We start from the raw sequence: 72,089 nt of genomic DNA, 5'->3' as shown, positions 1-72,089 counted from the left end.
CTGGAAATCGGGGGACAATTGCAGACTTAGCCTAGATGTTATGGTTAACAAACTAAGACCCGTACTTGTATAGTCCACTCAACAGTATAATTATTAAGAGCTCTATAAAATGAGTGAAATTATCTAAGCAAGCTATCAGGGTCTAGATATATAAAACCATTACAGTATTACACAGTCAGCAGTATTACCGAATAATACAAGCGAACTACAAGAATTTATAAATGATATTGTGAACAAATATTGCACTAGCAAGTAGGATATATTACTGAATGTACCAAACATATACAACAGTTTAAGTAAATTAAGTAATAATACATAAGGCCAAGTGTAGTGACTCTCAAGAAAATTCAAGAAAAATATACAAAGATATATAACACATTGAATCACACAAAGCTGCAATTAAGTCAAAGTCAATATATATATATATATATACTAAGGGGAAAGCGTAATCAGCCCTACATTGATTTGATTCTACAAAAAATACAACCAATAACTACTCTGTTTGAAGTTTGTAATTTCAACACTCCACAAGTATCCATATGTAATAGAAAAAATAGGCTGAAAAAGAAGCACAATAACAACTAAGCTACATTGCCACATTAAGATATCGTTCACAAGTATCAACCTATATAATCTCCAACTATTGATACAAAGTATCTGCACCAACGAGTTAAACAACAAACTGCATATGTATGTATGTGTTTATATGCACGATCTAATTCTGCAGACATATTTACTTAAACAAGATTAAGAGAAAAGATATAACAGCTTGTGTACAGACCACAATGCCCCAGAAATAAGGGGAATGCTCCTATTACTCTTATAAGGACTAAGATAAAATTTGCTATTTAAGCATTATCTAAAGGCATTTATCTCTACAACGCATTGTAGCCAGATATATACATTTTTTCTCAATACTTGAATTCCAGCATATATAGTAGAATTACATCTGCACGTGTACACAACATCTAAATCTTAAATCATAAAAGTTTATTCTCTTATCAATTTAATTGAATACGATACTATATTTCCTCAATCTGATATACAAGCCCATTAGAGGAGGTGTACATTATTCAGTCTTATCAGAGAGATATAATACCCTGAGCAACACCATACGTATGCACATCAATAATTTGATACAGTAACGTAGTCGTCAGAGATAGAAGAGAATCCACACTTATATCAGCTCTTCAGATAACCGTATTTCAGTATTATAATATCTGAACGCTGATACCCCTCTTTCATTTCGTTACTCCACCCAAATACTAAATAAAGGGTACAATTTAACCCCAATTTCTAAGTTCTACGCGAATTTGTGTTTTTAATTGTATGTTATTATTTCTTTTTTTAAGTGTTGAAATAAAAGTTAGGTTTTAATTATAGATACACGCTGCTCCACCCACATTTTCTTCCTTTTCAAGGTTTTTGATACCTAATGTAGGGGACAGTAAGTGCTAATAAATGCAATCTGCTCTTGGAGCCAGAAACTCACATTTCTGACTCTACTTTTTTCTGGAACAGTTAAATTATGGTTTAAGAAAGATTTCATTTTTAAAATACTGTACATGATAAAGCTATGTGGCATTTATTTAGCTCTTGTTTTTGTAAATGCATGTATATCGTAAGAAGGGAAGACATTTCTATTTAGCACAGACTATTTTTCCAAAAATAACAAAACACTTGAAATGCACAAATCTATATGAGAAAAAGTATTTTATGATTTTGTTGCAAATATTACTTTATTTGCAAGTATAATTATATCACAAAAATATATATTTAAAAAAAAAAATACAGATTTAAAAGTAGGGAGAACGTTATGTGGCAATGCCAATGGTATCCATGTATTTAACTCTTGTTTTTATAAATACACATCATAAAAAGGAAGCAATAACTTCCTATTTAACACAACACAAATGCACAAATCTATATAAAAAGTAATTATTTTTTTTGTGTTGAACTACAACAAATATCTATCCAGCAAGTTCAAGAAACATATAAAAAACAATAACATTTATTAGTGCAGGAGTGTTATGTTCCAAAAAGCTTGAGGCCTTTCAAAACTCAATGGTCGTCTCACAACAACTTTTCTTGATATAAAGATTTAAAAATCACATACAGATACACTATATTATATTGCCTGAGCAGTGTTTCTTTTCGTTTTCCACTGTATTATATAGCTTTTAACGATATGGTTTGAGTTTCCATGCATTTAATGTAATTAGACATACAGTACTAGTCTGGATTGCTAATCATTTTGTTTTCAAAGACATTCCGATCCATAAGAAAAAAATCTGAATTATCAAAGGATGTAGCAGCAAAATCTAGATAAACATACATAAAATTGTGAGAAACAGAGTTATCTCAGGATTTTCAAGAATATTTTCATAAACCATCATTAAACTAAAGCATGCTAATTTAATTAAATATTGATGATAATGACTACCTAATATGTCTAAATGCAGTTTTTTGCTTAATCATGAATATTGGTTCAATTATTTCATATACTTTTGAGTAATTTTATAATAAACATGTTTACACCTCCAAACACATGCAATTATAAATGAACATTTGAACGATCTGTATTTAATTTGTGTACACTTTTGAAGTGTGATTTGAACTATTTTTGTAATAAAAAGTTTAAAGAAAAAAAAATTGTGTTTATTAACATTTAAAGTGAACATGAGCAAGAACTATTGACGTGTGCAGACAGCCACGAATTACAACTCAAAAAAGGCAAAGTGTGTTTTCATCAGGTTCAGAAAGGTCCAAACATTCTGTTAAAAAAATGCTGTTAAAGGGACATGAAAGCCAATATTTTTCTTTCATAATTCCGATAAAGAATACAATTTTAAACAACATTCCAATTTACTTCTAGCATCTAATTTGCGTCATTCTTTCGATATCCTTTGTTGAATAAATAGCAATGCACATGGGTGAGCCAATCACACGAGGCATCTATGTGCAGCCACCAATCAGCATCTACTGAGCCAATTCAGATATGCTTTTCAACAATGGATATCAAGAGAACATTAAATAAATGATCATATGGAACTTAAGCATGTTAAGCAATAAAGTACCATTTTATACCTCATCTGTTTTATCCCACTAATCACATGCACTCCCCCCTCACCTCTCTCCCTTCTATATTTCTTAAAGGGACATAAACCCCAAAATGTTTATTTCATGATTCAGATAGACAATACAATTATAAAAAAAGTTTCCAATATTCTTCTATTATAAAATTTGCTTTGTTCTCATGTTATTCTTTGTTGAAGAGCTATCTAGATACAGTGCACATGTCTGGAGCACTACATGACAGGAAATAGTACTGCCCTCTAGTGAGCATGTAAACATTTCAATTTATTTATATTGCCAAATTTGCAGAAATGCACTATGGGAGCTGGCTGAGGACATTGAGTAAGCCAATGGCAAGAGGCATATATGTGCAGCCCTAATTCAGTTATCTCCCAGTAGTGTATTGCTGCTCCTAAGCTTACCTAGGTATGCTTTTCAACAAAGCCATAAGAACAAAGCAAATTCGATTATGGCAGTACATTGGAAAGATGTTTAAAATTTAATGCTCTATCTGAATCATAAGTTTAACTTTGACTTTATTGTTCCAACATGATCGTTTTGAGTTTATTGCAGGACATACGTTGGACGTAGAAACTCTGTGGATTTAATAAACCAGGGATTTTCATTGTTTACAAATTGTCTTTTTTCCCCATCAGATCACATGAATTTACATTAGATAGAATGTTATTAAATATAACAAACAGATTTATAAACTTTAGCCCTTTCAGAACCAGAGGTCACTGACAATTTACCACCCTACGGCCCACAAACATGCCAATCTTTATACATTCATACATGATTTTATTTATTCCATTGGTATACAAAATATATCTTTCTTCATAATTAATCCTTTCATGACAGGATCAGTTTGTCTACATCGAACAACGTTCCGCTGTAGACAAATTGAAATCCTGCGATGGTGCACACGATTGCGAGATTTCAGTTATGGGATCGGGTCAGGGGGACGTCCCTATGACGCTAGGCATGCCCTCCAGACCACGATCACATCCAGGAAGTGCCGTTGGCTTCAGGACAGCAAAATGGCTAGGACATTCTATTCCGTCCTAATGGCGCTAAAGCCCAGCGTGGTTAGGATGGAATAGAACACCATAACAGCATTAAAAGGTTAAAGGGACATTATACTTATGTGCTTAATCATTTGAAAGTGATGCAGCATAACTAAAAAGCTGACAAGAAAATGGAAGCGATTTGACCTCATAATTGCTTCAGCTCACAGTAGCAAGTGCAACTGTGACAGTTATCCTTTAGCTACTATCAGTTGCAAGTTGGAAAACAAAAAAGCCAATCAGCTTCATCAGTGCTGATGTCATACTTAGCTTTAATAAGCATGTGAGATTTCTTAGTAACCTTCCTTAAACTGAGGAAGGAAATAATACGACTGCCTGCACATACCAGATGCACGCTCACTTGCAAGTCCCAGGACTAGAATCCTGACTGGCTGCTTAAATCTTTACAATGGGATGTGGCTACTTAAGAAATGTTGAGGTAAAATATCTTCATTTTTACATATAGATGCTCAGGTAATAGTTTCTAGTTAGCTTTTTAAAGCTATGCTGCATCACTTTTAAGTGCTTCAACAATTGAGCACGATGTCCCTTTAACACAAGATATATAATTGAAGGGCTGCTAAAAGATCATCCGCTTACTAAAACATCTAGTTGTTAACCATTTTAAACAACTTTGTAACATCATAACATGCTGATCAACTATATTGTCAAAAAGTAATGGAGACTTAATAAAAATGTTAAGTTCCAACCCACATGAATAACCACTGTCTAATCCTTACTAAAATCACTATGCCAAGTATGTTAGCTAACCCTGAATTCAACAAAAGTAGTGCATCCTTCAGTGGTTCTGAAGTATTATTATAGTATCTACTGTGTAGAGACTTTACATACAAGCCAAAATATTACATTATGGACTAGATCATATGCAATGGGCCATGATGGAGCTTTTATCAACAAAACAAATAAATGCAACATATTTTTTTTATACTGACTCCTTTTAAGTGCCTGGATCAAACTCCCTCAACCTGCTATTATTTAGTGACAGCACAAGTAACAGAATAGTGGTAGTGACAACTGGTCACTGTTTGTGTGTTCCAGGCCTGCCATCAGGGGATGAAAGGGGTGACTCCAGCCAGGGGGCCCCATGAGGCAAGCACAACTATTATTAAAAAAATATATTTATTTATGTTTACATTTTGGCAGCCACCAGAGGGCGCTACAGCAGAGTACTATTGAGCACGGGAAATGTCATTACAAGGAGTAAAGCATTAGCGAGGATTTGAGTGTTCACTAAACCACTATGCACCGTGTAAGACAGACTTGGCACTTCAGTTTGTACAGTGTGTGCCTGAGTCAGACGGCAGATCACTTTCATTTGCAGAGGAGGTACGACTTACTTAGTAAATGTTTTTTATTTCTTTCTACAATTTCGGATTGTAACTTCAGTGTGCTAGTTGTATGGTGTTCGCAGGGGTCCATAAAAACAAAACATTTTTAGCAATATGCAGCAGTGTCTTTATGATTATTTGACAATGCTGTAGAAATTTTATTTAAAACCATGAAGAAATGTTTCCTCCTCAATACACAAATGGTAGGTGCCCTTTTGGCAGATATGATTTTTATTTATTAATAGATATATTTTAGTTACATTCCAGTTTACTGCTCCTTTATGCAAGGACTTTCCAGATGCCAGGAGGCATTTTATCTAAGATTTTTACATCTGCATAAAATGTTATACTCTCAGTCTAAGATTGCTCAGTGTTTGAAATGTGACGGGTTAACTTAACACTGTTCAGTTTCATCTACCCATTCTGTACAATTTTGATTTCACAGAAGTATTTTTGTTTGCACCTTTACAAATATGATTCTTTAAAAAGTGATCTCTTAATTTCTGCTATTTTTTTATCATGCATGTCACACCCAGTTGATTTCGGGAATGGCAATGTGCAGAAATTTTACCTCATGTGAGTGTTTCTGTGGGTGTCTGTGTTTTTGTTGGTGTCTCTATGAGTTTTGTTTTCTGTAGGTCTCTCTGTGAGGGTTTGTGTGTCTGTCTGTGCATTTTCTGTGGATGTCTCTGTGAGTATTTCTTTGTGAATTTTCTGTGGATTTCTATGTAAGGGTGTGTGCGTATGTCTGCATTTTTTGTCAGTGTCTGTGTGTATGTATGTGTGTATTTTCTGTGGATGCCTCTGTGAGGGTGGGTGTGTATGTATTTCTGCATTTTCTGTGGATATCTCTGAGGGTGTGTGTGTACGTCTGTTTTCTGTGGATGTCTCTGTGAGGGTGTGTGTGTACATCTGTTTTCTGTAGATGTCTCTGAGGGTGTGTGCGTATGTCTTTGTGCATTTGCTGTGTGTCCCTGTGAGGGTATGTCTTTTTGCATTTTCTGTGGGTGTCTCTGTGAGGGTGTGTGTGTGTTTGTCTGTGTATTCTCTGAGGATGTCTCTGTGAGGGTGTGTATGTATGTATGTAGATGTCTCTGTGAGGGTGTGTGTGTTTGTGTATTCTCTGTGGATGTCTCTGTGAGGGTGTGTGTGTTTGTATGTATGTCTGGGTGTTTTTTGTTGATGTCTTTGTTAGGGTGTAAGCATATGTCTGTTTTCTGAGGGTGTGTGCATATGTCTGTATTTTCTGTGAGTGTCTCTTTGAGGGTGTGTGTGCATATGTCTGTTTTCTGTGGGTGTCTGTGATGGTGTGTGTATATGTCTATATTTTCTGTAGGTGTTTCTGTTAGGGCGTGTGTATGTCTTTGTGCATTTTCTCTTGATAGAAAATAATATAAAACTAATAGTTTTGACCGCTTGACCTAAATTTACTTGCAGCTTGAAGTGTGGCTACTTACAGAGACACCTATCAGAGGATTTTAACCTTAGATCATCACTCCAAGGCGATAGCATCCTTAAATCTCTGTGGAGATCTTTGTGGAGGTGATCTGGAAGCGGCCATCTTATAGCCCAGGCTGCAGTTAATAGACCTGGGATTGAAGGGGTGGAGTACCCCGATATGCAGCATTACAATAGTTACCTTGGTAGTGAAGATATAGACCCGCTTTGGACAGACAAAGAATAATTGTAAGCTGGGGCTAGAGTCTCCTAGTATATGTGACTACTGCCGAATACATTGTGAACAAGCAGGGTACTTGGTTGGATGCGTGCCAGGAGGCCTGTGAGAACACGCTTTCGAACAAGCTCAACCCAAGTAATACTAATATCCCAGCCGCCACCCTTATCATGGAACCTTAAGTGTGGTATAAAAGCTATAACGGTTCCTTGGGAGAGCCGTTACACATCCACCGGCAGAAACAGGGTATGGGGCCTACTATCGCTACACAGAGAGACCTGACCACATGGGATGCGACTGATACTGGAGAGCAAGCGCCCAAATATACAGCACGCAGAACTGAAGATGCCATAGATGAATACGGCGATTCATTGGAAGTCTTAGCGTGCCTACACGCCATATACATGTTAGAGGGGAAAGGCCTATGTTGCAAGATCATCATCAGTCCCATACATGCTTGGCTAACAACTGAAGAAGCCAATACCAGGAGCCTACCTAAAGTGGAAAACCGTCACAAAATGGATTCACTAATAAAAAGTTTGGTGAGCTATTCTGCACAGCTCTTTATTCGTTCCAGAGTAGGTTAGACATGCGATCCCCATATATATTTCTGGACTCTCCAGAACTCTTGCCTTTAGCTAAAAAGCTCCATACTTAAATATGTTGAAGTTGTCCCTAAAAGACATTTCTTGCTAGGATACCAATTAGCTAACATACTGTATGTTATTTTTGTGTTGCCTTAGATATGTATATCTTAATATATAATTCTATACCTATAGTACTGCTGGTTGTTTGATTAGTCTCTTGCAGAGTTCAACTGGAATACATCTACATAGCATGCTAGCTTAGGGATGTGGGTAAAAGCCGGATCCTACAGGATCCATGCCTAATTTAGACAACTACACACAAATTTAAGTATTTTCCACACAAACACATCCAGATACTTCTGTATTAACCCTTTAAGGACACAGCTTTCTGTTTGCTCAATTGTTTTATGACGGAAAAATTCCGTCATATGTCCTTAAGAGGTTAAACAACATTTTACTCAAAAACATTTGGGTCGTTTCAGAACCAACAATTTTTTAAAGAAAAACAACCGGATCCTGCCGGATCCATGCCAAATTTAGACAAATACACATAAATGTAAGTGTTTTCCACACAAACACATCCAGACTCTTCTGGATCCATCAATATTTTACGTAAAAACATTTGGGTCCTTTCAGAACCAACAGTTTGGATCCGGCTGTTTTTCTGTAAAAAAAATGTTATTTCTGAAAGGACCCAGATGTTTTCATGTAAAATATTGTACAATCCAGAAGTGTCTGTATGTGTTTGTGTGGACAAAAATTAAATTTGTGTGTATCTATCTAAATAAGACATGGATATGACAGGATCAGATTATTTTCGTGCAAAAAAAATGTGTTTGTTCTGAAAGAACCCAGATGGTTTTGTGTAAAATATTGATGAATTCAGACGTATCTGGATGTATTTGTGTGGAAAACACTTACATTTGTGTATATCTGTCTAAATTAGACATGGATCTGGCTGTTTTTGTGTAAAAAGCGTTGGTTCTTAAAGGGACCAGATTTTTTTTTGTAAAAAATTGATGGATACAAAAGTGTCTGAGGTTGTGTGGAAAAAAAATAAATTTGTGTGTATCTGTTTAAATTATGCATGGATCCGTCAGGATCCGGCTGTTTTTCTGAAAAAAAGTGTTGGTTCTGAAAGGACCCAAACGTTTTTGCAAAAAATATTGATGGATCCAGAAGTGTCTGGATGTGTTTGTGTAAAAAACACTTACATTTGTGTGTATTTGTTGAAATTTGGCATGGATCCGGCAGGATCCGGCTGTTTTTCTGTTAAAAAAAAAAAGTGTTGGTTCTGAAAGGACCGAAATGTTTTTGAGTGAAATGTTGTTGGATACAGACGTGTCTGGATGTGTTTGTGTGGGGAAAAAATTATTTGTGTGTATCTGTCGAAATTAGGCATGGATCTGGCAGGAACCCGGCTATTTTTCTGTAACAAAGTTTTGGTTCTGAAAGGACCCAAATGTTTTTGAGTAAAATGTTGTTGGATACAGAAGTGTCTGGATGTGTTTGTGTGGGAAAAAAAATAATTTGTGTGTATCTGTCTAAATTATGCATGGATCTGGCAGGATCCGGCTTTTTTCTGAAAAAAGCGTTGGTTCTGAAAGGACCCAAACGTTTTTGCGTAAAATATTGATGGATCCAGAAGTATCTGGATGTGTTTGTGTGGAAAACACTTAAATTTGTTTGTATTTGTCTAAATTAGGCATGGATCCTGCAGGATCCGGCTGTTTTTCTGTAAAAAAAAGTGTTGGTTCTGAAAAGACCCAGATGTTTTTGAGTAAAATGTTGTTGGATACAGAAGTGTCTGGATGTGTTTGTGTGGAAAACACTTAAATTTGTGTGTCTCTGTGTAAATTAGGCATTGATCCGGCAGGATCCGGCTGTTTTTCTGTAAAAAAAAGTGTTGGTTCTGAATGGACCCAAACGTTTTTGCATAAAATATATATTTTTTTTTTTAAAAAAGCTTTATTGGGTTTTCAAATATAATAAACAAGTACAACATTAGTACGACCAAAGCGTACAATTTCAATGACATAACATAAATAACAGACACTTAGAGAAGCACAGAATGTGCGTTAAATGATCATAAAAACATACTTCACTTAAATCTGAAGTGAGTGTAGAGGGGGGGGGAGGGGAAGGGGATCATCCATGGGGAAGGGAGGGGGGGGTAGGGAACAGGACCTGGAAAAATGGGTATGGGCTTACTAAAGACTTTATCAAAGCGGAGTAGGTGTGGGCAGTGCACCAAGACTACTGAGGAAGGATATATTGTCTTAAGTCTCAAAGCTAGGCAGCCATGTTGTGTCAAACCTATTCTTCCATTCAGCCCAAATTAGTTCAAATAAGTCTACTCTACCTTTGGAGTAATATATAGTCTTTTCCATGGTGTAGATATAGGCCATGGTTTGGGTAATGTCAGACCAAGATGGGGGGTTAGTTCTCTTCCAAGCTCTGGCAATATTAAGCTTAACAGCCGAAAGGAGGTAAATACATAAGGACGCGTAGTGCCTGGGGAGCTTGCTAGTACCTATATGAAGCAGGGCGGCTTCTGGGGTTCTGGGGAGAGATATACCCATGTTCAAGAGCTGTGAAAAGCACTTGCTCCAGATGGGACCCAGCTTGGGGCAGGACCACCAAGTGTGCGTCATGTCTCCTACCATGCCACAGCCCCTCCAACAAATGGGAGAAGCCTCAGGGAAAATTGCAGCTAATCTAGCAGGCACAAAATACCATTGTGTGAGCAATTTGATATAGTTCTCGTGCATAGTGACACAGTGAAGAGTTTTATTTGTGAGAAGTGTACGGTGCCATTCTTTGGCGGAGGCAGTGAACTCGAGTTTCTGTTCCCATTTAGTGATGTGCAATGCTTTGTCTGTGGGGGCTGCTCCCTCCATGATAGAGTAATGGAAAGATAGCGGCTTTCCCAGCCTCAGACCCTGTTGCCACCTGGCTTCCCAGATAGTTAATGGCCGAGAAAGGGATATTTTAAAACCCCAACTAGACAGAAAGCTGAGGACCCGTACGTATTCAAAACGCATATAGGGCGGAGGAGGCGACGGACCGCCTATTTGGTTAAAGGAAACAAAAGAATCACACTTGTGCGAGGGCCAAAGGTCTGCTACTCTCAGAACGCCAAGTTTCAGCCATACCGATGGGTGCGAGTCAGGGAGGCCAGTGAATGAAGTGATGGGAGATGGATGGGGAGTCACATGGGGATAATGTCTCAGTTGCTCCCACATAGCAAGGCATTCCTGAATGATCTGATTCTCTATCCCTAAGGATCTTCGACAGTGTGGGGGGTCCAGATTAAATCCCTCAGGGGGAGGTCGAAAGGTAGGGAGGCCTGTTCTATCGACCTCCATCTACTATCGGAGTCCTTTACGCCCCATTGGGTAATGTGCATAAGCATAGCAGCCTCATAGTATCTGGATACAGATGGGGAGGCCACCCCTCCATGCATTCTGGGGTACTGCAGAAGTTTATGAGCTACTCGCGGAGGTTTATTCTGCAATATGTATTTGGTACATGCGCCTTGAAACTGAGTGAGAAGGGATCTAGGTACTCTTATAGGGAGGCATCGCATGACATAGGTTAGTTTTGGGAGATAACTCATTTTGAGGGCTGTTACCCGACCTAGCCAGGAAATACATTGGTAATTTCACTGCTTAGTCAACGCAAGCAATTCCGTTAAGAGGGGCTTATAATTATCTGCTATTAGATTGGGAATGGAGTTTTAGACAACTTTACTCCCAAGTGGGAGACATATTCATTGTTAATGACAAAATTGTATTTGTCTCGTAGGTAGTTGGTGACACGTTCTGGGAATCCTTGCGTGTAGAGTTCTGATTTGGATTGGTTCAGTCTATAGAAAGAGAAAGATAGGCCACTAAAGGCATCTAATAAGGATAATACCTTAGGGAACTCTCTTAAAGGGTTTGCAGAGAATATGGTAGTATCATCTGCGAAAAGAGCCACTTTGTGGACTGTGCGATGGAGGATAACTCCAGATATTTCTCTATCGGCTCTAATGGCAGCTGCTAGGGGTTCTATGGCCAGCACGAATAGAATGGGCGAGAGGGGACAACCCTGCCGGGTGCCATTTGAAATAGGGAAGGGAGAGGAATGGAACCCCAGGCCCCTAACGGAGGCCGTGGGGTCCGAGTATAGGGCCCGCACCGCTTGAATGATGTGAGTCGGAAACTGGAAGGTCGCCAGTACTTCCCAAAGAAATTCCCACCAAACCCGATCAAACATTTTCTCAGCGTCAAGCGAAAGCACGGCTATCGGTTTGTTAAGTCTTTTGGCTTCAAGAAGGATGTTAAGGAGTCGCCTCGTATTATCAGGTCCCTCTCTTCCCGGTACGAACCCCACCTGGTCAGGATTGATATGCATAGGGAGAAGTTTTGCAAGTCTATTGGCCAGGATTTTTGCATATATTTTAGTATCAGTATTAATCAAAGAGATGGGCCTGTAACGAGTACAGAGGGTTGGGTCCTTATTGGGCTTAAGAATGGTGACGATGGAGGCCTCAAGGAACTCCCCTCGAAATTTACCCTCCTCCATAGCCAGGTTGTAAAATCTGGTCAGGATGGGAACAATCTCCTGTAGGTAAGTTTTATAGAATATCGCAGTAAAACCATCAGGCCCGGGGGCCTTGAGGGATTTCAGGTTCTTGATAACGAATTTAAACTCTTGAGGCGTAATAGGGCTATCTATGCTGTCAATGTTGGCCTCATCTAAGACTGGCAATTTTAAGGAGCGTAGGAAAGGGCCTATAGCCTCTGACGGAGTTGGCTGGGCTGTGGCATCTTTTTGGATATTATATAGAGTTGAGTAGTATTCGCTAAACTGCTGGCCTATTTGTGATGGGAGTTTAAAGGACTGAGAGCCTTGCCTAATCTCGTGAATACGAGAGATACTGGTACGATGTCTTAATTTGTTAGCCAAGAGTGTATCTGCTTTGTTACCCTTAGAGTAAAATAGCTGTTTCAGCTTAAGTAGGTTATTCTGGGTCTTAATGTATTCTAGGTTACATATGTATCTCCTCAAAACTCTAATCTCCTCCTCAATGTTAGTGTTAGTTGTAGTACGTCTTTGTGATTCAAGTCCCCTAAGTTTATGGTGAGCCTGGGATAAGGGGAGGCCAGCCTGTTTCCTCAAGTGGGCCTGTTTTCGAATAAAGAGACCTCTAGTGGTTGCCTTAAAGGCCCCCCACTTTATATCTTCCCGGATCCCAGGGGTGTCATTGGTTTGCAGGGTATAGAGCAGTGGGTAAAGTCTCTGTCCAAAGGATGGAGAGATCTCCAGACATCAAAAAAGTTGAATTGAGACATAAGTTCCCGAAATCTACGGCTTGTTGCCTCAGGACTAGAGGAACACTTTTTGGATGACTTTGTCTTTCTATCGAGGCCACCCTCCCACACCATGTTCAGGTCACCTGCCAGGATCACCCTGCCTTGCTTAACCTGCTCTACTTTACGTAATATTTTCTTTAGGTATCTGGATTGGAGGGTGTTTGGCAAATATATGGATACTAAGGTGTTGGTGACATGGTCTATGTTGCAAACCAATATGAAGTACCTCGCTTGAGGATCTTTAATCTCTTGAAGAGACTCGAAAGCTACTCTTTTGTTAATCAAAATAGCTACGCCTCTAGCCTTCTTAGAGTAAGAGGCAGTCTTTACAGTAGGGTAGTCATGGAGTGATGGGCCCGGGGGAGAGTCTCCTATCAGGTGTGTTTCCTGAAGAAAGGCCACATCGGCCTTATGAGAATGTAACGTTCTAGATAGTAGGCTCCGTTTACCAAAGGTGTTAAGGCCTCTTACATTCAAAGTCAGGAATCTGAGGGGTGCCATTTACAAGCTACAGTCACGCAGGGGTAAAGGGTAAGGTAAGGTCAGTAGGGAGAGTGAAGGGTATAGAAGGGAATCAAGGAAGGGGCGGGATTGGTGAAAGAAGTCCACCTAAGTGGGATCCAAGCGCAGGATCCAAAGTCTGGGGGGGGAGTTAAACCAAACCAGCAGGGTAGGGCTAATAAACACATAGCCCCGCTCTCTACAGAAATACAGGGTGGCTAGCAAACCGGTCGACCACTGCAAAAACCGTGAAAAACTTTTGGGTAGATATAGGCTTACTTCAACTATAGGAGTCCGAGCAGGGGCCAGCCACCCTGCACTTCTTTTTAACCTATAATCGCAAACATTTGCTTACAAATAAAGAACATTAATACAAACCAATTAACACAGAAATAAGCATAACAGTAAATTATCAGGTAGGTGAGGCTTGAGGCCTCGGGATGTGGTCAGGTGGATTGGGTTTTTGACGTTTGGGCCTCTGCTCTTTGACAGACCATGCTGGGGCCGAGGCACGTAGCTTAGATTGAACAACTGTCTGAGATTCCACTGCAGGCTGCAGGACCCAATTGGCCAGGAGAGTACTGCCCACCAAAGGAGAAGAAACAACATGAGATTGATTGTCCTTTGTCCCTATTAATTTAGTGGGGAATCCCCATCTATACTTAATGTTGGCCTTCCTAAGTTGTGCAGTGATAGGGGCGTACAGTTTACGTTGTTGCAACGTATGTGATAAGAGATCTGGAAGGAGCTGAATATCCTTGAGGTTGTCAGGTAGATTGGGTTTATTATAAGACGCCTGCATCAGACGGTCTTTGAACTTGAAATTATGGAAGCAAACCACCACATCTCGTGGTCTGTCGGATGACATTGACCTCGGCCTAAGAGCCCTGTGCGCTTGCTCCATATTGTGACTATCACCCTCAAGGGGGCCAAGCAGAGCAGTGAAGAGGGATGTGAGAAATTCTTGTAAATCCCCTGGCAGAACTGACTCAGGTATGCCTCTAAACCGTATATATTATTTCTTCTGGCCTTATCTTCCACATCTTCCAGCTTTAATTCAAGCTGAGAGATCTGTTCAGCCAAGTTTTCAGCGTATGCTAGAATGTTAGAGTTATCTGTGGCGAGGTCGTCATGTTGTCTCTCCAGGGTATCTATCCTATCACCCATCTCACCTATGTCTTTCCTGAGTTCCGCTGAGCTCCGCTGGATCTCGGCTGTGATGGATTTAGTTTGAGCCGCAAGCATCTTTTGTAATGTGCTCTCAGTGATGTAGTGGTTTAAGTGGGCTCCTGAATGAGAGCTCGATTGGGAGTCCTCATCCAGCGACTCAGGGTCACTTACTTCCTTCCGCATAGGGAGAGGGTCCTTTAGGGGTTGAGAGAAATGATCGAGCACAGTTTTCTTGATTGCTGCAGTAGTTCTAGGGTTCCTTCTAGATGCATGTGGCATGGCTGGTACCTCTATAGAGCAGCTGCTGACTTGAATAATGAACCACCCTGACCACTCCGGGACCTGTGAGAAAAACTATGAATGCAAAAGGATTGGCTAGCAAAAGTTATAACATCCAAGGTTGAGTACTGCAATACAGTAATGTAGAAGAAATAGAGAGAGTGGGGCCAGGCATAACCCACAAACAGTATTAACACTTAGAACATGATGACTTTTTACTGAGCCGACGGCTCAGGGGAGGTCAGCTTTGTAAACCTCCTAGGGAAGATGGGGGGGGTCCTCAGGAACCCCCTCGCACCTCAGGGGGGGGATACGACCAGAAGGAAGGGTAAAGGGTAGGGGACGTGACCAACCCAGACAAGCTGGGTCGGAAAGGGGGAGGTGCGAAGGGGGAGCCAGGTAAATCGGCCGGTAGCTCCAGACACTCAGATAACCGGTGTCCCCAGTGTTGCAAGAATGTTTTTTGCATAAAATATTGATGGATCCAGAAGTGTCTGGATGTGTTTGTGTGGAAAACACTGAAATTTGTGTGTATCTGTCTAAATTAGGCATGGATCTGGCAGGATCCAGCTTTTTTTTCTGAAAAAAGTGTTGGTTCTGAAAGGACCCAAATTTTTATGAGTGAAATATTGATGGATCCAGAAGTGTCTGGATGTGTTTGTGTGGAAAATTTTAATTTGTGTGTAATCGGTCTAAATTATGCATGGATTTGTGTGTATCTGTCTAAATTAGGCATGGATCCGGCAGGATCCAGCTTTTTTTTCTGAAAAAAGCGTTGGTTCTGAAAAGACCCAAACGTTTTTGTGTAAAATATTGATGGATCCAGAAGTGTCTTGATGTGTTTGTGTGGGAAAAAAATAATAATTTGTGTGTATCTGTCTAAATTAGGCATGGATCCGGCAGGATACGGCTTTTTTCTGAAAAAGGCGTTGGTTCTGAAAGGACCCAAACGTTTTTGCGTAAAATATTGATGGATCCAGAAGTATCTGGATGTGTTTGTGTGGAAAACACTTACATTTGTTTGTATTTGTCTAAATTAGGCATGGATCCTGCAGGATCCGGCTGTTTTTCTGTAAAAAAAGTGTTGGTTCTGAAAGGACCCAGATGTTTTTGAGTAAAATGTTGTTGGATACAGAAGTGTCTGGATGTGTTTGTGTGGAAAACACTTAAATTTGTGTGTCTCTGTGTAAATTAGGCATTGATCCAGCAGGATCTGGCTGTTTTTCTGTAAAAAAGTGTTGGTTCTGAATGGACGCAAACGTTTTTGCGTAAAATATTGATGGATCCAGAAGTATCTGGATGTGTGTGTGTGGAAAACACTTACATTTGTTTGTATTTGTCTAAATTAGGCATGGATCCTGCAGGATCCGGCTGTTTTTCTGTAAAAAAAAGTGTTGGTTCTGAAAGGACCCAGATGTTTTTGAGTAAAATGTTGTTGGATACAGAAGTGTCTGGATGTGTTTGTGTGGAAAACACTTAAATTTGTGTGTCTCTGTGTAAATTAGGCATTGATCCAGCAGGATCCAGCTGTTTTTCTGTAAAAAAGTGTTGGTTCTGAATGGACAAAAACGTTTTTGCATAAAATATTGATGGATCCAGAAGTGTCTGGATGTGTTTGTGTGGAAAACCCTGAAATTTGTGTGTATCTGTCTAAATTAGGCATGGATCCGACAGGATCCAGCTTTTTTTTCTGAAAAAGTGTTGGTTCTGAAAGTACCCAAATGTTTTTGAGTGAAATATCGATGGATCCAGAAGTGTCTGGATGTGTTTGTGTGGAAAATTTTAATTTGTGTGTAATCGGTCTAAATTATGCATGGATTTGTGTGTATCTGTCTAAATTAGGCATGGATCCGGCAGGATCCTGCTTTTTTTTCTGAAAAAAGTGTTGGTTCTAAAAGGACCCAAATGTTTTTGCGTAAAATATTGATGGATCCAGAAGTGTCTGGATGTGTTTGTGTGGAAAACACTTAAATTTGAGTGTATTTGTCTAAATTAGGCATGGATCCGGCTTTTATCCACACCCCTATCTTAGAATCTACTAGTGCCGGGGTTTTTTTTTAACATGCTAGAATTGAGGAAATCTATTCAGTCTTTTATAATGAAGGGTTACCTGAAGATGTGGGAGGCTCATAAGAACACAGTTATCTCTCAGGCCAGCTATCAACCAAGCCTCCTGATAGATTAGGTGTTGGCTAAAAGCGGCTTCTTGCTTCCCCTGGAGCATTATTAGCATACAAGATTCTTGGACTAATACACCTCCGGTGAACTTATCTACATTTTTTTTTCTCACCTATAGCAAACTGTATTTACTTGTGCTGTTTGTGTGTCAGATATTACCATCTTTTATCACCGATTTTTACGGTTACATATGCTTATAGATAACCGTTCTTATCTAGTTATTTAATGTAGATGTGCTATGCCTTTTCTGACCTATAATACAGTTATACATAGATGCAGTAGCATATGGCTAACGCCTTCTATGCCAGTAGCTCAAATATATAAAATAAGTGGATCCAGGCTTGGGATGCATTGACCCTTTTTTAAAATGTATTTAAGGGGTTCTATACGTTTGCTTCTGTTATTGACATGGCTGGCTAATGTAATTAGACATAATCGTCCACCATTTTTTGTAACATATTCTGCAGATGAGTCCTCTCAAACTGGGTCTCTAATGGGAGTCTGCAGACCAGGGATATTTATACAATTTGAACAATGGCTAATGTTTAGATCTACAAGCTCACTCAATCTCTGGCTTAAGTCAGGACATAATTATACTTATATTAAGGGGTCATGGGACACACACTAACTCCAGTAAGGGTATTGTATAGTACTTTTTGTGCTCTACTGGGAGAATAGGTTATGTGATTGCTCCTCTTGTTCTGCCGCCTGCGGCCGGACACAAGTTTTCTAGTCCATATTTAAAACATTAACATTTGGAGCAACTCAAGGCAATAATTTGAGACCGCATAAGTTGGGTACTGGTATTTTGCCCAACTATTATATAGCGATTTTAGCTAATTTGGCCCACTAAAAGGAGTTAAGTTCTTAAGTATGTTCAAATCTCCTTTGTAAAGGCCTAAGTGTGGCGTTTAACTATGTTTCAAACTCTCCATCATCTACGTTTTTTTCAAATGTATATTAATACCTACTATTAGCAAAGTCTTTGAGCGAGTACACCAGATATGAACAGGATACCCTAGAAGTCATTCAACATTGGTCATTAAATAATTATATCAAGGGCGGAGCCTGACCGAGCTCAGAGATGGCTGCCTAATCTCTGAGCTCCGGGAGCTAGATCTATAAAAAGTGAAGATAGCCTGTCTGGACGGTAACCCTGAGCCTAAGAGACATATATGCAAGATAGGGGCATAGCCCCTGACGATTGAGGGCTTATACATTGCAGAGCTCCATCGCTACTTGCGGACACACGATCCGACATGTGAGGCCTACATGTTCACTGCTATGGTGAAGCGCTCCGTGAGCCACAGAGGTAACGTGTCACAGGTACCTCTGAGTGACTAGCGCTGGATGGTTTAGGCGATCGGTCATTACAGCAAGAGGTGAGCTGACTTAGGAGGTGCCGGGCATAGCCAGCAATACTTACAAAATAAGGCGCAGCAAATACAGTCACTAGACACAGATGGCAAATGGCGGTGTGACGCAGCTTTTTCCTCCTCACCCACAACAATAAGCACGATACAGAGAGCCATGGGTGTTATGTGGAATATAGAATGAATGATGGATGCAGCTATATGGGACATATTTAAAAAGATTAAGGGGCTATAAAACTAGAATTCTTGAGGCTAAAAAAGGTCACATATGTTGGTCACTTTGTGAAACCTTATTTTCAATAACGACCTGTGCACATAAAGGCTAAGCAACAAAATAAAGTAAGATTACACCAGAGACTTTCCTCTTTGAGGATTCAGGGGCCATACTGTGTGATATATTAGTAACTTATTGCACTACTTTGATACCTGTAAAAGTTAAATACAAAGTTGCAGCAACAAGCAAAAACTATAATATCTCTCAACTACGTAAAAAGTTATTCAAGATGTCTGCTAAAAAGCTGACTAAAGCGGATAAAGCCTCCAAACTGCAGAATATAAACCCATACTTCAGACCCTCTAAAACAAAAAAAACCTATAAATGAAAATATTAGAGAAGAAGAAGGTGACTCTGAGCAGGACGCAGAATCTTTCACTAATGAAGGCGATCAGACACCAGTAACAAGGGCGGACTTGAGCTTGTTGGTATCTAAACAGGATATCTCTGCAAATTTTGAACATCTTTGGGACAAGATAGACTCTATGCACACAGCTGTTACTACTAGCATCACTGATTTGAAGTCAGATATTGTCGAACTTGGAGGCAGAATCGAAATATTGGAGGAACACAGAGATGCTGTATCAGAAGATCTTACCACCATCTCCGAAACGGTCAATTCTCAGCAACAATCCATTATTGAGCTCCAAGATAAAATCGAAGACCTCGAAAATAGAGGTAGGCGCAATAACATTAGGATGAAAGGCATTCCAGAATTGGTCCTCAATAAGGACCTTCAAGATTATTTACAACAATTGTTCAGAGCCATCAATGGTGACAAGGATGACCCTACTTACAACATTGAAAGGGCCCACAGAGCTCTCAGAGCTAAGGAAGATGCGCCCCCAAGAGATGTCATTGTGAAGCTCCTGGTTTTCCAAGAAAAGGAGAAGATTCTATCTGCATCCCGACAAAACCCAACTTTCAAGTTTCAGGGCACGATTGTGCAATTCTTTCAGGACCTGAGTCTTAGGACTCTTCAGAGAAGATCCCAGCTACATCCTTTTACAGCTATATTACGAAAGCATCAAATCCAATACCGCTGGGGATTCCCCTTTGCGCTGCACATCATTAGAGATGGGCAGACACTCACTGTGAAAGATGAAGAAGAAATACCTAATGCATGCAGGATACTGGGTTTGGACCCTCCAGCAGCACCAGCAGACAATCCAATTAAACTCTATAGAGGCCTCCAGGTATCCCAGAGAGACAGCAAGCAGCCTAAATGGCAACCTATCAATAAAAGAAAAATGAAAAATAGATGACTCTTATCTTTAGACCTTAGTGTAAAGACCCTGAATAGAGGGTGTGTCCTGGACTTGTAAGTTTGATATAAGATTTATTGCTGCACACTCCATGGCCCAAACATACAAGAATGGGTAAAGTATAAAATGCACAGTTTTGCTAGATATGCTAGAACCCCATGCTTATTACCTTTAATTGTTAAAATCACTGTTTTCAGACAGGTTATAACCTTAGACTTCGCTCCTTTGAGACCGATTATTATGAGATTTGTTTTCTCTCTTTTCAAGGGAGACAAGGTTACTGTATTTTTTTCCCTCTATTTACACTGTTTACTGTTGTTATTTTCAATTGTTTTATTTGTTTTATTGATGGTACACTGTGGTTTCGAGTCACACTATACACTGAGCAGAAAGGTGATGGGGTATGGTAGGGAGGGGGGAAATACCATAGATCCTCAAGTAGAGATTAAACTCAGCCACAATTCAGGGGGCATAGCTAAGCAGATAACACACATTTTTAATGCCTAAGATACACCTAGTTTCTCACAATGTGAGAGGATTAAATTCCGACATCAAACGAAGGGTGGCTATGGCCTATTATCTCAGACTCCACGCTAATGTTCTTTTTCTACAAGAGACTCATTTAACACAAACAAATATCCCCAAGTACTGGTCTCGGGTGTTCCCGCAGCATTACCATGCGACAACGGAAATAAAAAAAAGGGGAGTGTCAATTCTCATTCACTCCTCTTTAAACTTTGCACATGAAAACACTTTGGCGGACCCAGAGGGTAGATACTTGTTGGTGAAGGGACAAATAGGCGACTCAGATATCATCCTCTGCAACATTTATGCCCCAAATGATAACCAACATACATTCTTTAAAAATATCTCTCACCTACTAACAAATTGGTCTCAACATAGGATGATAGTGGCGGGGGATTTCAACATTAATCTCAAATCTTTCTCCAACTCACAGTTAAACAATAAGCAAAACCGCCATAACAAGATGGTTAAATCTATCCGGGACACATTTGCCCCAAACACTCTCCAAGATACTTGGACATTTTTATACGGGGACACTAACGACACTACATTTTATTCGGCTGCGTACAAATCATACACGAGAATAGACTACATATTAGCTAGCCAAATTCTGCTTCCACTAATCCTGTCGTCAGATATTCATACCTGTACATGGTCAGACCATTCCCCAATTTCAATTCAAATGGACAGGGTCCAGGACCCCAAGAGAGCTAAAACCTGGACTTTCGATCAGGGCTTATTTAGGGACAAACAGACCTTGGATAAAACTAATGAATTGTTGACTGAGTTTTGGAGGATTAACAATCACTCCACTGCTAACCCCTTATATACTTGGGCAGCCCATAAGGCGTACATGAGAGGACTAATCCAAACCAAATCCCGTTCATTTACTCATAAAAGCACTTTGCTATCTCAGTTTCAAGGGGAAATAAAAATGTTAGAAACTCAACATAAACGCACCCAAAACTCATCTATTATGAAAGAACTCACTAAAAAGAGAGATCAATTAAATGACATTTTAAATTCTATGGCAGCGAGGGCAATATTGAAACTGAAGACACAATATTACGTGTTTGCTAACAAACCAGATAAATTCCTAGCTCACAAAATACGCGAACAATGTAAGGCCTCGGCCATTCCGAGTATAATTAACACACAAGGCGTTTCCGTATCCCATCCCCAAGAAATTGTTGACACTTTCGCAGAATTTTATGGGAAATTGTATGACGGCAAAAAGGTAATACACACACCACAGATTAGCTCCGACACTACAGATTTCTCCAACATTGTTGTGTCCGGTCCACGGCGTCATCCTTACTTGTGGGATATTCTCTTCCCCAACAGGAAATGGCAAAGAGTCCCAGCAAAGCTGGCCATATAGTCCCTCCTAGGCTCCGCCCACCCCAGTCATTCTCTTTGCCGTTGCACAGGCAACATCTCCACGGAGATGGTTAAGAGTTTTTTGGTGTTTAAATGTAGTTTTTATTCTTCTATCAAGTGTTTGTTATTTTAAAATAGTGCTGGTATGTACTATTTACTCTGAAACAGAAAAGGATGAAGATTTCTGTTTGTGAGAGGAAGATGATTTTAGCAGACAGTAACTAAAATCGATTGCTGTTTCCACATAGGACTGTTGAGATGAAGTAACTTCAGTTGGGGGAAACAGTTAGCAGACTTTTCTGCTTAAGGTATGACTAGCCATATTTCTAACAAGACTGTGTAATGCTGGAAGGCTGTCATTTCCCCTCATGGGGACCGGTAAGCCATTTTCTTAGTCAAACAAACAGTATAAAGGGCTGAATATGGGCTAAAAAACTGGTAGACATTTTTATGGGCTAAATCGATTGCTTTATTTGGGCATATTATTCAGATTTAGGCTGACAATTTGCATTTATAATCTTGGGGAACGTTTATAAAATGGCAGGCACTGTGTTAGACACCTTTTCCAGTCAGGGGGCCTTTCTAGTTATAGACTGAGCCTCATTTTCGCGCCATTACTGCGCAGTTGTTTTTTGAGAGCAGGGCATGCAGATGCATGTGTGAGGATCTAAAAATCACTGGAAAAGCTTCTAGAAGGCGTCAATTGGTATCGTATTCCCCTCTGGGCTTGGTTGGGTCTCAGCAAAGACTATAGCTGGGACTGTATAGGGGTTAAATTTAAAAACGGCTCCGGTTCCGTTATTTTAAGGGTTAAAGCTCTGAAATTTGGTGTGCAATATTTTTAATGCTTTAAGACACTGTGGTGAAATTTTGGTAATTTTTGAACAATTCCTTCATACTTTTTCACATATTCAGTAATAAAGTGTTTTCTGTTTGAAATTTAAAGGGACAGTAACGGTTTTGTTTTAAAAAAATATTTGTGCTTTGTTGACAAGTTTAAGCCTGTTTAACATGTCTGTACCTTCAGATAAGCTATGTTCTATATGTATGAAAGCCAATGTGTCTCCCCATTTAAATTTATGTGATAATTGTGCCATAGCGTCCAAACAAAGTAAGGACAGTACTGCCACAGATAATGAAATTGCCCAAGATGATTCCTCAAATGAGGGGAGTAAACATGATACTACATCATCTCCTACTGTGTCTACACCAGTTTTGCCCACGCAGGAGGCCCCTAGTACATCTAGTGCGCCAATGCTTATTACCATGCAACAATTAACGGCTGTAATGGATAGCTCCATAGCAAATATTTTATCCAAAATGCCTACTTATCAGAGAAAGCGCGATTGCTCTGTTTTAAACACTGAAGAGCAAGAGGGCGCTGATGATAATTGTTCTGTCATACCCTCACACCAATCTGAAGGGGCCATGAGGGAGGTTTTGTCAGATGGAGAAATCTCAGATTCAGGAAAAATTTCTCATCAAGCTGAACCTGATGTTGTGACATTTAAATTTAAATTAGAACATCTCCGCGCACTGCTTAAGGAGGTGTTATCTACTCTGGATGATTGTGACAACTTGGTCATTCCAGAGAAATTATGCAAGATGGACAAGTTCCTAGAGGTTCCGGTGCCCCACGACGCTTTTCCTATACCCAAGCGGGTGGCGGACATAGTAAATAAGGAGTGGCAAAAGCCCGGCATACCTTTTGTTCCCCCCCCTATATTTAAGAAATTATTTCCTATGGTCGACCCCAGAAAGGACTTATGGCAGACAGTCCCTAAGGTCGAGGGGGCAGTTTCTACTCTAAACAAACGCACTACTATTCCTATCGAAGATAGTTGTGCTTTCAAAGATCCTATGGATAAAAAATTGGAAGGTTTGCTTAAAAAGATTTTTGTACAGCAAGGCTACCTTCTACAACCAATTTCATGCATTGTTCCTGTCACTACGGCAGCATGGTTCTGGTTCGAGGAACTAGAAAAGTCGCTCAGTAGAGAAACTCCATATGAGTAGGTTATGGACAGAGTTCACGCACTTAAATTGGCTAACTCTTTTATTTTAGATGCCGCTTTGCAATTAGCTAGATTAGCGGCGAAAAATTCAGGGTTTGCTATCGTGGCGCGCAGAGCGCTTTGGCTAAAGTCTTGGTCAGCGAATGTGTCATCCAAGACAAAATTGCTTAACATCCCTTTCAAAGGTAAAACTTTATTTGGACCTGAATTGAAAGAGATTATTTCAGACATCACTGGGGGAAAGGGCCACGCCCTTCCACAGGATAGGTCTTTTAAGGCTAAAAATAAGTCTAATTTTCGTCCCTTTCGCAGAAACGGACCGGCCTCTAATTCTGCATCCTCTAAGCAAGAGGGTAATGCCTCACAACCCAAACCAGCCTGGAAACCAATGCAAGGCTGGAACAAGGGTAAGCAGGCCAAGAAGCCTGCCACTGCTAACAAAACAGCATGAAGGAGTAGCCCCCCGATCCGGGACCGGATCTAGTGGGGGGCAGACTCTCTCTCTTTGCTCAGGCTTGGGCAAGAGATGTTCAGGATCCTTGGGCGCTAGAAATAGTTTCTCAAGGTTATCTCCTGGAATTCAAGGAACTACCCCCAAGGGGAAGGTTCCACATGTCTCACTTATCCTCAAACCAAATAAAGGGACAGGCATTCTTACATTGTGTAGAAGACCTGTTAAAGATGGGAGTGATACACCCAGTTCCAATAAAGGAATAAGGAATGGGATTTTGTTCCAATCTGTTCGTAGTTCCCAAAAAAGAGGGAACGTTCAGACCAATTTTGGATTTGAAGATCCTGAACAGATTTCTCAGGGTACCATCGTTCAAGATGGAAACCATTCGAACGATTCTACCCACCGTCCAGGAAGGTCAATTTGTGACTACCGTGGATCTGGAGGATGCGTATCTACATGTTCCTATCCACGGGGAGCATCATCGGTTCCTGGGGTTCGCTTTTCTGGACGGGCATTACCAGTTTGTGGCCCTCCCGTTCGGATTAGCCACTGCTCCAAGGATTTTCGCAGAGGTGCTGGGGTCCCTTCTAGCGGTTCTAAGACCGAGGGGCATTGCAGTGGTGCCTTACTTGGACGACATTCTGATACAAGCGTCGTCCCTGTCAAAAGCAAAGGCTCATACGGACATCGTTCTAGCCTTTCTCAGATCTCACGGATGGAAGGTGAACAAAGAAAAAAGTTATCTGTCTCCGTCGACAAGAGTTCCCTTCTTGGGAACAATAATAGATTCCTTAGAAATGAGGATTTTTCTGACAGAGGTCAGAAAATCAAAACTTCTAAGCTCTTGTCAAGTGCTTCATTCTGTTCCTCGTCCTTCCATAGCGCAGTGCATGGAAGTAGTAGGATTGATGGTTGCAACAATGGACATAGTTCCTTTTGCACAAGTTCATCTAAGACCATTACGGCTGTGCATGCTCAGACAGTGGAATAGGGATTATACAGACTTGTCTCCAATGATTCAAGTAGATCAAAAGACCAGAGATTCACTCCGTTGGTGGCTGACCCTGGACCATCTGTCCCAGGGAATGAGCTTCCGCAGACCAGAGTGGGTCATTGTCACGGCCGACGCCAGTCTAGTGGGCTGGGGCGCGGTCTGGGAATCCCTGAAAGCTCAGGGTCTGTGGTCTCGGGAGGAGTCTCTTCTCCCGATAAACATTCTGGAGCTGAGAGCGATATTCAATGCTCTCAGAGCTTGGCCTCAACTAGCAAAGGCCAAATTCATAAGGTTCCAATCAGACAGCGTGACGACCGTTGCATATATCAATCATCAGGGGGGAACAAGGAGTTCCCTGGCGATGAAAGAAGTGACCAAAATAATTCAATGGGCGGAGGATCACTCCTGCCACTTGTCTGCGATCCGCATCCCGGGAGTGGAGAATTGGGAGGCGGATTTTCTGAGTCGTCAGACATTCCATCCGGGGGAGTGGGAACTCCATCCGGAAATCTTTGCCCAAATAACTCAATTATGGGGCATTCCGGACATGGATCTGATGGCGTCTCGTCAGAACTTCAAGGTTCCTTGCTACGGGTCCAGATCCAGGGATCCCAAGGCGACTCTAGTAGATGCACTAGTAGCACCTTGGACCTTCAACCTAGCTTATGTATTTCCACCGTTTCCTCTCATTCCCAGGCTGGTAGCCAGGATCAATCAGGAGAGGGCCTCTGTGATCTTGATGGCTCCTGCGTGGCCATGCAGGACTTGGTATGCAGACCTGGTGAATATGTCATCGGATCCACCATGGAAGCTACCTTTGAGACAGGACCTTCTTGTTCAGGGTCCATTCGAACATCCAAATCTGGTCTCCCTCCAGCTGACGGCTTGGAGATTGAACGCTTGATTCTATCGAAGCGTGGGTTTTCAGATTCTGTTGTAGATACTCTGGTTCAGGCCAGAAAACCTGTAACTAGAAAAATTTACCATAAAATATGGAAAAAATATATCTGTTGGTGTGAATCCAAAGGATTCCCATGGAATAAGATAAAAATTCCTAAGATTCTCTCCTTTCTACAAGAAGGTTTGGAGAGAGGATTATCTGCGGGTTCTCTAGGGGGGCAGATCTCTGCTTTGTCTGTCTTACTGCACAAAAGACTGGCAGCTGTGCCAGATGTTCAAGCATTTGTTCGGGCTCTGGTTGGGATCAAGCCTGTTTACAGACCTTTGACTCCTCCCTGGAGTCTAAATCTAGTTCTTTCGGTTCTTCAGGGGGTTCCGTTTGAGCCTTTGCATTCCGTGGATATTAAGTTGCTATCTTGGAAAGTTTTGTTTTTAGTTGCAATTTCTTCTGCTAGAAGAGTTTCAGAGTTATCTGCTCTGCGGTGTTCTCCGCCCTATCTGGTGTTCCATGCAGATAGGGTGGTTTTGCGTACTGAGCCTGGTTTTCTTCCTAAGGTTGTTTCTAACAAAAATATTAACCAGGAGATAGTTGTACCTTCTTTGTGTCCGAATCCAGTCTCAAAGAAGGAACGTTTGTTACACGGTTTGGACGTTGTCCGTGCTCTAGAGTTCTGTTTGGAGGCTACTAGGGATTTCAGACAAACATCTTCCTTGTTTGTTGTTTATTCTGGTAAAAGGAGAGGTCAAAAAGCGACTTCTACCTCTCTTTCCTTTTGGCTTAAAAGCATCATCCGATTGGCTTGTGAGGCTGCTGGACGGCAGCCTCCTGTGGGAGTCGCGGCTCGCTCCACTGGGGCTGTGGCTTCCGCGTGGGCCTTCGGGAATGGGGCTTCTGTTGACCGGATATGTGGGGCAGCGACTTGGTCTTCACTGCACACTTTTGCCGGATTTTGCAAGTTTGATGCTTTTGCTTCTTCGGGGGCTATTTTTGGGAGAGGGGTTTTGCAAGCTGTGGTGCCTTCCGTTTAGGTAACCTGATTTGCTCCCTCCCTTCATCCGTGTCCTAAAGCTTTGGTATTGGTTCCCACAAGTAAGGATGACGCCGTGGACCGGACACACCAATGTTGGAGAAAACAGAATTTATGCTTACCTGATAAATTACTTTCTCCAACGGTGTGTCCGGTCCACGGCCCGCCCTGGTTTTTTTAATCATGTCTGATGAATTATTTTCTCTAACTACAGTCACCACGGTACCATATGGTTTCTCCTATATATATTTCCTCCTGTCCGTCGGTCGAATGACTGGGGTGGGCGGAGCCTAGGAGGGACTATATGGCCAGCTTTGCTGGGACTCTTTGCCATTTCCTGTTGGGGAAGAGAATATCCCACAAGTAAGGATGACGCCATGGACCGGACACACCGTTGGAGAAAGTAATTTATCAGGTAAGCATAAATTCTGTTTTTCTCACAGAAGCTAAACTAAAGGTAATATCAGACGATGATAGAAAACTATTAAACTCCCAGATATCACATTTGGAGGTATCTTTAGCTATTAAAGACCTTAATAAAGGTAAGGCCCATGGCCCAGACGGTTTTCCAGGGGAGTATTACAAATTATTTAAGTCTTTTTTAATTCCACAGTTAACCGATGTTTGTAATCAGATCCTGGAGGGGCGCCCAATTCCCCCTGAACTACTAATGGCCAAGATTGTGGTAATCCCCAAACCGGGCAGAAATCCAAAATATTATTCGAACTACCGTCCCATTTCCCTTATCAACCAGGATCTCAAAATCTTTACCAAAATTCTTGCCAACCGTCTTAAAACAATATTGCCCCATCTGATTCATCCGGATCAGGTCGGTTTTATAAAGGATAGAGAAGTCCCAGATAATATCAGGCGCATGGTGGACTCCATACATTACTTAACTGAGTCCAAAACGCCTTCTCTGCTCCTTTCGTTGGACGTGGAGAAGGCGTTTGATAGAATTGATTGGAAATATCTATTACAAGTGCTACACAGCATGGGATTCAGAGGTCCTTTCATAACTGCAATTGAGATGATATATTCAAACCCCGCAGCGCAGGTAACGGCAACAGGATACAAGTCTAAAATCTTCCCCATCTTAAACGGAACTAGGCAGGGATGCCCCCTGTCACCCCTCCTGTTTGCCCTATGTATTGAGCCTTTGGCAGCACAGATAAGAGATTCCCCAGAAATTTCAGGATTCAAACTTAGATCCACTGAATATAAACTCATGTTGTTTGCAGATGACATTTTATTAACAGTCACTAAACCAATGATTTCCCTTCCAAATTTATATCAATTATTAGATAGATTTTCATCTATCTCAGGTTATAAGATTAACCTAGAAAAATGTGAAGTTCTTCCTATTCTTTTGCCACCCCACACCCGAAAGCTAATAGAGTTAAATTTCACCATGAAATGGGCCACCCACACTATTAAATATCTAGGCATACACCTAACAACCCAATTTAACCAACTGTTTAAATCTAATTACTTACCATTGTTTAAAGAGATCCGCCAAAACCTCCAACAATGGTCGCAATATTCCTTTTCCTGGTACGGACGAAAAGCTGCGGTTAAGATGAATATTCTGCCACGCTTATTATATCTTTTTAGGGCACTTCCAGTTAAAATACCACTCACAGAATTAGCACAGGTCCAATCAGATCTGATAAGATTTATCAGAGGGAAAAAATCCCCTAGAATTCCAGCAAAGATTTTGACGAGACACAGAGCTTTAGGGGGGATTGGGGTCCCCAACCTAATTGACTATTACAGGGCAGCGAGATTGGCTCAAACAGCACTTCTAGACAACCCCAATATCGATACTATTTGGCCAACTCTCGAAGCTGAAATGGGAGGCTGGAATCAACCAGCAGACATCATATGGGAAGAAGGGACACACACATTTACCACACAACAAGTCAAACCCCCCACTTTGGACTCCACACTGGTGTCTTGGAATAAAGTTGCCAAAATGACTAAGCTAAGACCAATGCATTCCAAAAATACGCCAATCAGATACCTTCTACCTCGAGATCAGCAATTACTAATAGACAAATGGTGTAATAAGGGCCTCTACAGAGTCGCTGATCTAATACATAATAATGTAATTTTAACATTCAATCAGATACAAGATAAAATTTCACCTCTAACATTAAACTGGTTCCTATACCTCCAGATATCATCAGCTCTTAGAGAATTTCAAAAGACCTATACAGTCCAGAACACCACAATACTAGAGACTATATGTAAGGCTCCACACAGAATGAAACATACCATTTTGAGGTTGTACTCAGCTATTCAATCAATCCACACACAGGTTAAATCTCAATTAATTTTAAATTGGGAAAGGGATTTGGGAGTGGAGCTGGACGCGGAGAAATGGAGTGACATCTTTAGTGAGATAGAGGACTGCTTAGTGCAGACCTAAGGGAAAATGCACGCAAAACTGCTTACAGATGGTATTTAACTCCACTACAGACGGCACACATGATCCCAACAAGGAATAGGTCATGCTATAGAGGATGCAATGCCCTAGGTACTTATACACACTTATGGTGGGAATGCGACAAAGTTAAACAGATTTGGGGCAATCTCTCTCTCCTGATAAGCTACACTCTAGATGTTAATATCCAACTCACCCAGGCACAGGCTCTACTCCATACTCGACTCCCTAGGTTCAATAAACCAATAAACACATATATTAAGATTTTGTGTACAGTTACAAGATCCTGTATAGCCAAATACTGGAAAACGGGATCCCTTACATGGCAGGAAGTATTGAATAAAATTAAGACGACATACTCTATGTGTGATTCAGCATCCTGGATTCTAGATAACAAGGAGGAAGTGGACAAAATCTGGTTTTACTGGATACTAAAGGGGGGTCCAACATCACTTACAACTCCACATAAGGAACAGATTTCAATCCTACTGTTAATGCTCTAAACCCGTATCACCTATGGAAAGATACTGTATACACTCTTAACTGAAATGTTATAAAGAATGTAATACCTACTGATTCATACATGTTGTACCTTTGTATTATTTTCTTTTTTTTTTTTCCTCAGTGATTTTTGATCACGTTTTTTCTTTTTCTCTTTTTTCCTCTAAGTTTGATGTTTATTATTCCAATGTACAATTGTTAATGTACTGAAAATATTGTCCAATAAAAACATAAATAATTATATCAAGGAGTTACAAAGAGCATTTATTAAAGCTGCAGCATAGCTCTTTATAGTGGATATTATCCATATAGAAAGGCTGTATTTATATTACAGTCTACATATCTTTACGGTCCAAAATTGACCTCACATACATATAATCCCCTTGATTTATACTCGGGTAGCTACATTGGGGGTCTAAAAGCCCCCATTAGACATTGGGTCATTTTTTTTGAAAGGCTATATTGCTTTGCTGGGTATTACTATGAGGTTTGCTTTATATAGCTCAGTACCTTTTCCTTTATATATTTAGATAATGGCTGATAGATAACACTCTAGTAATTTTTTTTGGTATAAGAGTATATATATATATATATATATATATATATATATATATAGCCCTGTGACTATACTTCCCATAACAGTGGCTCCGCCCTCCCCCAGATTTTGTTTACCGATTAAACAAAGGAACACAGATTCCATAGTACTTTTCTGTGATACCTATTATATATTTATATCAATATTGCAGCCATTAATAAACCCTCCCTTATTTTATCTACTACTTCCTCTATATTGATTAATCTGAGTAACTAGGCCCACAGGGGACCATATTTGATCTAAGGGGAATAGATACTAAAGAATATAAATAAAAATGAGGTTTCACTTTTATAATTCAATTTACAATGTAGACTATTAGTTCAAGCAAGGCTACTGATGCAAGATTTTTTTTCTGATTTGCCTACAAGTTAGTGACATGTTAATTTTGTGTGGCTATGATATTTGATGTTAGGTTAAATTTTCTTACAGTTAACATGAGGACTATTGTGTTATATACTCTTATTTGTTTATTCTGGTTCTTTAATCTACTATAACATGTCCCTTGAGAATAATGGAAATTGAATTTTCAATGTATATTATATATATGTTTTGAAAACCTCAAAAAAAAATGTAATAAAAAAAATCAAAACTCCATATTTTGTCTTGTAAATCTCCTTTTTTCGACAAAACTGTAGTCTACCTCATTACTGTACGTTAGGTCAATGTAAACAAGTTCTGAATGTCTGCGTGTCTGCTAGAGCAGTGTTTTTCAACCAGTGTGCCGTGAGAGATCCTCAGGTGTGCCACGGCAGACTGACAACAGTGTGACATATTTTTTAAACTTTGCTTGTTTTTTACTCCCAGTGCAGGGGTAGTTTGTAGGAGGCATGGCATAACAGCACAATACATACAGTATGTGTGTGTTTGTGTGTGTGTGTGTGTGTGTTGTATGTGTATATATATATATATATATATATATATGCTGTATTAGGCTACAATGTGTGATTTTTTTTAAATTTTGGGATGGTGGTGTGCCACAGGATTTTTTAATGTAAAAAAGTGTGCCACAGCAAAAAAAAGGTTAAAAATCACTGTGCTAGAGTGTCTATATGTGAATCCTTATGTGTGAGTGTGTGTTTCAGTGTTTGTGTTTTACTACCTTTACAACATCTCCAAGTTTGACTATACTTAAGAATAAAGTGTGATCAATGGTTAAGTAAGGGACCCCAAAATTTCTAGTGGCAGCCCTGGTTTCACACCACCTAGAGAGAGGCCAAAGAGCAAAATCTGTAACCTAGGTTTTCTTTAAAATGCTACAAATCAAATAGTTGGTTAATAACCAAGAACAAGGTTTCAGAGTTTGCCCTATCTAAGGAGCATGAACAAACAAATTGTGTGAAAAATAAGGTTTACAGTTTCTTTAAACAGTTAACAGGGTTATAAATCTCATAGAAGCTGCACCGAGGTGATACTTCGCCAGAGAACAGGGTAACAATGTTATTGAGCTGGTTGTTCGTTCATGCGAGTGCGCTTTTCTCTGTGTATATTAAGTCTCCCTAAGAGAAAAAGGGGCAACCAGACATGGACTCCTTGCTCTGTATGCTTAGATGAATATGGCTACACCTCACTGACGAGTCCCAATGAAGACCAAAACGATCATCTGGGGGTGCTGTGTTCCTTGTTCAGAGAGGAATTGCCTGGTATTTCGGCGCTGGACTGACCGCAATAGGCGTTATCAGACTGATATACTACAGGAATGTTCTACTCTGTGAAAAGCATTACTGGGCTAAAAAGAAGCTGCAACCAGGTAGTAAATTGCTATATAAAACAGGCTAACAATGGTATTGAGCTGGTTGTTCATTCCTGTGAAGTGCTCTTCTCTCTGTATATCTTATAGAACTCAAAGCCTGTTTTCTACCACCACAATCAGTTTATTCCTAACCATGCTGTCCAGATCCCCCTAACAGCAATCAAAGGACCATTCAATACAGTACAATTGCATAATAAAACAATGCAGTTACACTTCTGAATTTCAAACAGATTTTCTGCCAAAATGTATTTTTTCCTTATTTGCCATCCCCCTGTATCATGTGACAGCCATCAGCCAGTCACAGACTAGTATATGTATACCAAGTAAAACTTGTAGAAATGCTCAGTAGGAGCGGTTACATCAGAAAGGGTCTATATAAAGACACTGCAAAATTAGATAATGGAAGTAAATTGAAAAAGTCTTAAAACTGCATGCTCTGGATAATTAAATATTTTTTACTTTAGTGTCCCTTTAATCCTGACTTCACAGCCCACTATCAACAAAATTAACCCTAACTGTATTGACCTGGACCCCCACTATAATTCATGATAACCTCAAAATGACCTAGAACCACACATTTACCTCTATTAAGCTGGTATGTAAATAACCCTAATCATGATTTGCCAAATCCACCCCACCAAAATGAACTCTAACCATAGCTTTTTTACCCCAGCACAATTAAACCTGTGCTGATCTGGAACCAGAGGCCTGGTAGGCTCCATTTTGACAGCCCTCCCATTTATAATCCAAGTTAGTTAAAATGATTAACCAATATGAATTAAGAAATCTATAAATAAAAAAGGAGGAACCCATAACTAATTTAGAATATATTGTGGGACTTTAAAAAGTACCTTGGTGCAGAGGGTGGTACACCCTGAAGATCCAAAACGATTAAATAAATAATGCCAAGTAAAATGTTTATTTTAATGGAAATGGAATTTTTAAGTGTATAAATGTTCTGCATTGCGTTAACCCCCCCATGCTGAACTTTAATGTGCTATTGTACTGAACCTCCTTACACAAAAACAAGTGTCGTCTTGAACATCATCATTCTGATTCTGATGATTCCTCTGGTTCAGAGGATTCTGTCTCAGAGGTTGATGCTGATAAATCTTCATATTTATTTAAAATGGAATTTATTCGTTCTTTACTTAAAGAAGTACTAATTGCTTTAGAAATAGAGGATTCTGGTCCTCTTGATACTAATTCTAAACGTTTAGATAAGGTATTTAAAGCTCCTGTGGTTATTCCAGAAGTTTTTCCTGTTCCTAATGCTATTTCTGCAGTAATTTCCAAAGAATGGGATAATTTGGGTAATTCATTTACTCCTTCTAAACGTTTTAAGCAATTATATCCTGTGCCGTCTGACAGATTAGAATTTTGGGACAAGATCCCTAAAGTTGATGGGGCTATTTCTACCCTTGCTAAACGTACTACTATTCCTACGTCAGATGGTACTTCGTTTAAGGATCCTCTAGATAGGAAAATTGAGGCCTTTCTAAGAAAAGCTTATCTGTGTTCAGGTAATCTTCTTAGACCTGCTATATCTTTGGCTGATGTTGCTGCAGCTTCAACTTTTTGGTTGGAAACTTTAGCGCAACAAGTAACACATCGTGATTCTCATGATATTATTATTCTTCTTTAGCATGCTAATAATTTTATCTGTGATGCCATTTTTGATATTATCAGAGTTGATGTCAGGTTTATGTCTCTAGCTATTTTAGCTAGAAGAGCTTTATGGCTTAAAACTTGGAATGCTGATATGGCTTCTAAATCAACTTTACTTTCCATTTCTTTCCAGGGTAACAAATTATTTGGTTCTCAGTTGGATTCCATTATTTCAACTGTTACTGGTGGGAAAGGAACTTTTTTACCACAGGATAAAAAATCTAAAGGTAAAAACAGGGCTAATAATCGTTTTCGTTCCTTTCGTTTCAACAAAGAACAAAAGCCTGATCCTTCATCCTCAGGAGCAGTTTCAGTTTGGAGACCATCTCCAGTGTGGAATAAATCCAAGCCAGCTAGAAAGGCAAAGCCTGCTTCTAAGTCCACATGAAGGTGCGGCCCTCATTCCAGCTCAGCTGGTAGGGGGCAGGTTACGTTTTTTCAAGGAAATTTGGATCAATTCTGTTCACAATCTTTGGATTCAGAGCATTGTTTCAGAAGGGTACAGAATTGGTTTCAAGTTGAGACCTCCTGCAAAGAGATTTTTTCTTTCCCGTGTCCCAGTAAATCCAGTAAAAGCTCAAGCATTTCTGAAATGTGTTTCAGATCTAGAGTTGACTGGAGTAATTATGCCAGTTCCAGTTCCGGAACAGGGGATGGGGTTTTATTCAAATCTCTTCATTGTACCAAAGAAGGAGAATTCTTTCAGACCAGTTCTGGATCTAAAAATATTGAATCGTTATGTAAGGATACCAACGTTCAAGATGGTAACTGTAAGGACTATCTTACCTTTTGTTCAGCAAGGGAATTATATGTCCACAATAGATTTACAGGATGCATATCTGCATATTCCGATTCATCCAGATCATTATCAGTTCCTGAGATTCTCGTTTCTGGACAAGCATTACCAGTTTGTGGCTCTGCCGTTTGGCCTAGCTACAGCTCCAAGAATTTTTACAAAGGTTCTCGGTGCCCTGCTGTCTGTAATCAGAGAACAGGGTATTGTGGTATTTCCTTATTTGGACGATATCTTGGTACTTGCTCAGTCTTTACATTTAGCAGAATCTCATACGAATCGACTTGTGTTGTTTCTTCAAGATCATGGTTGGAGGATCAATTTACCAAAAAGTTCTTTGATTCCTCAGACAAGGGTAACCTTTCTGGGTTTCCAGATGGATTCAGTGTCCATGACTCTGTCTTTAACAGACAAGAGACGTCTAAAGTTGATTACAGCTTGTCGAAACCTTCAGTCACAATCATTCCCTTCGGTAGCCTTATGCATGGAAATTCTAGGTCTTATGACTGCTGCATCGGACGCGATCCCCTTTGCTCGTTTTCACATGCGACCTCTTCAGCTCTGTATGCTGAAGCAATGGTGCAAGGATTACACGAAGATATCTCAATTAATATCTTTAAAACCGATTGTTCGACACTCTCTAACATGGTGGACAGATCACCATCGTTTAATTCAGGGGGCTTCTTTTGTGCTTCCGACCTGGACTGTAATTTCAACAGATGCAAGTCTCACAGGTTGGGGAGCTGTGTGGGGATCTCTGACGGCACAAGGAGTTTGGGAATCTCAGGAGGTGAGATTACCGATCAATATTTTGGAACTCCGTGCAATTTTCAGAGCTCTTCAGTTTTGGCCTCTTCTGAAGAGAGAATCGTTCATTTGTTTTCAGACAGACAATGTCACAACTGTGGCATACATCAATCATCAAGGAGGGACTCACAGTCCTCTGGCTATGAAAGAAGTATCTCGAATTTTGGTTTGGGCGGAATCCAGCTCCTGTCTAATCTCTGCGGTTCATATCCCAGGTGTAGACAATTGGGAAGCGGATTATCTCAGTCGCCAAACGTTGCATCCGGGCAAATGGTCTCTTCACCCAGAGGTATTTCTTCAGATTGTTCAAATGTGGGAACTTCCAGAAATAGATCTGATGGCGTCCCATCTAAACAAGAAACTTCCCAGGTATCTGTCCAGATCCCGGGATCCTCAGGCGGAAGCAGTGGATGCATTATCACTTCCTTGGAAGTATCATCCTGCCTATATCTTTCCGCCTCTAGTTCTTCTTCCAAGAGTAATCTCCAAGATTCTGAAGGAATGCTCGTTTGTTCTGCTGGTAGCTCCGGCATGGCCTCACAGGTTTTGGTATGCGGATCTTGTCCGGATGGCCTCTTGCCAACCGTGGACTCTTCCGTTAAGACCAGACCTTCTGTCACAAGGTCCTTTTTTCCATCAGGATCTGAAATCCTTAAATTTAAAGGTATGGAGATTGAACGCTTGATTCTTGGTCAAAGAGGTTTCTCTGACTCTGTGATTAATACTATGTTACAGGCTCGTAAATCTGTATCTCGAGAGATATATTATAGAGTCTGGAAGACTTATATTTCTTGGTGTCTTTCTCATCATTTTTCCTGGCATTCTTTTAGAATACCGAGAATTTTACAGTTCCTTCAGGATGGTTTAGATAAGGGTTTGTCCGCAAGTTCTTTGAAAGGACAAATCTCTGCTCTTTCTGTTCTTTTTCACAGAAAGATTGCTATTCTTCCTGATATTCATTGTTTTGTACAAGCTTTGGTTCGTATAAAACCTGTCATTAAGTCAATTTCTCCTCCTTGGAGTTTGAATTTGGTTCTGGGAGCTCTTCAAGCTCCTCCGTTTGAACCTATGCATTCATTGGACATTAAATTACTTTCTTGGAAAGTTTTGTTCCTTTTGGCCATCTCTTCTGCCAGAAGAGTTTCTGAATTATCTGCTCTTTCTTGTGAGTCTCCTTTTCTGATTTTTCATCAGGATAAGGCGGTGTTGCGAACTTCTTTTGAATTTTTACCTAAAGTTGTGAATTCCAACAACATTAGTAGAGAAATTGTGGTTCCTTCATTATGTCCTAATCCTAAGAATTCTAAGGAGAAATCGTTGCATTCTTTGGATGTTGTTAGAGCTTTGAAATATTATGTTGAAGCTACGAAATCTTTCCGTAAGACTTCTAGTCTATTTGTTATCTTTTCCGGTTCTAGAAAAGGCCAGAAAGCTTCTGCCATTTCTTTGGCATCTTGGTTGAAATCTTTAATTCATCTTGCCTATGTTGAGTCGGGTAAAACTCCGCCTCAGAGAATTACAGCTCATTCTACTAGGTCAGTTTCTACTTCCTGGGCGTTTAGGAATGAAGCTTCGGTTGACCAGATCTGCAAAGCAGCAACTTGGTCCTCTTTGCATACTTTTACTAAATTCTACCATTTTGATGTATTTTCTTCTTCTGAAGCAGTTTTTGGTAGAAAAGTACTTCAGGCAGCGGTTTCAGTTTGAATCTTCTGCTTATGTTTTTTGTTAAACTTTATTTTGGGTGTGGATTATTTTCAGCAGGAATTGGCTGTCTTTATTTTATCCCTCCCTCTCTAGTGACTCTTGTGTGGAAAGATCCACATCTTGGGTAGACATTATCCCATACGTCACTAGCTCATGGACTCTTGCTAATTACATGAAAGAAAACATAATTTATGTAAGAACTTACCTGATAAATTCATTTCTTTCATATTAGCAAGAGTCCATGAGGCCCGCCCTTTTTTTGTGGTGGTTATGATTTTGTATAAAGCACAATTATTCCAATTCCTTATTTTATATGCTTTCGCACTTTTTTATCACCCCACTTCTTGGCTATTCGTTAAACTGAATTGTGGGTGTGGTGAGGGGTGTATTTATAGGCATTTTGAGGTTTGGGAAACTTTGCCCCTCCTGGTAGGAATGTATATCCCATACGTCACTAGCTCATGGACTCTTGCTAATATGAAAGAAATGAATTTATCAGGTAAGTTCTTACATAAATTATGTTATTTTGAGAAACACAATTTATTTTCCTAAAGTATTTACAAAGGGCAAGCTCCACTCTTGTAGTTGTAAAAAACACAAACTCTTGTACAACCAGTGGTTTTACCAATAAATCTGTTGAGAAAATTCCCACGTTGACAAAAACAGACACTACAACATGGGATGCACTTAAAAGTCCTGTTTAATGCATACATTGATTAGGTTACAACAAATCACAAAAGCAAGTTTAAGACAACAAGATTTGGCTTTATAGTGTCCCATAGGTTTGTGATTTAAAGTCAAGGAGCCAATTTTGGCACCCCTGTATTGCACTGTCAGATTGCTATACATCATATTAAAGGCAAAATTAGAATTTTGCATACAGTATAAGAACACTGTCAAGATACTTTGTACAGTGTTAAAATAAATAAATCCATGAAAAATAACTTTCACTTTGGTGACATTTGAAATTTCATAAACCTTTACTGGAATCAGGAGAGGAAGGAGTTAGTTTCAAATAGAATTAACATCAATGTTAACTATTTCCTATTATTTGATCGTAAATCTAATACATTAAAATTCCTGGTTTTAAATGAAAGAAAATTAAGTGCAAAATACCAATAAAGCTTTAATCGTGACAAAGTTTTTCTTCCACACAGGTTAAAGTTCCTATGTAACAAGTCTCCCTGCAGCTTATTTTATTCCTTATTGTTTGTTTTAAAAGCCATAAAAAAAAAAATATATATATATGAGATCGACAATTCTTATGACACCGACTACAACACACAAATGAAGCGCTATTTCAACTACAATAAGTTTTTTTTTTTTTTTTTAATGTATCTTTGTGGCTGCTTCATAAATTGACTGAGCTACGTAGTCAAGATTCTTAGTAGTGATCCCACACATATTTATGCGTCCGCTGGCCATCAAGTAGATATGCTTCTCTTTAATAAGGTACTCAACTTGTTTGGCTGAAAAAGAAATTACAAAAACGTGATTAAAATGTTCAAAAGATATCTTATTAAAACATTTAATTAATTTAGGTGAAAAGTTGTTAGTGTTAAAAGGAACATGGAAGTCAAAATAAACCCCTTGTATGCAGTAATAGCAAGGTACATACCTTTGTAGTGTACTCACTTAAACAAAGAACATCCACTGGGTACTATGTGAAACAATACAGGAATCCAAGAGGAGATAGACACAGCACTCACTGGTTTTACAGTATAAAACTTCACTTTTAATCTGACTTATCCTCTTGGATATTATTACTGCAAAAAGGAATGGGATAGCGATATTCCTTTTTTTATTTATTTTTTTAACACAGGAACAGCTAGTTAAATGTCCATACAAATGTGGTACCCCAAAGGAAACTCCCAGGGAGGAAGGGGGTTAATGTTAGCTCAAATGAGCGAGTAAAAGTGCTCAAAAATCACTACTTGTATCTCCAATATCATAAGGTCTGAATAAGAGTAAGTACTAAATCTCAACAAGCCCAAATTGAAATGGATTAAAATTTAAAAATCAGATCTAAGCATGAAATATAAATATATGGAACAAATCCAGCTCAAAAATGGTAAAACCTAAAACATAAAATGCAAAGCTAAAAGCTTAGATATGAATAAAGGAGCTTTGAGAACAAAATGTCCATTAATAGTAGTAATTCACATGGAGTGTTAGACCATTGGTGCTCCGGGAGAAGTGTCAAGATGAGTCACAAGACATGTGACCAGAAACACCAACCAGATTCTCTTTAGCTTGGAGGTGGAGCCTCACCATCCATTTTTAAACGGCAAACTTTCAGTGACTTCTTAAACCTCTGATGAAGGAGATCATATAGTTTTTATTCCTTCGAAACGCATAAGGTAATACGGCACCTGTCACAGTGACATTTTTATATGTTTAATTTTATTTGAATCTTAGTTTGTGGGAAACTTATAAACCCTATCTGGATGTGAAAGCAGTTTGTTCATCTGCTGTACACAGAGGGACAGATTGTTAATCAGCACATGGATTGAGTCTAAGGCTTGTAAATACCTCATCTTTGAGGTTAATTAATGTGAGCAGAATATCATCAAGGCTTTATACATGCGGTTTGTTTTTCCGATTAAACCACAGTATTGCACCATTATTTTGTGTTTTGTTTCTTCTTATGTTACTTTCACTGGAGGATCCCTGATCGCTTCTACCACACTGCAACTGAAGGCACCATATAAAGACACAGACCTTGCGGCGGGTTACATGTAGTGCCGGATCAGAGCTCTCCTGTCACGCTATCGACTTACCTCATATTGCTTGAGGTTGGAGCCTGTAAGAATTTATACTATAAATTTGTTCTCATCGCTCCTTCATTCATATCTAAGCTTTTAGATTTGCATTTTATGTTGTGGTTTAAGGTTTTACCATTGTTAAACTGGATTTGTTCTACATATTTATATTTCATGCTTAGATCTGATTTTTAATTCATTTTAATTTGGGCTTGTTGAGATTTAGTACTTACTCTTATTTAGACTGTATGATATTGGCGATACTTAGTAATAATTTTTGAGCACTTTTACTCGCTTATATGAGCTAATATTACACCCTTCCTCCCTGGGAGTTTCCCTTGGGGTACCACATATGTATAGGCATTTAACTAGCTGTTCCTCTGTTAAAAAAAAATAAAAAGGAGGAAGGGTATTCAGATAGCGCCATCCCATTCTTTGCTCTTATGTAATTTTCTGTATTCAAGAAGAGTGGGAAACTTGCTGTATCCTGTTCAGGGATTTGGCCGCTGCAGAATTATTTTAATTTTTCTACTCTTTAGAATATATAATTGATCCCACTTGTAAACTGTCAAGGCGTGCTAGCGCACAATAAAGCGAAAACAGACAGCACATACTCATAATTTACCCATTTACTTTTATTAGCAAATGTTCCTCTCTGTATCCTTTGTTGAAGCTAAGCACCATTCCATGAAAGCATACTTAAAAGGCCATAATAGTAATAGTCTAATAATATACAGTTAAATATTAAAAAAGGTAGAGAATATTTAGATAGGATTTTCTAATAAAGTTGGCTTTTTGTATTTATTTGGGGGGGGGGGGAAGAGAAAGAAAGTTTCAGTTTTCTCTGATCATATGTTTCACACTGTAATCACCAATATATGCAGACTTTACTTACGGTTAAGACCAGTGTAGCTAAACATTCCAATTTGCTCAACTATGTGGTTCCAAGTTCCAGGTATTTTAAGGGCCTCCAATCGAGCTTTAAGTTCAGCTCTCATCAACAGGACTCTTTCTGCCATTGTCTTTACATTATCCCTCCTTATAAAGAAAGATCATTTGATAAACAAATAAAGACAACTGGTTTAACTTTCGTCCCTAAAAAGGATATCAAAATCTCAACAACAACAAAAATAAAAAAATTTTTTTTTTACAATTTACATTTTTAAAAAAAGGGATCATAAGAGATAGTCACAACCATAACACGTATGTAACAGTAATATGACTCCTAAGAGTTTGTGCCGTTACCCATGCGTTTATGTGAAACAGAGGAAAAGCTAAAGGGATGTTTTACTCCATTTCTTTTGTTCGGTCATAAAAAGGGATATGAAACCCAAAACTTTTCTTTTGTGATTCAGACAGAGCATACAAATTTTAAATTAAAGTTTCCATTTTACTTCTATTATCAAATAGGTTTAGCTCCCATGATACTCTGTGTTTGATACCTAGGTAGGCATCTGGAGCACTACATGAAATAGTGCTGCCATATAGTGCTGGCTCCTGAGAATACGTTGCTGCTTTTGAACAAAAGATATCAAGAGAACAAAGAAAAAAAAAACGTAAGCTGTTTAAAATCACATGCTCTATCTGAATCATGAAAGAAAAAAAAAAAAATGGGTTTCATATCCCTTTAAAGACAAAAATGTAAAACATTTTTTTGATTAAAAAAAAAAAAAATTTAACAATCTCACTAAATCTTTTGTGACCTGTGAAGATCACAGTAGTTCTTATCAATCAGTATGGAATGGATATCTAGGAAAGTACATACATCACTTTTTATAAAGTTTCAAAATAGAAATAAATAAACCCTTTTAACAAAATATTTTTCAATGTCAACTGTTAATTAAAAAAACAGAATTTATGCTTACCTGATAAATTACTTTCTCCAACGGTGTGTCCGGTCCACGGCGTCATCCTTACTTGTGGGATATTCTCTTCCCCAACAGGAAATGGCAAAGAGTCCCAGCAAAGCTGGTCACATGATCCCTCCTAGGCTCCGCCCACCCCAGTCATTCGACCGACGGACAGGAGGAAATATATATATAGGAGAAACCATATGATACCGTGGTGACTGTAGTTAGAGAAAATAATTCATCAGACCTGATTAAAAAAACCAGGGCGGGCCGTGGACCGGACACACCGTTGGAGAAAGTAATTTATCAGGTAAGCATAAATTCTGTTTTCTCCAACATTGGTGTGTCCGGTCCACGGCGTCATCCTTACTTGTGGGAACCAATACCAAAGCTTTAGGACACGGATGAAGGGAGGGAGCAAATCAGGTCACCTAAATGGAAGGCACCACGGCTTGCAAAACCTTTCTCCCAAAAATAGCCTCCGAAGAAGCAAAAGTATCAAATTTGTAAAATTTGGCAAAAGTGTGCAGTGAAGACCAAGTCGCTGCCTTACATATCTGGTCAACAGAAGCCTCGTTCTTGAAGGCCCATGTGGAAGCCACAGCCCTAGTGGAGTGAGCTGTGATTCTTTCAGGAGGCTGCCGTCCGGCAGTCTCATAAGCCAATCGGATAATGCTTTTAAGCCAAAAGGAAAGAGAGGTAGAAGTCGCTTTTTGACCTCTCCTTTTACCAGAATAAACAACAAACAAGGAAGATGTTTGTCTGAAATCTTTAGTAGCCTCTAAATAGAATTTTAGAGCACGGACTACGTCCAAATTGTGCAACAAACGTTCCTTCTTTGAAACTGGATTCGGACACAAAGAAGGTACAACTATCTCCTGGTTAAAATTTTTGTTGGAAACAACTTTCGGAAGAAAACCAGGCTTAGTACGCAAAACCACCTTATCTGCATGGAACACCAGATAGGGCGGAGAACACTGCAGAGCAGATAACTCTGAAACTCTTCTAGCAGAAGAAATTGCAACCAAAAACAAAACTTTCCAAGATAATAACTTAATATCTACGGAATGTAAGGGTTCAAACGGAACCCCTTGAAGAACTGAAAGAACTAGATTTAGACTCCAGGGAGGAGTCAAAGGTCTGTAAACAGGCTTGATTCTAACCAGAGCCTGAACAAATGCTTGAACATCTGGCACAGCTGCCAGTCTTTTGTGAAGTAAAACAGATAAAGCAGAGATCTGTCCCTTCAGAGAACTTGCAGATAATCCTTTCTCCAAACCTTCTTGTAGAAAGGATAGAATCTTATGAATTTTTATCTTGTTCCATTGGAATCCTTTAGATTCACACCAACAGATATATTTTTTCCATATTTTATGGTAAATTTTTCTAGTTACAGGCTTTCTAGCCTGAATCAGAGTATCTATTACAGAATCTGAAAACCCACGCTTTGATAAAATCAAGCGTTCAATCTCCAAGCCGTCAGTTGGAGGGAAACCAGATTTGGATGTTCGAATGGACCCTGAACAAGAAGGTCCTGTCTCAAAGGTAGCTTCCATGGTGGAGCCGATGACATATTCACCAGGTCTGCATACCAAGTCCTGCGTGGCCACGCAGGAGCTATCAAGATCACCGAGGCCCTCTCTTGATTGATCCTGGCTACCAGCCTGGGAATGAGAGGAAATGGTGGGAATACATAAGCTAGGTTGAAGGTCCAAGGTGCTACTAGTGCATCTACTAGAGTCGCCCTTGGATCCCTGGATCTGGACCCGTAGCAAGGAACCTTGAAGTTCTGACGGGACGCCATCAGATCCATGTCTGGAATGCCCCATAATTGAATTATTTGGGCAAAGATTTCCGGATGGAGTTCCCACTCCCCCGGATGGAATGTCTGACTCCTCAGAAAATCCGCTTCCCAATTTTCCACTCCTGGGATGTGGATTGCAGACAAGTGGCAGGAGTGATCCTCCGCCCATTGGATTATTTTGGTCACTTCTTCCATCGCTAGGGAACTCCTTGTTCCCCCCTGATGATTGATATATGCAACAGTCGTCATGTTGTCTGATTGAAACCTTATGAATTTGGCCTTTGCTAGTTGAGGCCAAGCTTTGAGAGCATTGAATATCGCTCTCAGTTCCAGAATGTTTATCGGGAGAAGAGATTCTTCCCGAGACCATAGACCCTGAGCTTTCAGGGGTTCCCAGACCGCGCCCCAGCCCACCAGGCTGGCGTCGGTCGTGACAATGACCCACTCTGGTCTGCGGAAGCTCATTCCCTGTGACAGATTGTCCAGGATCAGCCACCAACGGAGTGAATCTCTGGTCTTTTGATCTACTTGAATCGTCGGAGACAAGTCTGTATAATCCCCATTCCACTGTCTGAGCATGCACAGTTGTAATCGTCTTAGATGAATTCGTGCAAAAGGAACTATGTCCATTGCTGCAACCATCAATCCTATTACTTCCATGCACTGCGCTATGGAAGGACGAAGAACAGAATGAAGTACTTGACAAGAGCTTAGAATTTTTGATTTTCTGACCTCTGTCAGAAAAATCCTCATTTCTAAGGAATCTATAATCGTTCCCAAGAAGGGAACTCTTGTTGACGGGGACAGAGAACTTTTTTCTTTGTTCACCTTCCATCCGTGAGATCTGAGAAAGGCTAGGACGATGTCCGTATGAGCCTTTGCTTTTGACAGAGACAACGCTTGAATCAGGATGTCGTCCAAGTAAGGTACTACTGCAATGCCCCTTGGTCTTAGAACCGCTAGAAGGGACCCTAGTACCTTTGTGAAAATCCTTGGAGCAGCGGCTAATCCGAATGGAAGTGCCACAAACTGGTAATGCTTGTCCAGAAAAGCGAACCTTAGGAACTGATGATGTTCCTTGTGGATAGGAATATGTAGGTACGCATCCTTTAAATCCACGGTAGTCATAAATTGATTTTCCTGGATAGTAGGTAGGATCGTTCGAATAGTTTCCATTTTGAACGATGGAACCTTGAGATCCAAAATTGGTCTGAATGTTCCCTCTTTTTTGGGAACTATGAACAGGTTGGAATAAAAACCCATCCCTTGTTCTCTTATTGGAACTGGATGAATCACTCCCATTTTTAACAGGTCTTCTACACAATGTAAGAATGCCTGTCTTTTTATTTGGTTTGAAGATAATTGAGACCTGTGGAACCTTCGCCTTGGGGGTAGTTCCTTGAATTCCAGGAGATAACCTTGAGAAACTATTTCTAGCGCCCAAGGATCCTGAACATCTCTTGCCCAAGCCTGAGCAAAGAGAGAAAGTCTGCCCCCCACCAGATCCGGTCCCGGATGGGGGGCCATCCCTTCATGCTGTTTTGGTAGCAGTGGTAGGCTTCTTGGCCTGCTTACCCTTGTTCCAGCCTTGCAATGGTCTCCAGGCTGGTTTGGGTTGTGAAGTATTACCCTCTTGCTTAGAGGATGTAGAATTAGAGGCTGGTCCGTTTCTGCGAAAGGGACGAAAATTAGGCCTATTTTTAGCCTTAAAAGACCTATCCTGTGGGAGGGCGTGGCCCTTTCCCCCAGTGATGTCTGAAATAATCTCTTTCAAATCAGGTCCAAATAATGTTTTACCCTTGAAAGGGATGTTAAGCAATTTTGTCTTGGAAGACACATCCGCTGACCAAGACTTTAGCCAAAGCGCTCTGCGCGCCACGATAGCAAACCCTGAATTTTTCGCCGCTAATCTAGCTAATTGCAAAGCGGCATCTAAAATAAAAGAGTTAGCCAATTTAAGTGCTTGAACTCTGTCCATAACCTCCTCATACGAAGATTCTTTATTGAGCGACTTTTCTAGTTCCTCGAACCAGAAACACGCTGCCGTAGTGACAGGAACAATGCATGAAATTGGTTGTAGAAGGTAACCCTGCTGAACAAAAATCTTTTTAAGCAAACCTTCTAATTTTTTATCCATAGGATCTTTGAAAGCACAACTATCTTCGATAGGAATAGTAGTGCGTTTATTTAGAGTAGAAACCGCCCCCTCGACCTTGGGGACTGTCTGCCATAAGTCCTTTCTGGGGTCGACTATAGGAAATAATTTCTTAAATATAGGGGGGGGAACAAAAGGTATGCCGGGCCTTTCCCACTCCTTATTTACTATGTCCGCCACCTGCTTGGGTATAGGAAAAGCGTCGGGGGGCACCGGAACCTCTAGGAACTTGTCCATCTTACATAATTTCTCTGGAATGACCAAATTGTCACAATCATCCAGAGTAGATAATACCTCCTTAAGCAGTGCGCGGAGATGTTCTAATTTAAATTTAAATGTCACAACATCAGGTTCAGCTTGTTGAGAAATTTTTCCTGAATCTGAAATTTCTCCCTCAGACAAAACCTCCCTCATGGCCCCTTCAGATTGGTGTGAGGGTATGTCAGAACAGTTATCATCAGCGTCCTCTTGCTCTTCAGTGTTTAAAACAGAGCAATCGCGCTTTCTCTGATAAGTAGGCATTTTGGATAAAATGTTTGCTATAGAGTTATCCATTACAGCCGTTAATTGTTGCATGGTAATAAGAATTGGCGCACTAGATGTACTAGGGGCCTCTTGTGTGGGCAAAACTGGTGTAGACACAGAAGGGGATGATGTAGTATCATGTTTACTCCCCTCATTTGAGGAATCATCTTGGGCAATATCATTATCTGTGGCATTGCTGTCCCTACTTTGTTTGGACACTATGGCACAATTATCACATAAATTTAAATGGGGAGACACCTTGGCTTTCATACATATAGAACATAGCTTATCTGATGGTACAGACATGTTAAACAGGCTTAAACTTGTCAACAAAGCACAAAAAACGTTTTAAAATAAAACCGTTACTGTCACTTTAAATTTCAAACTGAAAACACTTTATTACTGAATATGTGAAAAAGTATGAAGGAATTGTTCAAAATTCACCAAAATTTCACCACAGTGTCTTAAAGCATTAAAAGTATTGCACACCAAATTTCAGAGCTTTAACCCTTAAATTAACGGAACCGGAGCCGTTTTTACATTTAACCCCTATACAGTCCCAGCTATATGCTTTGCTGAGACCCAACCAAGCCCAGAATGATGCCTTCTATAAGCTTTTTCAGTGATTCTTAGCTCTTCACACATGCATCTGCATGCCTTGCTCTCCAAAAACAACTGCGCATTAGTGGCGCGAAAATGAGGCTCTGTCTATAACTAGAAAAGGCCCCCATCTGAAAAAGGTGTCCAACACAGTGCCTGCCGTTTTTCTAAACAATCCCCAAGATTATAATAACCATTAATAGTTAGAATCTGCAAAATATGCCTAGCAAAGCAATCGTTTTAGCCCAGAAAAATGTCTACCAGTTTTTTAAGCCCTTATGAAGCCCTTTATTCTTTTATTTAACTAAGAAAATGGCTTACCGGTCCCCATAAGGGGAAATGACAGCCTTCCAGCATTACATAGTCTTGTTAGAAATATGGCCAGTCATACCTTAAGCAGAAAAGTCTGCCAACTGTTTCCCCCAACTGAAGTTACTTCATCTCAACAGTCCTGTGTGGAAACAGCAATCGATTTTAGTAACTTCTGCTAAAATCATCTTCCTCTTACAAACAGAAATCTTCATCTTTTTTCTGTTTCAGAGTAAATAGTACATACCAGCACTATTTTAAAATAACAAACACTTGATAGAAGAATAAAACTACATTTAAACACCAAAAAACTCTTAACCATCTCCGTGGAGATGTTGCCTGTGCAACGGCAAAGAGAATGACTGGGGTGGGCGGAGCCTAGGAGGGATCATGTGACCAGCTTTGCTGGGACTCTTTGCCATTTCCTGTTGGGGAAGAGAATATCCCACAAGTAAGGATGACGCCGTGGACCGGACACACCTATGTTGGAGAAAAGGGCTTTAGGACCTCCTGCTGGGCGGCCATAACAGAGTCCGCTGCCACAAACATTTTTAGGAAAACATATATTGTCCATTGTTTACTATATGTGCACAAACTACATGGCAAATACAGCTACTTGTATGCAAGCTATTTAAATATGCATATACTTCCCTTTCAGCTTTAGTGCTTATGGAAAATAGACCACACACACACACACCACTCCCAATGCTACCGATAGACTAAGACGTTTATTAATGTCCTATACACTTTACCCCGTTTTTCAAAATCAACAATTCCTATAGAATTCAGCAGTCCTCCCTTAACGGGACATGAAACACTAAATACATTTCATGCACCTCTAACCATGGTTGCTGCTATTTTGGACCCTAGCTTATTACACTGCGGGTATCTGAAGGAGAGTTACTGCACATGTGCAAACACATCAGCACTGGGATGTAGTGAAAGCTAGATTTCAAAATGGCGGCACCCATGACTAGAGGGAGGTGGGGAATAAACAAAATACTATGCTTATTAAAATGTATTTAGAGTTTAATACCCCTTTAAAACTAAAATCAGTTCAAATCTACTGATAATTGAACAGGCTATAAACAAAATACTTTATGTATAGCTTAGACGAGAGAAGAAGTGATACGATTGAAATGCTGTACTTTTTAAAAAGGTTTCTAAAGTTTCTCACAAGAGTAACTTTACAGGAGTAATTTATATATAGGGTGATTGATTCATGGAACAGACTAAATAATTATAATAAAGAGAAATACAGTAAGGAATATTAATATGTGAGATGCATAAGGCTTTAGGAGAATTAAGAGATATAAGGTAATCGTGTGTAGCACAGGGTACCTATATTGGACCCACAAAAAAAAAAAAAAAAAAAAATAGGATTGCGGAGGGTGCTAAGTGCTGTACAATAATATTATATCATAGAAAGAAAAACGAAACACCAATCAAAGCACTCACTTGAAAAACAGTATAAATGTAAGGATAGGAAAAGACAGAGACCTTAAAATGTAACTTTTATTTGGTATATAAATTCTGTGAATAACGGAAATATGGACACACCAAACAACATACACACAATAAATAAAAAAAAAGTCACACATCAGACCTGTGTGAGACTGCAAGACATAAACAATCACAATAATGATATCAAAGTATAGGTGCCTAGTTATACAGAAGGACCCTCTATACAGTAGTTAAAGTACTTAGCCCAATATAAGGCAAAGACACAGTCCCAAATATAGCATATGCAAAAAGTACAACTACGGTGGAGTCCTCTGTTAGCACTCCTATAGCTAGGTAAGACCAAATGAGGAACACATTTCACATATAAAGAGGACTCCCTGGTAAAAGTACCATATCAAATAGGGACATAGTCCCAGCTAATTTATATCACAGTAATTGAATATACTTAGAAAACGAGCCCAGTTGAACACAAAACTAGCTATATAGCGTATGTAGAACAAATTTCACACATAATTAGCAGCTCACAACAGGTAGCGGTCGCCTTATGCGCATTTCGCCGTAGCTTTATCAAAGGCAAACACGATTCAAGTCAGTCCTACCTTTATAAAGTGTATAATGACCAATTTGTGTAAGGTTTGTGAAGCACACCCTCATTTCAACCTGGGAGAATTAAGCCTACACTTCATATATAAAATTAGGCTTACTCTACGGGCTTTGGTCTTTGGTTCTGATCAACATCATATATGCGTCTATAGAAAACTAAATCTTACCATTCATCAAACAGCTCAGGTGTGTTGAGAGTTGTGGCAACAATACGCGCTCCTTGTGATGGAGGATTTGACCAGGTAGTTCGCACAATCTTCTCCATTTGTGAAAGGACACGTGCAACGTTCTCATTGTCTTTCCCAACAACGGTCAAGTTTCCCACTCTTTCGTCTACACAAAAAAATAATTGTAGGCAAAGAGTGAAAAGACAGAGGCAATAGGAAATGCAAACTTTTAATTAAAAAAAAAAAAAAAATAATATTATTATAATAATTCAATATCAATTTGTTGTTAAAAGATACTCACTGTACAAGCCAAAGTTCTTTGAAAATGATTGAGCACAAAACAGCTCAAAGCCCTGAGAAACAAAAAATCTAACAGCCCAGGCATCTTTATCTAGACTTCCTGAAGCAAAGCCCTGGTAGGCTGAGTCAAAGAATGTGAAAAGATGCCGTCTCTAGAAAGGAGGAGTGAAAAGAGAAAGAAAATTGTATTCACTACATTTTTATTTTAAGCAAACGCTCCCTTTTAATTCAAAATTACAGAAAATGTTGCACACACACACACACACGACCAACTTTTACAACAAGCTTTAAAAGTTTTTTTTTTTTTTTTTATAAAAATTGTGACAACTTTGAAACACAACAAGTGGTGTGTATTTCCTATGTTTAGAAGTCTAAGATGCGCTCATACAGGTTTTTTTTCATATAGTTTTTATCTATTTTTGATAATGGTTTTACTTATCACACAAGCATAACTAGATTATACATAAAGCACATTTGAAACAAACTTCCTACTAATGAGGTGCAACAAAATAAGTTCTTCATACCCCAACTAAAATGCGTAATCACGGCACAAATGCACATTTTCAAGGAAAATAAGCTCTGAATAATGACTGATAAAAACCAAAGATGATTTATCTAAACTAACAGAGTTCATGTTAGTAGCATATTTCTCTCGTATGGCAATTTTCATTTACACCTAAACCAACGATTGCTACCTTTTGGTTCTAAGGGTGTAACAGGAGAGATTGTGAAACTGTTATTCTTAAAAATAGTTGTGGATGAAGAACCACCTACTATAGAAATGTGGGTACAAAGAGTATCTGAACTAATCCATCTTGAAGAACTGTATTATTTAAAAACGGACAGAATGGAGGTGTACTCCGAAATCTTATCATTATGGGAAACATATCTCAAAGATAGCTAGACGGGTCCTATATTTACTTTCAGTCCTGTGAAGAACCGGACTTACCTGGGGGTGGAATTTCCCTTTAGTCAAACAGTAATATAAATAAATGAAAGGAATGAACTCTTGCGCATAACCTCCTTTATAAGTCTTGTTGAGAATCAAATTATAAGGTTAAGTGTGCGTTGTCCCAGTCCAGTTCAATGTTAAGTTAATTAAAACTGAAATAGCTTCATATCTAACATATTACGCTTTACTTTATATGTATCAACATGGAGCTGCGTCTCCACACCCTGTAACTCTACCTTTATTATCTTTTCAATAAAGCTGATTCAAAAAAAAAATAAAATAAATAAAAAAAAATAGTTGTGGATGGAAATCCATGAATAATAGAGAGGTAGTCATTAAAAGGATTCAGAACCCAAACTTTTTCTTTCGTAACTCAGAACATGCAATTTTAAGCAATTTTCTAATTGACTCCTATTATCAATTTTTCTTCGTTCTCTTGCTATCTTTATTTGAAAAAGAAGGCATCTAAGCTTTTTTTTGGTTCAGACTCTGGACAACACGTTTTTATTGGTGGATGAATTTATCCACCAATTAGCAAGAACAACCCAGGTTGTTCACCAAAAATGGGCCGGCATCTAAACGTTCATTCTTGCATTTTAAATAAGGATACAAAGAAAATTTGATAATTAGGAGTAAATTAGAAAGTTGCTTACAATATCATGTTCTATCTGAATCACGAAAGACATTTTTTGGGTTCAGTGTCCCTTTAAGAGGGGGTCCTCAGTTGGAAGCTGTGGTTTGGCAACTGTATCAAGGGATGATCATCCTCGCCTGACCTCCCTTACATACCTTCATGACTTCCGCAATTTGTTTCCATTCATCAGGAGTGGGGTCTGTTCCAGTAGGGTTGTGTGCACATGCATGAAGGACAAAGATTGAGTGCTCTGGAGCATTCTGTATGGAAAACACAAAGACTTAAATAATTAACAGATAAATAAGTGTATTCTTGTCAAAAGCAAAATCATTGCATTCACATAAGGATTCAGCTACTCCTACATCTTGCCTCATGACACATTAGCCAAGACCAGTGCAAAAGGTTACAAAAAAATTGTCAGTGTTCTCCAGTTGTGTATCAAGGAGCCCCAGAAATTGTAATTTAATAAAATAAATGATGCAGAAGAAATCTAGCTCACCTCCAAATCCTCCAAAAATCCTTTAAGGTCAAGCCCTCGTTTCACAGCATCCCAATAGCGATAGCTTCGGATATCCTTAAATCCAGCGTCCATAAACACAGCATTATGGTTTTCTTTAGATGGAAAAAAGACAATTAGAATCAACTTGTGCCATCCATACAGGTTATTAGTAGATACTTAAGTGGTCATAAAGAAGTATATTATGAGATATATATTTCTTTCATGTAATTAACAAGAGTCCATGAGCTAGTGACGTATGGGATATACATTCCTACCAGGAGGGGCAAAGTTTCCCAAACCTTAAAATGCCTATAAATACACCCCTCACCACACCCACAAATCAGTTTTTACAAACTTTGCCTCCAAGGGAGGTGGTGAAGTAAGTTTGTGCTAGATTCTACGTTGATATGCGCTCCGCAGCAAGTTGGAGCCCGGTTTTCCTCTCAGCGTGCAGTGAATGTCAGAGGGATGTGAAGAGAGTATTGCCTATTGAATGCAGTGATCTCCTTCTACGGGGTCTATTTCATAAGGTTCTCTGTTATCGGTCGTAGAGATTCATCTCTTACCTCCCTTTTCAGATCGACGATATACTCTTATATTTACCATTACCTCTACTGATTCTCGTTTCGGTACTGGTTTGGCTTTCTACAAACATGTAGATGAGTGTCCTGGGGTAAGTAAGTCTTATTTTCTGTGACACTCTAAGCTATGGTTGGGCACTTTATTTATAAAGTTCTAAATATATGTATTCAAACATTTATTTGCCTTGACTCAGAATGTTCAACTTTCCTTATTTTCAGACAGTCAGTTTCATATTTGGGATTATGCATTGAATTATCATATTTTTCTTACCTCAAAAATTTGACTTTTTCCCTGTGGGCTGTTAGGCTCGCGGGGGCTGAAAATGCTTCATTTTATTGCGTCATTCTTGGCGCGGACTTTTTTGGCGCAAAAATTCTTTTCCGTTTCCGGCGTCATACGTGTCGCCGGAAGTTGCGTCATTTTTTCAAAAATGTTGGCGTTCCGGATGTGGCGTCATTTTTGGCGCCAAAAGCATTTAGGCGCCAAATAATGTGGGCGTCTTATTTGGCGCTAAAAAATATGGGCGTCGCTTTTGTCTCCACATTATTTCAGTCTCATTTTTCATTTGCTTCTGGTTGCTAGAAGCTTGATATTTGGCATTTTTTCCCATTCCTGAAACTGTCTTATAAGGAATTTGATCTATTTTGCTTTATATGTTGTTTTTTCTCTTACATATTGCAAGATGTCTCACGTTGCATCTGAGCCAGAAGATACTACAGGAAAACCACTGCCTGCTGGATCTACCAAAGCTAAGTGTATCTGCTGTAAACTTTTGGTAGCTATTCCTCCAGCTGTTGTTTGTAATAATTGTCATGACAAACTTGTTAAAGCAGATAATATTTCCTTTAGTGATGTACCATTGCCTGTTGCAGTTCCCTCAACATCTAAGGTGCAGAATGTTCCTGATAACATAAGAGATTTTGTTTCTGAATCCATAAAGAAGGCTTTGTCTGTTATTTCTCCTTCTAGTAAACGTAAAAAGTCTTTTAAATCTTCTCTCTCTACAGATGAATTTTTAAATGAACACCATCATTCTGATTCTTTGGACTCTTCTGGTTCAGAGGATTCTATTTCAGAGATTGATGCTGATAAATCTTCATATTTATTTAAGATGGAATTTATTCGCTCTTTACTTAAAGAAGTACTAATTGCTTTAGAAATAGAGGATTCTAGTCCTCTTGATACTAATTCTATACGTTTGGATAAGGTTTTTAAAGCTCCTGCGGTTATTCCAGAAGTCTTTCCTGTTCCTAATGCTATTTCTGCAGTAATTTCCAAGGAATGGGATAAATTGGGTAATTCATTTACTCCTTCTAAACGTTTTAAGCAATTATATCCTGTTCCGCCTGACAGGTTAGAATTTTGGGACAAAATCCCTAAAGTTGATGGGGCTATTTCTACCCTTGCTAAACGTACTACCATTCCTACGTCAGATGGTACCTCGTTTAAGGATCCTTTAGATAGAAAAATTGAATCTTTTCTAAGAAAAGCTTATCTATGTTCAGGTAATCTTCTTAGACCTGCTATATCATTGGCTGATGTTGCTGCAGCTTCAACTTTTTGGTTGGAAACTCTAGCGCAACAAGTAAATCGTGATTCTCATGATATTATTATTCTTCTCCAGCATGCTAATAATTTTATCTGTGATGCCATTTTTGATATTATTAGAGTTGATGTTAGGTTTATGTCTCTGGCTATCTTAGCCAGAAGAGCTTTATGGCTTAAGACCTGGAATGCTGATATGGCTTCTAAATCAACTCTACTTTCCATTTCTTTCCAGGGAAACAAATTATTTGGTTCTCAGTTGGATTCTATTATTTCAACTGTTACTGGTGGGAAAGGAACTTTTTTACCACAGGATTAAAAATCTAAAGGTAAAAACAGGGCTAACAATCGTTTTCGTTCCTTTCGTTTCAACAAAGAACAAAAGCCTGATCCTTCGTCCTCAGGAGCAGTTTCAGTTTGGAAACCATCTCCAGTCTGGAATAAATCCAAGCCTGCTAGAAAGGCAAAGCCTGCTTCTAAGTTCACATGAAGGTACGGCCCTCATTCCAGTTCAGCTGGTAGGGGGCAGGTTACGTTTTTTCAAAGAAATTTGGATCAATTCTGTTCACAATCTTTGGATTCAGAACATTGTTTCAGAAGGGTACAGAATTGGTTTCAAGATGAGACCTCCTGCAAAGAGATTTTTTCTTTCCCGTGTCCCAGTAAATCCAGTGAAAGCTCAAGCATTTCTGAATTGTGTTTCAGATCTAGAGTTGGCTGGAGTAATTATGCCAGTTCCAGTTCTGGAACAGGGGATGGGGTTTTATTCAAATCTCTTCATTGTACCAAAGAAGGAGAATTCCTTCAGACCAGTTCTGGATCTAAAATTATTGAATCGTTATGTAAGGATACCAACGTTCAAGATGGTAACTGTAAGGACTATATTGCCTTTTGTTCAGCAAGGGAATTATATGTCCACAATAGATTTACAGGATGCATATCTGCATATTCCGATTCATCCAGATCATTATCAGTTCCTGAGATTCTCTTTTCTAGACAAGCATTACCAATTTGTGGCTCTACCGTTTGGCCTTGCTACAGCTCCAAGAATTTTCACAAAGATTCTCGGTGCCCTTCTGTCTGTAATCAGAGAACAGGGTATTGTGGTATTTCCTTATTTGGACGATATCTTGGTACTTGCTCAGTCTTTACATTTAGCAGAGTCTCATACGAATCGACTTGTGTTGTTTCTTCAAGATCATGGTTGGAGGATCAATTTACCAAAAAGTTCTTTGATTCCTCAAACAAGGGTAACCTTTCTGGGTTTCCAGATAGATTCAGTGTCCATGACTCTGTCTTTAACAGACAAGAGACGTCTAAAATTGATTACAGCTTGTCGAAACCTTCAGTCTCAATCATTCCCTTCGGTAGCCTTATGCATGGAAATTCTAGGTCTTATGACTGCTGCATCGGACGCGATCCCCTTTGCTCGTTTTCACATGCGACCTCTTCAGCTCTGTATGCTGAACCAATGGTGCAGGGATTACACGAAGATATATCAATTAATATCTTTAAAACCGATTGTTCGACACTCTCTAACGTGGTGGACAGATCACCTTCGTTTAATTCAGGGGGCTTCTTTTGTTCTTCCGACCTGGACTGTAATTTCAACAGATGCAAGTCTCACAGGTTGGGGAGCTGTGTGGGGATCTCTGACGGCACAAGGAGTTTGGGAATCTCAGGAGGTGAGATTACCGATCAATATCTTGGAACTCCGTGCAATTTTCAGAGCTCTTCAGTTTTGGCCTCTTCTGAAGAGAGAATCGTTCATTTGTTTTCAGACAGACAATGTCACAACTGTGGCATACATCAATCATCAAGGAGGGACTCACAGTCCTCTGGCTATGAAAGAAGTATCTCGAATTTTGGTTTGGGCGGAATCCAGCTCCTGTCTAATCTCTGCGGTTCATATCCCAGGTGTAGACAATTGGGAAGCGGATTATCTCAGTCGCCAAACGTTGCATCCGGGCGAATGGTCTCTTCACCCAGAGGTATTTCTTCAGATTGTTCAAATGTGGGGGCTCCCAGAGATAGATCTGATGGCCTCTCATCTAAACAAGAAACTTCCCAGGTATCTGTCCAGATCCCGGGATCCTCAGGCGGAGGCAGTGGATGCATTATCACTTCCTTGGAAGTATCATCCTGCCTATATCTTTCCGCCTCTAGTTCTTCTTCCAAGAGTAATCTCCAAGATTCTGAGGGAATGCTCGTTTGTTCTGCTAATAGCTCCGGCATGGCCTCACAGGTTTTGGTATGCGGATCTTGTCCGGATGGCATCTTGCCAACCATGGACTCTTCCGTTAAGACCAGACCTTCTGTCGCAAGGTCCTTTTTTCCATCCGGATCTGAAATCCTTAAATTTAAAGGTATGGAGATTGAACGCTTGATTCTTGGTCAAAGAGGTTTCTCTGACTCCGTGATTAATACTATGTTACAGGCTCGTAATTCTGTATCTCGAGAGATATATTATAGAGTCTGGAAGACTTATATTTCTTGGTGTCTCTCATAATTTTTCTTGGCATTCTTTTAGAATACCGAGAATTTTACAGTTTCTTCAGGATGGTTTAGATAAGGGTTTGTCCGCAAGTTCTTTGAAAGGACAAATCTCCGCTCTTTCTGTTCTTTTTCACAGAAAGCTTGCTATTCTTCCTGATATTCATTGTTTTGTACAAGCTTTGGTTCGTATAAAACCTGTCATTAAGTCAATTTCTCCTCCTTGGAGTTTGAATTTGGTTCTGGGAGCTCTTCAAGCTCCTCCGTTTGAACCTATGCATTCATTGGACATTAAATTACTTTCTTGGAAAGTTTTGTTCCTTTTGGCCATCTCTTCTGCTAGAAGAGTTTCTGAATTATCTGCTCTTTCTTGTGAGTCTCCTTTTCTGATTTTTCATCAGGATAAGGCGGTGTTGCGAACTTCTTTTGAATTTTTACCTAAAGTTGTGAATTCCAACAACATTAGTAGAGAAATTGTGGTTCCTTCATTATGTCCTAATCCTAAGAATTCTAAGGAGAAATCGTTGCATTCTTTGGATGTTGTTAGAGCTTTGAAATATTATGTTGAAGCTACGAAATCTTTCCGTAAGACTTCTAGTCTATTTGTTATCTTTTCCGGTTCTAGGAAAGGCCAGAAAGCTTCTGCCATTTCTTTGGCATCTTGGTTGAAATCTTTAATTCATCTTGCCTATGTTGAGTCGGGTAAAATTCCGCCTCAGAGAATTACAGCTCATTCTACTAGGTCAGTATCTACTTCCTGGGCGTTTAGGAATGAAGCTTCAGTTGACCAGATCTGCAAAGCAGCAACTTGGTCCTCTTTGCATACTTTTACTAAATTCTACCATTTTGATGTATTTTCTTCTTCTGAAGCAGTTTTTGGTAGAAAAGTTCTTCAGGCAGCGGTTTCAGTTTGAATCTTCTGCTTATGTTTTTTGTTAAACTTTATTTTGGGTGTGGATTATTTTCAGCAGGAATTGGCTGTCTTTATTTTATCCCTCCCTCTCTAGTGACTCTTGTGTGGAAAGATCCACATCTTGGGTAGTCATTATCCCATACGTCACTAGCTCATGGACTCTTGTTAATTACATGAAAGAAAACATAATTTATGTAAGAACTTACCTGATAAATTCATTTCTTTCATATTAACAAGAGTCCATGAGGCCCACCCTTTTTTGTGGTGGTTATGATTTTTTTGTATAAAGCACAATTATTCCAATTCCTTATTTTATATGCTTCGCACTTTTTTTCTTATCACCCCACTTCTTGGCTATTCGTTAAACTGATTTGTGGGTGTGGTGAGGGGTGTATTTATAGGCATTTTAAGGTTTGGGAAACTTTGCCCCTCCTGGTAGGAATGTATATCCCATACGTCACTAGCTCATGGACTCTTGTTAATATGAAAGAAATGAATTTATCAGGTAAGTTCTTACATAAATTATGTTCTACTAGTACACTTTGTGCTTTATGTTTAATTGAAAGGGCAAGAGTAAAGATACCTTACCATTAAAATATTTATTTTGCATTTTTTTTACTGAATAAAGTATAAAGATTAAAGAAAAATGTTAGGGATTAAAAATGTTAAAAAATGATTTGGAAAAGTAATGTCAGAATGAGACCTTGGGAAAAAAAAAAAAAAAATTGTGATATTCTGTTTCCAAAATAAAAACATAGGTAGCACACAGACAGATGACCACAAGATACAAGAACAAACTATATGGCCAAAAGTATTTTGACACCTTTACTAATGATTGAGTTCAGGTATCGCAGCCATACCCACTGCTAACAGGTGCATAAAATCCAGCACATAGCCATGAAATTACCATAGACAAAACACTGGCCACCATAAAATGGGTCGTGCTAAAGAGTTTAGGGTCTTTAAATGTGGCACTGTCACAGGATGTCACAAGTCAGGGTGTGACATTGTTGTCCTACTAGACCTGCCCTGGTAAAGTGCTATTATAGTGATGTGGAAACGTCTAGGAGCAACAACAGCCCAGCCATTAAGTTGTACACCATACAGACAAAGTGGAGCTGCCAAGTGCTGAAGTGCATAGATCGTAAATTTGCCTATCAGCTGTTGCATCACTCACTACAGATTTCAAACTGCCTCTGGAAACAAAATCAGCACAAGAACTGTGCTTAGGAAGCTTCATGACTGAGCAGCTGAACACCAGCATCACATCTACATGCGCAATGCTACGCTTTAGCAAGAGTGGTGTAGAGCTGTCACTGGACTCTCGAGGAGAAGAAATGTTCTCTGCAGTGATGAATCACGCTTCATTATCTGGCAGACTGATGGTAGAATCTAGGTAAACATGGTAACATATTGCTACAGTTCTTATTCATTGAAGAAATTACTATTTTGCATCAGAACAATAAATAAACGCGAGTTCCTATATGCAAACAGTATTTTCAACCCAGCGCAGCCTGTTGGAAAGCCATAAGAAGTGCACTATATTTGCAGAACAAAACGTTTTCCTAGAAAAATCTGACATGTACAGAAAATGTTGACTTCTTTTTTGTTTTTTTATCGTGTAAAATGTGAGAGCCCATAGATATTCATTTTCAGAACGTTTTTGCATATGAATATCCATAGGGGTGGAAATATATCTCTCCAAAGATTGTCAGGGGAAAAAAAAAAAAAAAATATGTTACTACTCCATGTAAAGGGATTTTAAACAGTTAAAGCAAAGCAATGGGTAACATTTAAACTTAAGTTTCCTGCTGAGGACAATTAGGAACGGATAAAAACAAAACAATGTATTGCAGGGTTTTTTTTTTTTAGGGTTTTTTTTTTTCTTTAAAAAGGGACAGTCAATCCAAAACAACTTTTAAATCATACATAGAGTTTAAAACTATTATTATTTTTAAATGTAGCCCAATTTTCAACAATATTATTTTATACTACAATCTCATACTATTTAATATCACTTCAAAATGTAAAATATGGGATAAATCAAATTTCTTACTAGCTTGAGACTAATGGATTTTATTTCCAGCCCTGTTATACCAACAAAGAATGGTTCTAATAAAAATAAAATTACAAATACTCATGAAACTTACAGCAAAGCTTTTTTTTTTTTTTTTTATATAAGAACTTACCCCAAGAGGGGGCAGAAATATAGATAGGAGTTGCTGTATTGTTGTTGCCATTGTACCAGCGCCTCAGAAATTCCGCTCCAATGCGCAGTGCTCCTGTGCCACCCAAAGACTGGACACCACCTACCTTAAAAATGTAATGAGAAAGCGTTAGACAACCTAATAAAACAATGCAGTTTCCAATCACACAGATATAAATTAAGCTAAAGATATGATCCAATGTGTTAGTTACCTAATGGGTAATAAGTACTTGCAGCTTTAGAAAACTAAGCAGCACAAGAAGTGCTTCTGACAGTAGTGAGGAAACATGAAATCCAAATGTTTTCTGTCATGTTTCAGATACAGCGAAACACTTAGGGGCCAATTTATGAAGATGCAGGCGGGCATGATGCGCTATAGACATGGATAAATGCCAACAGTATATGCTGTCGGCATTTATCATTACACAAGCATTTCATGTGAAATGCCGTCCCCTGCAGATTTCACGGCCAATCGGCCGCTAGCAGGGGGTGTCAATCATCTTAAACGTATCTGACCGGGATGATTGCTGTCCGCAGCCTCAGAGGTGCGCTTCTTAACTTATGTTTCCTAGCAGCTGCATTCGCAGCTACATAAATCCCCCCCTTAGAATTAAGTTTACTTCCGATATCAAAATTGCTTCATTCCCTTTAAGGGGCGGAACTACCATTGGTGCAGCGGCACCAGGACCCAAGTGCTGGGGGAGCCATAGCAGCCAGTCTATATATATAGTATTGGGACATTGCTCAAATTATCTCCCACATGTGTAAACTCGTTTCACTGTATGCATTTCATCTAATATAATATCTAATATGACTCCCCTGGATGGAAAGCCGGATCAGTCATTGCTGACGTGTGTAGAGAGGAATCTGCTGCTTTCTAAACTTTGATGAATGAAAGAGCCCCTGTTTTTAATATTTTTTTAAAAAACGGGCTTTCATTCATCAAAGTTTACCTTCACTTTAATTCTTTCGTAAAGCGGAGTTTCTAGCCCTTGAGTCCCAGGCAGCAGTTCCACGGACACAAGCTGTTCCTATTGGCCCTATACACAGTGCTTACGCAGAGCAAAGTCAGAGTGGGAGGAGCTACTTTTGATAGAGTCTTGCTGGAGCCCGGGAGTGGAGACGCATAGTGTCGACAGGATGGGCAGAGTTACTGAACACATCTCTCGACAAGCGGGGTGAGTTGGCAAGGTCTAGAGCCCTGAAGCCTGGTAAGGACACAGCTTTTGCTCCATTTGCACTGCTACCTAGCATACCCACATCAGCACTCGTTGTGGCTGGTTAACAGTCGCAACGCACTGTGTACTATCGGACAGTAAGTCTATGCAAGAGTACAGAGAAAAATCCAATTATTCGAACATACAGCTAAGAAGATTTTGGAACAGCTAATTGTACTATTCATACACACCTGGGTACATATCCATTCACTTTCAGAGCACTGGGATATGAATGAGTTGTGACTTTTTGATTTTTACCTTTATGGGCTCAAAAAAATATTCTACACCAGGGTCGTAACTACTGTTCCCTTTGAATCCAATGTTGAAGGAGCACCAATGCACTACTGGGAGCTAGCTGAACACATTGGGTGAGCCAATGACAAGAGGTATATATGTGTAGCCGCCAAACAGCAGCTAGCTCTCAAAAATGCATTGCAGCAAGAGAACAAAGCAAATTAGATACAGGCATACGAGAGAGAAAAAAAAAAAAAAAAAAGAGAGAGAAAGAGACCTATTTGCAAAAAATAAATAAATTAAAATGTGTTTATATTGCAGGCTCTCTCTCAATCATGAAAGTTTATCTGAGACTGATATCTTTCAGTGTGTTCAATATGTAGACAGAAATCTTATACTCCCTTTGATATACACAACACACATTATGATGTATATGCGCATACTTTTTAGATACATTACTGCAAGTGTGCATCTCTATTACATACATCACATAAAAAAAATTAAAATGATTTACCCGATCTTCCTTGATAGCTGGGCTATCATCACCAAGAGCTATTCTGGAAGCACTAGAACGAAATTCGGGCAGTCCCAGAATTGGAAGATATTCATGATTTAAAGAGTGGTCTGCTGCAATCTTCTGCTCCACCTTCTTAACTACTGGCAGAACCCATGGTTCAGAGTCATCTGTGCGATAAGCTGCAGAACAAGATGCGACAAAATAAATCGTTACCCTATAGATCATAAACGCCACATTTACCTTTAGCTACCAAGAATTAAACTCGGAGGAACTGATTCAGAAGTTGTAAGGCATAAGCATGATATGTTGAGATGTCACATGTGTTTATAGAGCTAATTTTTACAGATAAACGGTTGAAAATGAATGTATAAAGTACAGTGGACTCACTCTGGCAAATCTGTACTGGAGATAAATACAAAAATTATAATCAATGTCAGCCTCAAATGTATTCACAATTTCTCTCTCCCATAACAGGAGCCGATAGACTAAGGACTTTATTATGTTCTTTTGAGTATGATAAACACACATCGCTCTTCAACCATGTAATGATCAAAGATCAGGAAGATTTAGTGATTGCCATTCAAAGTACATATAAACAAGGTATTTATATCAGAACTCCAACCTTGAATATGATTGTGCAACTCCGTATGCGGTTTGAAACTAGAACATTACATCTGGCTCGTATCTATTTTTTCCTTTCAGATTGTTATATATGCCCATATATCAATTGTCCGCCTGGCTTTGCATGCTCTAAATAATTGCATCTGCACCACTACTTTTAAAGGGACATTAAAGGGACAGTCTAGTCCAAAATAAACTTTCATGATTCAGCTAGAGAATGTCATTTTAAACAAATTTTCAATATACTTTTATCACCAATTTTGCTTTGTTCTCTTGGTATTCTAAATTGAAAGCTAAACCTAGGAGGTGCATATGCTAATTTGTAAGCCCTTGAAGGCCTCCTATTCTCTCAGGGCATTTTGACAGTTTTCCACCACTAGAGGGCATTAGTTCATGTGTGTCATATAGATAACACTGTGCTCACGCACAAGGATTTCAAGTGAGCCAGCTCTGATTGACTAAAATGTATGTCTGTCAAAAGAACTGAAATAAGGGGGCAGTTTGCAGAGGTTTAGATACAAGGTAATCACAGAGGTAAAAAGTGTATTTATATAACTGTTGGTTATGCAAAACTAGAGAATGGGATTATCTAATAAAGGGATTATCTATCTTTTAAACAATAAAAACTCTGGTGTAGACTGTCCCTTTAAAGTATTCTTTTTCCTTTATATGCCACAGAAACTTAACCCCTACAGTGCAAAAGCTTTACATTGCATTGATTAAAGGGACACAAAAACCATGGTTTTTTTTTCCCTTTCATGATTCAGATAGAGCACACAATGTTATACAACTTTCCAATTTACTTCTATTATCAAATGTGCTTCATTCTCTCGGCATCATTTGTTGAAGGAGTAGCAATGCGCTACTAGGAACTAGATGAACACATTTGAGCCAATGACAAGAGGCATATGCGCATCCACCAATCAGCAGCTCCCAACAGTGCATTGCTGCTCCTGAGCCTACCTATGTATGATTTTTCAACAAAGGATACCAAAAGAGCAAAGCAAATAAGATAATATAAGTAAATTGGTTTAAAAAAAAAAAATGCATGCGCTATCTGAATCCTGGAAGAAACATTTTTAGTTTTATGTCGTATGTCCACTACTGCGGATGAATATAAATGAGCTCCTCGCTGATCAAGCAATCACTGTGCATGTAGGAGGGTTAGGGTTCTGAATTCCACAGAATGAACTGAAGTCTCTTATGAGGTGGAAAAACTAAAACGTGTAGATTTCAGCTACATGAAAAGCTGGCAAACTATAATAAAAATACTGCAGGGTTGTTTCATTGTGTGTAATACAACATTTTATAGGTTTTAATTTAAATGTCTCTTTAAAAACTCATCACATTTAAGCCTTGAGAAGTTTGGAGGAAGATTATACAGACAGACAGACAGACAATCTAATTAGAAAACCATCTTTAGACTACAGCTAATCCCTATTAGATGATCATCCATCGTAAAGAAATTTACAGTTTATTCAATTTACTAGTAGGCTTCTTAGAGTCTCTATACATTTCATTCCAAGGCTTTGAAGAAGGTTAAAGGGATATGAAACCCAGAAATCTTTCTTTCCAATTTACTTCTATTAAAATTTGTTTTGTTCTCATGATATTCTGTGTTGAAAAGATACCTAGGTGGGCATCTGGAGCCCATTATGGCAGGAAATGGTGCTACCATCTAGTGCTCTTTTAAATGGATAATATTCTTGCAAAGCTGCTGCCGTATGGTGCGCCAGAAATGGGCCGGCTCCAAAGCATACATCCCTGCTTTTTAACAAAAGATACCAAAAAATAAATAAATACAAATTAATATAAGTAAAATAGAATTGCATGTTCTATCTGAAAAAAAATCTGGGCTTCATATCCCTTTAAATTCTGAACTCTATAACCCTGCCAAGTACGCCCACTGTTCAGCGCTTGCTGATTGGTGGCTACATATAGCCACCACTCAGCAAGTGCTACCCAGCTGCTGAACTGAAAATGGGCTGGCTCCTAAGCTTACATTCCGGCTTTTTCAAATAAAGATACCAAGAGAACAAAGAAAAAATTGATAATAGGAGTATATTAGAATGTTGCATGCGCTATCTGAATCATGAACTAAATAATTTGGCACTTCGCTCTATCACAGCAGTTCTTGGAACTGTTATTTCTACCACATGTATATATTCTGGTTTTAATAACCTTATAACTACAGGAAGCGGCTGATGCTCAGTAAGATGAAAGCTTCATGCAGAAATCATTATGTTGGCTGCAGGATTGTGTGTACTTCAGCACTTTTAAGGAAGGTCACGCGTTCTTCCTGTCACAGAAATCGTCCTCTCAGATCATCATTTTAGCTGAATCATTGTACAGTCAAATCTGATCAATACCCGGTTAGGTACCCACATTATAACCCTAAGCATTTGGTAAGTTCCTGAAACCGATTACAGTAATATAATGTTACAGTTACTGTCCCTATAACTTAGTGTCTGCACTGTCCATCACCCTGCCCCATGCTACGATGGCAGCTGCCCCCTCTTTATAAATATAGCTGCCCCATTGAATGTACGGGTAGGCCTCGGTCTCACCTCCTACGCCAAGGTTGACTTTCCTGGAATCTTTATCAGCACGAAAGTCTGCAGTAAGTTTGAAGACGGCAACAGGCGGGGCCTGAGGAACAGATGAAAAGATGGAGGAAGCTGCCATTGCTGTCAGTGAGACCGGTGTCACCCAGTAGAATGTGTGAATGGGGGGAATGTTCACCTTCACCTTCAGCAGCTTTACAAGGGGTGGGAGAAACCTCAGCCAATCACGTATCTAGCAACAGACGACACCTACAAATCCCCTTAAGCGAGTCAGTCTATTGGACGAATAGAAAAAGAAGGCGCAGCTTCTAGCAATGAGTCCGTATTAGACGTCTAATGTGAGTGAGTCTATTGGACAAAAATAAAAAGAAGGCGTGGCTTCCAGCAATGAGACCGTATTAAACGTACAATGTAGTTTTATAGGAGACGCGATTGGTTGCATTTTAGTGCCTAAAAGAAAAAGCCAAACGTTCAGGTTGCCTAGCAACTAAGAAACATGTCCGCTGCCTGTTTCATGTGCTCTCTATGTGATGCTTTGCATAAATAAAGCAAGTTTTTTACAGCCTTCTCTTTTTCGCTGCCTCTGTGGGCTGGGTGCGTTTGTTTCTGGACAACTAAGAAAACATCCTGACAAATTGTAGTTGCCTTGACAAAGCGAAGCTGACATCACACAGCTTTATTAATATTATTCACATAACAACTTTTTTTTAATTTCTATTTGTCCATCTACATATGGAATCATTTTTCTATAAGACTATTAACCAATAATGCAGCCCTTTCTGAGCCAAAGCATTTGACACTTGTTCCTAAAATGAGCGCCACGTCTAAACACCCCTAATCTGCTGTCCGGCCTGCCCCCGACATCGCCAACACCTACGTAATGTTATTAACCCCTAACCTGTAGCTCCCGATATTGCTGCCACCAAAATAAATCTATTAACCCCTAATCTGCCGCTCCTGATATCGCCGCTACTATACTAAAGTTATTAACCCCTATTCCCCCGTACCCCAACATTACCAACGCTATAATAAATCTATTAACCCCTATTCCGCCGCTCCCCGACATCGTCGCCACTAAATAAAGTTATTAACCCCTAAACCTCTGACCTCCCACATCACTACCATTAAATAAACCTATTAACCCCTAAACCCCCAGCCCCCCACATCGCAAACAACCTAAATTAAACTATTAACGCCTAAACTTAAACGTAACCCTAACACCCCCTAACTTTAACATAATTAAAATGAAGCTAAATTAAAGTTACAATTATTAACTAAATAATACCTATTTAAAACTAAATACATTATTACCTGTGAAATAAAACATAAGCTAGCTACAATATAACTAATAGTTATGTTGTAGCAATCTTACGCCTAGATTACGAGTTTTTGTCGGTAAGGCTTGCGGTGCTAACAAGCCTTTTTTTCCCACCGCTCCCTTAAGACAACGCTGGTATTACAGGTTTTTTTAAACCCGGCATTAGCCGCAAAAAGGTGAGCATAAAGCAGAATTTAGCTCCACATCTCACCTCCATACCAGCGTTGCTTAAATCAGCGGTAAGCTGGCTAAACGTGCTCGTGCACGATTTCCCCATAGGAAACAATGGGGCTGAGCTGGCTGAAAAAAAAACTAACACCTGCAAAAAAGCAACGTTCAGCTCCTAACGCAGCCCCATTGTTTCCTATGGGGAAATGAATTTTATGTCTGCACCTAACACCCTAACATGAACCCCGAGTCTAAACACCCCTAATCTTACACTTATTAACCCCTAATCTGCTGTTCCCGGTATCGCTGACAACTACATTATATTATTAACCCCTAATCTGCCGCTCTGGACACCGCCGCCACCTACATTATACTTATGAACCCCTAATATACTGCCCCCAACATCGCAGACACCTACATTATATTTATTAACCCCTAATCTGCCCCCCCCAACATCGCCGCAACTATATTAAATGTATTAACCCCTAATCTGCCGCCGCCAACGTCGCCGCCACTATTATAAATTTATTAACCCCTAAACCTAAGTCTAACCCTAACCCTAACACCCCCCTAACTTAAATATAATTTAAATACATCTAAATAAATTTACTACAATTAAATACATTATTCCTATTTAAAAATAAATACTTACCTGTAAAATAAACCCTAAAATAGCTACAATATAACTAATAGTTACATTGTAGCTAGCTTAGGATTTATATTTATTTTACAGGCAACTTTGTATTTATTTTAACTAGGTAGAATAGTTATTAAATAGTTATTAACTATTTGATAACTTCCTAGTTAATATAAGTACAAAAGTACCTGTAAAATAAACCCTAACATAAATTACAATTACACCTAACACTACACTATAATTAAACCAATTACCTAAACTACCTACAATTAATTACAATTAAATTAAATAAACTAAATTACAAAAAAAACACAAACACTAAATTACAGGGAAAAAAAAGAATTACAAGAATTTTAAACTAATTACACCTAATCTAATCCCTCTAAGAAAATAAAAAAGCCCCTCAAAATAATAAATTTCCCTTCCCTATATTAAATTACAAATAGCCCTTAAAAGGGCCTTTTGCGGGGCATTGCCCCAAAGTAATCAGCTCTTTCACCTGTAAAAAAAAATACAATACCCCCCGAACATTAAAACTCACCACCCACACACCCAACCCTACTCTAAAACCCACCCAATCCTCCCTTAAAAAAACCTAACACTACCCCCCCTGAAGATCTCCCTACCTTGAGCCGTCTTCACCCAGCCGGGCACAAGTTATATTGTAGCTAGCTTAGGGTTTATTTTATAGGTAAGTATTTAGTTTTAAATAGGATTAATTTATTTAATTGTAGTAATTTTATTTAGATTATTTAAAATTATATTTAAGTTAGGGGCGTTAGGGTTAGGTTTAGACTTAGGTTGAGGGGTTAATACCTTTAATATAGTAGCGACGACGTTGGGGGTGGCAGATTAGGGGTTAATAAATGTAGGTAGGTGTCGGCGATGTTAGGGATGGCAGATTAGGGGATGATAAAATGTAACTAGTGTTTACGAGGCGGGAGTGCTGCGGTTTAGGGGTTAATATATTTATTAAAGTGGCGGCGATGTCCGGTCGGCAGATTAGGGGTTAATATATTTATTAAAGTGTTTCCGATGTGGGGAGGGGGCTCGGTTTAGGAGTTAATAGGTAGTTTATGGGTGTAAGTGTACTTTTTAGCACTTTAGTTAAGAGTTTTATGTTACGGCGTTAGCCCATAAAACTCTTAACTACTGACTTTTAAATGCGGTAGGAGTCTTGACAGGAGAGGGTCTACCGCTTACTTCTTCCAAGACTCGTAATACCAGCGTTAGGCAAATCCCATTGAAAAGATAGGATACGCAATTGACGTAAGGGGATTTGCGGTATGCTCGAGTCGCGGAAGAAAAGTTAGCGGTACACCTGTAACTGCCAGACTCGTAATAGCAGCGGGCGTTAAAAAGCAGCGTTGGGACCTCTTAACGCTGCTTTTTAAGGCTAACGCCAAACTCGTAATCTAGCTGTTAGGTTTTATTTTTATTTCACAGGTAAGTTTGTATTTATTTTAACTAGGTAGACTAGTTAGTAAATAGTTATTAACTATTAACTAACTACCTAGCTAAAATAAATACAAACTTACCTGTGAAATAAAACCTAAGCTACCTTACACTAAAGCCTAACATTACAAAAATTAAAAAAAAACACTAAAATTACAAAAAATAAAAAACACTAAAATTACAAAAAATAAAAAAACCTACCATTACAAAAAATAACAAACAAAATTATCCAAAACAATAAAAATTATTCCTATTCTAATACGCTTTAAAAAAAAAAAAAAAAAACCCTAATTATTATTATTATTATTATTATCAGGTATTTGTAGAGCGCCAACAGATTCCGCAGCGCTTCCCGAGAGTTTCACTGTTGTAGTCGGCTCTTATGAAGGCGATCTGCAAACAGCTGGGCTCATAATCTATAATAAACTACCAATAGCCCTTAAAAAGGCCTTTTGTAGGACATTGCCCTAAAGATATCAGCTCTTTTTCTACAAAAGAAAAACAAACACCCCCTAACATTATACAACCCCACCCCCCAAACCCACAAAATAAAAATAAAGTAAAACCTAATCTACCCATTGCCCTGAAAAGGGCATTTGTATGGGCATTGCCCTTAAAAGGGTATTTAGCTCTTTTAAGAAAAGCCCAAACCCTAAACTAAAAAAACCTTAAAAAAACCTAACACTAAACCCTCTTTAGGTACTCACAGTTGCTGAAGTCCCGCTTGAAGGATCTGTTCAAATCAGCCAATAGAATTTCAGTAGCTGTCATCCTATTGGCTGATTGAACAGCCAATAGGATTTCAGTAGCTCTCATCCTATTGGCTGATTTTAATTTCCAAAATCAAATCAGCCAATAGGAATGCAAAGGGACGCCATTTTGAAAAGGCTCCATTTCACTGAAGATTCAGTATACAGCAGCGACTGTTTGAAGAGGATGCTCCGCGCTGGATGTCTTCAGAATGGACCCGCTCCGCGCTGCCGGGATCAAGAGAGAAGATGCCGTCGGGATAAAGATAGAAGATGCTGCCGGGATGATGATAGCAGATGCCGTCTGGATGAAGAAAGAAGACGCCGCCTGGATGGATGAAGACCTCGACCGCCTGGATTAAGACTTCTCGCCGCCTGGATGTCCGGACTTCAGAAACTGTAAGTGGATCTTCAGGGGTTTTTTTTTAGTTTAGCGGTTGGGCTATTCTTAAAAGAGCTAAATGCCCTTTTCAGGGCAATGCAAAAGAGCTAAATGCCCTTTTCAGGGCAATGGGAAGCTTAGGTTTTTGTTAGAGTTAGATTTTTTTATTTTGGGGGGTTGGATGGGTGATGGGTTTTACTAGTGGGGGGGGGGTCTTTGTATTTTTTTTTACAAGTAAAAGAGCTGTTTAACTTAGGGCAATGGCCTACAAAAGGCCCTTTTAAGGGCTATTGGTAGTTTATTGTAGGCTAGGGGTTTTTTTGTTTTATTTTGGGTGGGCTTTTTTAATTTTATAGGGCTATTAGATTAGGTGTAATTCTTTTTTTTATAATTTCGTTTGTTATTTTTCGTAATTTAGTGTTTATTTTTGTAATTTAGTATTTTTTATTTTTTGTAATTAGATACTTTGTAATTTTTATAGTAGTGTTAAGATTTTTTTAATTTGTATTTTAGTTTTCTTTAATTGGTAGTTAGTTTCATTTTAGTTTAATAGTTATATTAGTTTAATTGTTAGTTTAAACTTAGTTTTTTTTAATTTGACAGGTACGTTTTAATTTAATTTATGATAGGGAAATTTTAATTTTAATATAAAGTTAGGGGGCGTTAGGTTTAGGGGTTACTAGTTTAAATTAGTTTATTGCGATGTGGGGGACTTTTGGTTTAGGGGTTAATAGTTTAATTTAGTATATTTCATTGTGGGGGGCTTGCGGTTTAGGGGTTAATAGGTTTATTATAGTGGTGAAGGTGTAGGGGTTAATAACTTTAGTATAGTGGGGGTGATGTGGGCGTACGGCAGATTAGGGGTTAATAATATTTAAATAGTGTTTGTGATGTGGGAGGGCGGCGGTTTAGAGGTTAATAACTTTATTATAGTGGTGACTATGTCGGGGACCGGGGGAATAGGGGTTAATACATTTTATTAGTGGCGGCGATGTCGGGAGCGGCAGATTAGGTGTTAATAACTTTAATATAGTGTTTGTGATGCGGGAAGGCCTTGGTTTAGGGGTTAATAGGTAGTTTATGGGTGTTAGTGTACCTTGTAACACTTTAGTTATGAGTTTTATGTAACAGTTTTGTTGCGTAAAACTCATAACTACTGCTCTCAGATGGCGGTACGGATCTTGTCGTTATAGGGTGTAACGCAAGCTTTTTAGCCGCACAGCAAAACTTGTAATGGCTGCGCTATGGAAATCCCATAATAAAACGTAATTTTTACGAGGTGCTGAGGTTGCGTTACAGGCTAAAAGGCTTGTGGTACAACTATACCAACAAGACTTGCAATGGCTGCATTGCTGTTTTAACGCTGAAATGACAATTTTTTCAGCGTTACAACACGAACGCACAACTCGTAATCTACCTGTAAGTAAGGAGCTGTGCTGATTTGTTGTAAAAAAAGAGGGGGGATTACCTTGCTACGATCTACTACTGTAGATAATTTATTGTTTGCATCTTTGCATTATTTAGTCTGACAGTAATCTTCATTATTTATATGAAATTTGCTGTCAGACTAAATAATACAAAATCCATTTGCCCCCAACAACTCACCCAGTCCGGTGCTGTGCATAATCACACAGTATGATCAGCTGCACTGAGTGTTAATTGTATTCCTAATTTTGATGCTGTGTTGTAACAATAACCATATGCCCAGAATGTGTTCCCGAGACTGGTATTGTCAATATTATGGGGTAGATGTAGGGGCTTGGTGCTGTAATCTGTATAATAAACTAGGGATGAGCTTAAATTATACAATTACTATCAAAAGTGTGTCTTTTGATTACAGAAATGAGTGGGCAGAGCAGTTGAACAGTAGGTCCTCAGTACTTCGGTAACGCTTGCTCTCTGTGCTGCAGAGTGTCCCTGGATATTTTTTTGAAATGTTGGCAACTATGGTTTGGTGACCTCACAAGCTTCATTAAAAGAAATTAAAAAAATATATATTTTTTTCAACATTACATTCGTTTGCAAATCAAAACTGAGAGGCATATTTATGATTGTGCGAGCGGACATGATCCGATATAACGGATCATGTCCGCTGCACTTCGATAAATGCCGGCAGCATACGCTCTCTGCATTTATTATTGCACCAGC

General features: G+C 39.2%; 1 protein-coding gene across 1 annotated transcript; it reads right to left on the bottom strand.

The window, feature by feature from the left end:
• Nucleotides 1-38,398: 38,398 nt before the first annotated feature.
• GOT1 (glutamic-oxaloacetic transaminase 1) lies at nucleotides 38,399-65,434 on the bottom strand. Its single transcript, XM_053692542.1, has 9 exons — nucleotides 65,236-65,434; nucleotides 62,045-62,226; nucleotides 60,063-60,186; nucleotides 52,341-52,453; nucleotides 51,997-52,101; nucleotides 50,257-50,407; nucleotides 49,956-50,121; nucleotides 41,374-41,516; nucleotides 38,399-39,185 (listed from the first exon to the last, which is right to left on the bottom strand). Exons 1-9 carry the CDS (start codon nucleotides 65,351-65,353, stop codon nucleotides 39,046-39,048), a joined length of 1,242 nt encoding a protein of 413 aa, XP_053548517.1. The 5' UTR covers nucleotides 65,354-65,434; the 3' UTR covers nucleotides 38,399-39,045.
• Nucleotides 65,435-72,089: the final 6,655 nt, after the last annotated feature.

Source organism: Bombina bombina, chromosome 9, assembly GCF_027579735.1.
Source record: "Bombina bombina isolate aBomBom1 chromosome 9, aBomBom1.pri, whole genome shotgun sequence".
In the NCBI taxonomy this organism is placed as follows: domain Eukaryota; kingdom Metazoa; phylum Chordata; class Amphibia; order Anura; family Bombinatoridae; genus Bombina; species Bombina bombina.
Note: the sequence above shows the minus strand (reverse complement) of the source record. Positions and strands in the feature narration are given on the sequence as shown.

What these genes read in the sequence shown, in the direction of transcription:
- GOT1 (XM_053692542.1), bottom strand. Translation starts at nt 65,353, where the DNA reads ATGGCAGCTTCCTCCATCTTTTCATCTGTTCCTCAGGCCCCGCCTGTT. An exon ending in TATTTCTGCCCCCTCTTGGG is followed by an intron (nt 52,454 to 60,062) that starts GTAAGTTCTTAT and finishes TTCCATCTAAAG; the next exon opens with AAAACCATAATGCTGTGTTT. An exon ending in TAGCTACACTGGTCTTAACC is followed by an intron (nt 39,186 to 41,373) that starts GTAAGTAAAGTC and finishes TTTCTTTTTCAG; the next exon opens with CCAAACAAGTTGAGTACCTT.